Consider the following 72089-nt stretch of genomic DNA (forward strand, 5'->3'; position numbering starts at 1 on the left):
GAGTTCCGGAATGCAGCAAGGTTCCGGAATTTTCAGAATTCCGGAATGTTCAGAGTTCCGGAATGTTCAGAGTTCCGGAATGCACAAAGGTTCCGGAATGTTCGGAATTCCGGAATGTTCAGAGTTCCGGAATGCACCAAGGTTCCGGAATGTTCGGAATTCCGGAATGCACCAAGGTTCCGGAATGTTCGGAATTCCGGAATGTACCAAGGTTCCGGAATGTTCGGAATTCCGGAATGTTCAGAGTTCCGGAATGTTCAGAGTTCCGGAATGCACCAAGGTTCCGGAATGTTCGGAATTCCGGAATGTTCAGAGTTCCGGAATGCACCAAGGTTCCGGAATGCACCAAGGTTCCAGAATGCACCAAGGTTCTGGAATGTTCGGAATTCCGGAATGTTCAGAGTTCCGGAATGTTCAGAGTTCCGGAATGCACCAAGGTTCCGGAATGTTCGGAATTCCGGAATGTTCAGAGTTCCGGAATGTTTGGAGTTCCGGAATGCACCAAGGTTCCGGAATGTTCAGAGTTCCGGAATGCACCAAGGTTCTGGAATGTTCGGAATTCCGGAATGTTCAGAGTTCCGGAATGTTTGGAGTTCCGGAATGTTCAGAGTTCCGGAATGTTCAGAGTTCCGGAATGCACCAAGGTTCCGGAATTCAGAGTTCCGGAATGTACCAAGGTTCCGGAATGTTCAGAGTTCCGGAATGCACAAAGGTTCCGGAATGTTCAGAGTTCCGGAATGTTTAGAGTTCCGGAATGCACAAAGGTTCCGGAATGTTCAGAGTTCCGGAATGCACCAAGGTTCCGGAATGTTCGGAATTCCGGAATGTTCAGAGTTCCGGAATGCACCAAGGTTCCGGAATGTTCGGAATTCCGGAATGTTCAGAGTTCCGGAATGCACCAAGGTTCCAGAATTTTCGGAATTCCGGAATGTTCAGAGTTCCGGAATGTTCAGAGTTCCGGAATGCACCAAGGTTCCGGAATGTTCAGAATTCCGGAATGTACCAAGGTTCCAGAATGCACCAAGGTTCTGGAATGTTCGGAATTCCGGAATGTTCAGAGTTCCGGAATGCACCAAGGTTCCGGAATGTTCGGAATTCCGGAATGTTCAGAGTTCCGGAATGTTTGGAGTTCCGGAATGCACCAAGGTTCCGGAATTCAGAGTTCCGGAATGCACAAAGGTTCCGGAATGTTCGGAATTCCGGAATGTTCAGAGTTCCGGAATGCACCAAGGTTCCGGAATGTTCGGAATTCCGGAATGCACCAAGGTTCCGGAATGTTCAGAGTTCCGGATTGCACCAAGGTTCCGGAATTCAGAGTTCCGGAATGCAGCAAGGTTCCGGAAATTTCAGAATTCCGGAATGTTCAGAGTTCCGGAATGTTCAGAGTTCCGGAATGCACCAAGGTTCCGGAATGTTCGGAATTCCGGAATGTACCAAGGTTCCGGAATGTTCAGAGTTCCGGAATGCACCAAGGTTCCGGAATGTTCGGAATTCCGGAATGTTCAGAGTTCCGGAATGCACCAAGGTTCCGGAATGCACCAAGGTTCCGGAATGTTCAGAGTTCCGGAATGCACCAAGGTTCCGGAATGTTCAGAATTCCGGAATGTTCAGAGTTCCGGAATGCACCAAGGTTCCGGAATGTTCAGAGTTCCGGAATGCACCAAGGTTCTGGAATGTTCGGAATTCCGGAATGTTCAGAGTTCCGGAATGTTCAGAGTTCCGGAATGTTCAGAGTTCCGGAATGCACCAAGGTTCCGGAATTCAGAGTTCCGGAATGCAGCAAGGTTCCGGAATTTTCAGAATTCCGGAATGTTCAGAGTTCCGGAATGTTCAGAGTTCCGGAATGCACCAAGGTTCCGTAATGTTCGGAATTCCGGAATGTACCAAGGTTCCGGAATGTTCAGAGTTCCGGAATGCACAAAGGTTCCGGAATGTTCAGAGTTCCGGAATGCACCAAGGTTCCGGAATGTTCAGAGTTCCGGAATGCACCAAGGTTCCGGAATGTTCGGAATTCCGGAATGTTCAGAGTTCCGGAATGCACCAAGGTTCCGGAATGTTCGGAATTCCGGAATGTTCAGAGTTCCGGAATGCACCAAGGTTCCAGAATTTTCGGAATTCCGGAATGTTCAGAGTTCCGGAATGTTCAGAGTTCCGGAATGCACCAAGGTTCCGGAATGTTCGGAATTCCGGAATGTTCAGAGTTCCGGAATGCACCAAGGTTCCGGAATGTTCGGAATTCCGGAATGTTCAGAATTCCGGAATACACCAAGGTTCTGGAATGTTCAGAGTTCCGGAATGTTCAGAGTTCCGGAATGCACCAAGGTTACGGAATGTTCAGAGTTCCGGAATGCACAAAGGTTCCGGAATGTTCGGAATTCCGGAATGTACCAAGGTTCCGGAATGTTCGGAATTCCGGAATGTTCAGAGTTCCGGAATGCACCAATGTTCCGGAATGTTAAGAGTTCCGGAATGTTCAGAGTTCCGGAATGCACCAAGGTTCCGGAATGTTCGGAATTCCGGAATGTTCAGAGTTCCGGAATGTTCAGAGTTCCGGAATGCACCAAGGTTCCGGAATGTTCGGAATTCTGGAATGTTCAGAGTTCCGGAATGTTTGGAGTTCCGGAATGCACCAAGGTTCCGGAATGTTCAGAGTTCCGGAATGCACCAAGGTTCCGGAATGCACAAAGGTTCCGGAATGTTCAGAGTTCCGGAATGTTCAGAGTTCCGGAATGCACCAAGGTTCCGGAATGTTCAGAGTTCCGGAATGCACCAAGGTTCCGGAATGCACAAAGGTTCCGGAATGTTCAGAGTTCCGGAATGTTCAGAGTTCCGGAATGCACCAAGGTTCCGGAATGCACCAAGGTTCCGGAATGTTCAGAGTTCCGGAATGCACCAAGGTTCCGGAATGTTAAGAGTTCCGGAATGCACCAAGGTTCCGGAATGTTCAGAATTCCGGAATGCACCAAGGTTCCGGAATGCACCAAGGTTCCGGAATGTTCAGAGTTCCGGAATGCACCAAGGTTCCGGAATGTTCAGAGTTCCGGAATGCACCAAGGTTCCGGAATGCACAAAGGTTCCGGAATGTTCAGAGTTCCGGAATGTTCAGAGTTCCGGAATGCACCAAGGTTCCGGAATGCACCAAGGTTCCGGAATGTTCAGAGTTCCGGAATGCACCAAGGTTCCGGAATGTTAAGAGTTCCGGAATGCACCAAGGTTCCGGAATGTTCAGAATTCCGGAATGCACCAAGGTTCCGGAATGCACCAAGGTTCCGGAATGTTCAGAGTTCCGGAATGCACCAAGGTTCTGGAATGTTCGGAATTCCGGAATGTTCAGAGTTCCGGAATGTTCAGAGTTCCGGAATGCACCAAGGTTCCGGAATGTTCGGAATTCCGGAATGTTCAGAGTTCCGGAATGTTTGGAGTTCCGGAATGTACCAAGGTTCCGGAATTCAGAGTTCCGGAATGCAGCAAGGTTCCGGAATTTTCAGAATTCCGGAATGTTCAGAGTTCCGGAATGTTCAGAGTTCCGGAATGCACCAAGGTTCCGGAATGTTCAGAGTTCCGGACTGCACCAAGGTTCCGGAATGCACCAAGGTTCTGGAATGTTCGGAATTCCGGAATGTTCAGAGTTCCGGAATGTTCAGAGTTCCGGAATGCACCAAGGTTCCGGAATGTTCGGAATTCCGGAATATTCAGAGTTCCGGAATGTTCAGAGTTCCGGAATGTTTGGAGTTCCGGAATGTTCAGAGTTCCGGAATGTTCAGAGTTCCGGAATGCACCAAGGTTCCGGAATTCAGAGTTCCGGAATGCAGCAAGGTTCCGGAATTTTCAGAATTCCGGAATGTTCAGAGTTCCGGAATGTTCAGAGTTCCGGAATGCACCAAGGTTCCGTAATGTTCGGAATTCCGGAATGTACCAAGGTTCCGGAATGTTCAGAGTTCCGGAATGCACAAAGGTTCCGGAATGTTCAGAGTTCCGGAATGTTTAGAGTTCCGGAATGCACAAAGGTTCCGGAATGTTCAGAGTTCCGGAATGCACCAAGGTTCCGGAATGTTCGGAATTCCGGAATGTTCAGAGTTCCGGAATGCACCAAGGTTCCGGAATGTTCGGAATTCCGGAATGTTCAGAGTTCCGGAATGCACCAAGGTTCCAGAATTTTCGGAATTCCGGAATGTTCAGAGTTCCGGAATGTTCAGAGTTCCGGAATGCACCAAGGTTCCGGAATGTTCAGAATTCCGGAATGTACCAAGGTTCCAGAATGCACCAAGGTTCTGGAATGTTCGGAATTCCGGAATGTTCAGAGTTCCGGAATGCACCAAGGTTCCGGAATGTTCGGAATTCCGGAATGTTCAGAGTTCCGGAATGTTTGGAGTTCCGGAATGCACCAAGGTTCCGGAATTCAGAGTTCCGGAATGCACAAAGGTTCCGGAATGTTCGGAATTCCGGAATGTTCAGAGTTCCGGAATGCACCAAGGTTCCGGAATGTTCGGAATTCCGGAATGCACCAAGGTTCCGGAATGTTCAGAGTTCCGGATTGCACCAAGGTTCCGGAATTCAGAGTTCCGGAATGCAGCAAGGTTCCGGAAATTTCAGAATTCCGGAATGTTCAGAGTTCCGGAATGTTCAGAGTTCCGGAATGCACCAAGGTTCCGGAATGTTCGGAATTCCGGAATGTACCAAGGTTCCGGAATGTTCAGAGTTCCGGAATGCACCAAGGTTCCGGAATGTTCGGAATTCCGGAATGTTCAGAGTTCCGGAATGCACCAAGGTTCCGGAATGCACCAAGGTTCCGGAATGTTCAGAGTTCCGGAATGCACCAAGGTTCCGGAATGTTCAGAATTCCGGAATGTTCAGAGTTCCGGAATGCACCAAGGTTCCGGAATGTTCAGAGTTCCGGAATGCACCAAGGTTCTGGAATGTTCAGAATTCCGGAATGTTCAGAGTTCCGGAATGCACCAAGGTTCCGGAATGTTCAGAGTTCCAGAATGCACCAAGGTTCTGGAATGTTCGGAATTCCGGAATGTTCAGAGTTCCGGAATGTTCAGAGTTCCGGAATGCACCAAGGTTCCGGAATGTTCGGAATTCCGGAATGTTCAGAGTTCCGGAATGTTTGGAGTTCCGGAATGCACCAAGGTTCCGGAATGTTCAGAGTTCCGGAATGCACCAAGGTTCTGGAATGTTCGGAATTCCGGAATGTTCAGAGTTCCGGAATGTTTGGAGTTCCGGAATGTTCAGAGTTCCGGAATGTTCAGAGTTCCGGAATGCACCAAGGTTCCGGAATTCAGAGTTCCGGAATGCAGCAAGGTTCCGGAATTTTCAGAATTCCGGAATGTTCAGAGTTCCGGAATGTTCAGAGTTCCGGAATGCACCAAGGTTCCGTAATGTTCGGAATTCCGGAATGTACCAAGGTTCCGGAATGTTCAGAGTTCCGGAATGCACAAAGGTTCCGGAATGTTCAGAGTTCCGGAATGTTTAGAGTTCCGGAATGCACAAAGGTTCCGGAATGTTCAGAGTTCCGGAATGCACCAAGGTTCCGGAATGTTCGGAATTCCGGAATGTTCAGAGTTCCGGAATGCACCAAGGTTCCGGAATGTTCGGAATTCCGGAATGTTCAGAGTTCCGGAATGCACCAAGGTTCCAGAATTTTCGGAATTCCGGAATGTTCAGAGTTCCGGAATGTTCAGAGTTCCGGAATGCACCAAGGTTCCGGAATGTTCAGAATTCCGGAATGTACCAAGGTTCCAGAATGCACCAAGGTTCTGGAATGTTCGGAATTCCGGAATGTTCAGAGTTCCGGAATGCACCAAGGTTCCGGAATGTTCGGAATTCCGGAATGTTCAGAGTTCCGGAATGTTTGGAGTTCCGGAATGCACCAAGGTTCCGGAATTCAGAGTTCCGGAATGCACAAAGGTTCCGGAATGTTCGGAATTCCGGAATGTTCAGAGTTCCGGAATGCACCAAGGTTCCGGAATGTTCGGAATTCCGGAATGCACCAAGGTTCCGGAATGTTCAGAGTTCCGGATTGCACCAAGGTTCCGGAATTCAGAGTTCCGGAATGCAGCAAGGTTCCGGAAATTTCAGAATTCCGGAATGTTCAGAGTTCCGGAATGTTCAGAGTTCCGGAATGCACCAAGGTTCCGGAATGTTCGGAATTCCGGAATGTACCAAGGTTCCGGAATGTTCAGAGTTCCGGAATGCACCAAGGTTCCGGAATGTTCGGAATTCCGGAATGTTCAGAGTTCCGGAATGTTTGGAGTTCCGGAATGCACCAAGGTTCCGGAATTCAGAGTTCCGGAATGCACAAAGGTTCCGGAATGTTCGGAATTCCGGAATGTTCAGAGTTCCGGAATGCACCAAGGTTCCGGAATGTTCGGAATTCCGGAATGCACCAAGGTTCCGGAATGTTCAGAGTTCCGGATTGCACCAAGGTTCCGGAATTCAGAGTTCCGGAATGCAGCAAGGTTCCGGAAATTTCAGAATTCCGGAATGTTCAGAGTTCCGGAATGTTCAGAGTTCCGGAATGCACCAAGGTTCCGGAATGTTCGGAATTCCGGAATGTACCAAGGTTCCGGAATGTTCAGAGTTCCGGAATGCACCAAGGTTTCGGAATGTTCGGAATTCCGGAATGTTCAGAGTTCCGGAATGCACCAAGGTTCCGGAATGCACCAAGGTTCCGGAATGTTCAGAGTTCCGGAATGCACCAAGGTTCCGGAATGTTCAGAATTCCGGAATGTTCAGAGTTCCGGAATGCACCAAGGTTCCGGAATGTTCAGAGTTCCGGAATGCACCAAGGTTCTGGAATGTTCGGAATTCCGGAATGTTCAGAGTTCCGGAATGTTCAGAGTTCCGGAATGTTCAGAGTTCCGGAATGCACCAAGGTTCCGGAATTCAGAGTTCCGGAATGCAGCAAGGTTCCGGAATTTTCAGAATTCCGGAATGTTCAGAGTTCCGGAATGTTCAGAGTTCCGGAATGCACCAAGGTTCCGTAATGTTCGGAATTCCGGAATGTACCAAGGTTCCGGAATGTTCAGAGTTCCGGAATGCACAAAGGTTCCGGAATGTTCAGAGTTCCGGAATGCACCAAGGTTCCGGAATGTTCAGAGTTCCGGAATGCACCAAGGTTCCGGAATGTTCGGAATTCCGGAATGTTCAGAGTTCCGGAATGCACCAAGGTTCCGGAATGTTCGGAATTCCGGAATGTTCAGAGTTCCGGAATGCACCAAGGTTCCAGAATTTTCGGAATTCCGGAATGTTCAGAGTTCCGGAATGTTCAGAGTTCCGGAATGCACCAAGGTTCCGGAATGTTCGGAATTCCGGAATGTTCAGAGTTCCGGAATGCACCAAGGTTCCGGAATGTTCGGAATTCCGGAATGTTCAGAATTCCGGAATACACCAAGGTTCTGGAATGTTCAGAGTTCCGGAATGTTCAGAGTTCCGGAATGCACCAAGGTTACGGAATGTTCAGAGTTCCGGAATGCACAAAGGTTCCGGAATGTTCGGAATTCCGGAATGTACCAAGGTTCCGGAATGTTCGGAATTCCGGAATGTTCAGAGTTCCGGAATGTTCAGAGTTCCGGAATGCACCAATGTTCCGGAATGTTAAGAGTTCCGGAATGCACCAAGGTTCCAGAATGTTCAGAATTCCGGACTGCACCAAGGTTCCGGAATGCACCAAGGTTCCGGAATGTTCAGAGTTCCGGAATGTTCAGAGTTCCGGAATGCACCAAGGTTCCGGAATGTTCGGAATTCCGGAATGCACCAAGGTTCCGGAATGTACGGAATTCCGGAATGTACCAAGGTTCCGGAATGTTCAGACTTCCGGAATGTTCAGAGTTCCGGAATGCACCAAGGTTCCGGAATGCACCAAGGTTCCGGAATGCACCAATGTTCCGGAATGTTCGGAATTCCGGAATGTACCAAGGTTCCGGAATGTTCGGAATTCCGGAATGTTCAGAGTTCCGGAATGTTCAGAGTTCCGGAATGCACCAAGGTTCCGGAATGTTCAGAATTCCGGAATGTTCAGAGTTCCGGAATGCACCAAGGTTCCTGAATGTTCAGAGTTCCGGAATGCACCAAGGTTCTGGAATGTTCGGAATTCCGGAATGTTCAGAGTTCCGGAATGTTTGGAGTTCCGGAATGTTCAGAGTTCCGGAATGTTCAGAGTTCCGGAATGCACCAAGGTTCCGGAATTCAGAGTTCCGGAATGCAGCAAGGTTCCGGAATTTTCAGAATTCCGGAATGTTTGGAGTTCCGGAATGTTCAGAGTTCCGGAATGTACCAAGATTCCGGAATGTTCGGAATTCCGGAATGTACCAAGGTTCCGGAATGTTCAGAGTTCCGGAATGCACGAAGGTTCCGGAATGTTCAGAGTTCCGGAATGTTCAGAGTTCCGGAATGCACAAAGGTTCCGGAATGTTCAGAGTTCCGGAATGTTCAGAGTTCCGGAATGCACCAAGGTTCCGGAATGTTCAGAATTCCGGAATGTACCAAGGTTCCAGAATGCACCAAGGTTCTGGAATGTTCGGAATTCCGGAATGTTCAGAGTTCCGGAATGTTCAGAGTTCCGGAATGCACCAAGGTTCCGGAATGTTCGGAATTCCGGAATGCACCAAGGTTCCGGAATTCAGAGTTCCGGAATGCACAAAGGTTCCGGAATGTTCGGAATTCCGGAATGTTCAGAGTTCCGGAATGCACCAAGGTTCCGGAATGTTCGGAATTCCGGAATGCACCAAGGTTCCGGAATGTTCAGAGTTCCGGATTGCACCAAGGTTCCGGAATTCAGAGTTCCGGAATGCAGCAAGGTTCCGGAAATTTCAGAATTCCGGAATGTTCAGAGTTCCGGAATGTTCAGAGTTCCGGAATGCAGCAAGGTTCCGGAATGTTCAGAGTTCCGGAATGCACCAAGGTTCCGGAATGTTCGGAATTCCGGAATGTTCAGAGTTCCGGAATGCACCAAGGTTCCGGAATGCACAAAGGTTCCGGAATGTTCAGAGTTCCGGACTGCATCAAGGTTCCGGAATGCACAAAGGTTCCGGAATGTTCGGAATTCCGGAATGTTCAGAGTTCCGGAATGCACCAAGGTTCCAGAATGTTCAGAATTCCGGACTGCACCAAGGTTCCGGAATGCACCAAGGTTCCGGAATGTTCAGAATTCCGGAATGTTCAGAGTTCCGGAATGCACCAAGGTTCCGGAATGTTCGGAATTCCGGAATGCACCAAGGTTCCGGAATGTTCGGAATTCCGGAATGTACCAAGGTTCCGGAATGTTCAGAGTTCCGGAATGTTCAGAGTTCCGGAATGCACCAAGGTTCCGGAATGCACCAAGGTTCCGGAATGTTCGGAATTCCGGAATGTACCAAGGTTCCGGAATGTTCGGAATTCCGGAATGTTCAGAATTCCGGAATGTTCAGAGTTCCGGAATGCACCAAGGTTCCGGAATGTTCGGAATTCCGGAATGTTCAGAGTTCCGGAATGCACCAAGGTTCCGGAATGTTCAGAGTTCCGGAATGCACCAAGGTTCCGGAATGTTCAGAATTCCGGAATGTTCAGAGTTCCGGAATGCACCAAGGTTCCGGAATGTTCAGAGTTCCGGAATGCACCAAGGTTCTGGAATGTTCGGAATTCCGGAATGTTCAGAGTTCCGGAATGTTTGGAGTTCCGGAATGTTCAGAGTTCCGGAATGCACCAAGGTTCCGTAATGTTCGGAATTCCGGAATGTACCAAGGTTCCGGAATGTTCAGAGTTCCGGAATGCACAAAGGTTCCGGAATGTTCAGAGTTCCGGAATGCACCAAGGTTCCGGAATGTTCAGAGTTCCGGAATGCACCAAGGTTCCGGAATGTTCGGAATTCCGGAATACACCAAGGTTCTGGAATGTTCAGAGTTCCGGAATGTTCAGAGTTCCGGAATGCACCAATGTTCCGGAATGTTAAGAGTTCCGGAATGCACCAAGGTTCCAGAATGTTCAGAATTCCGGACTGCACCAAGGTTCCGGAATGCACCAAGGTTCCGGAATGTTCAGAGTTCCGGAATGTTCAGAGTTCCGGAATGCACCAAGGTTCCGGAATGTTCGGAATTCCGGAATGCACCAAGGTTCCGGAATGTACGGAATTCCGGAATGTACCAAGGTTCCGGAATGTTCAGACTTCCGGAATGTTCAGAGTTCCGGAATGCACCAAGGTTCCGGAATGCACCAAGGTTCCGGAATGCACCAATGTTCCGGAATGTTCGGAATTCCGGAATGTACCAAGGTTCCGGAATGTTCGGAATTCCGGAATGTTCAGAGTTCCGGAATGTTCAGAGTTCCGGAATGCACCAAGGTTCCGGAATGTTCAGAATTCCGGAATGTTCAGAGTTCCGGAATGCACCAAGGTTCCTGAATGTTCAGAGTTCCGGAATGCACCAAGGTTCTGGAATGTTCGGAATTCCGGAATGTTCAGAGTTCCGGAATGTTTGGAGTTCCGGAATGTTCAGAGTTCCGGAATGTTCAGAGTTCCGGAATGCACCAAGGTTCCGGAATTCAGAGTTCCGGAATGCAGCAAGGTTCCGGAATTTTCAGAATTGCGGAATGTTTGGAGTTCCGGAATGTTCAGAGTTCCGGAATGCACCAAGATTCCGGAATGTTCGGAATTCCGGAATGTACCAAGGTTCCGGAATGTTCAGAGTTCCGGAATGCACCAAGGTTCCGGAATGTTCAGAGTTCCGGAATGTTCAGAGTTCCGGAATGCACAAAGGTTCCGGAATGTTCAGAGTTCCGGAATGTTCAGAGTTCCAGAATGCACCAAGGTTCCGGAATGTTCGGAATTCCGGAATGTTCAGAGTTCCGGAATGTTTGGAGTTCCGGAATGTTCAGAGTTCCGGAATGTTCAGAGTTCCGGAATGCACCAAGGTTCCGGAATTCAGAGTTCCGGAATGCAGCAAGGTTCCGGAATTTTCAGAATTCCGGAATGTTCAGAGTTCCGGAATGTTCAGAGTTCCGGAATGCACCAAGATTCCGGAATGTTCGGAATTCCGGAATGTACCAAGGTTCCGGAATGTTCAGGGTTCCGGAATGCACAAAGGTTCCGGAATGTTCAGAGTTCCGGAATGTTCAGAGTTCCGGAATGCACAAAGGTTCCGGAATGTTCAGAGTTCCGGAATGTTCAGAGTTCCGGAATGCACCAAGGTTCCGGAATGTTCGGAATTCCGGAATGTTCAGAGTTCCGGAATGCACCAAGGTTCCGGAATGTTCGGAATTCCGGAATGTTCAGAGTTCCGGAATGCACCAAGGTTCCGGAATGTTAAGAGTTCCGGAATGCACCAAGGTTCCGGAATGTTCGGAATTCCGGAATGTTCAGAGTTCCGGAATGCACCAAGGTTCCGGAATGTTCGGAATTCCGGAATGTTCAGAGTTCCGGAATACACCAAGGTTCCGGAATGTTCAGAGTTCTGGAATGTTCAGAGTTCCGGAATGCACCAAGGTTCCGGAATGTTCAGAGTTCCGGAATGCACCAAGGTTCCGGAATGCACCAAGGTTCCGGAATGCACCAATGTTCCGGAATGTTCGGAATTCCGGAATGTACCAAGGTTCCGGAATGTTCGGAATTCCGGAATGTTCAGAGTTCCGGAATGCACCAAGGTTCCGGAATGTTCAGAATTCCGGAATGTTCAGAGTTCCGGAATGCACCAAGGTTCCTGAATGTTCAGAGTTCCGGAATGTTCAGAGTTCCGGAATGCACCAAGGTTCCGGAATTCAGAGTTCCGGAATGCAGCAAGGTTCCGGAATTTTCAGAATTCCGGAATGTTTGGAGTTCCGGAATGTTCAGAGTTCCGGAATGCACCAAGATTCCGGAATGTTCGGAATTCCGGAATGTACCAAGGTTCCGGAATGTTCAGAGTTCCGGAATGCACGAAGGTTCCGGAATGTTCAGAGTTCCGGAATGCACAAAGGTTCCGGAATGTTCAGAGTTCCGGAATGTTCAGAGTTCCAGAATGCACCAAGGTTCCGGAATGTTCGGAATTCCGGAATGTTCAGAGTTCCGGAATGTTTGGAGTTCCGGAATGTTCAGAGTTCCGGAATGTTCAGAGTTCCGGAATGCACCAAGGTTCCGGAATTCAGAGTTCCGGAATGCAGCAAGGTTCCGGAATTTTCAGAATTCCGGAATGTTCAGAGTTCCGGAATGTTCAGAGTTCCGGAATGCACCAAGATTCCGGAATGTTCGGAATTCCGGAATGTACCAAGGTTCCGGAATGTTCAGGGTTCCGGAATGCACCAAGGTTCCGAAATGTTCGGAATTCCGGAATGTTCAGAGTTCCGGAATGCACCAAGGTTCCGGAATGTTCGGAATTCCGGAATGTTCAGAGTTCCGGAATGCACCAAGGTTCCGGAATGTTCGGAATTCCGGAATGTTCAGAGTTCCGGAATACACCAAGGTTCCGGAATGTTCAGAGTTCCGGAATGTTCAGAGTTCCGGAATGCACCAAGGTTCCGGAATGTTCAGAGTTCCGGAATGCACAAAGGTTCCGGAATGCACCAAGGTTCCGGAATTTTCAGAGTTCCGGAATGCACCAAGGTTCCGGAATGTTCAGAATTCCGGAATGTTCAGAGTTCCGGAATGCACCAAGGTTCCGGAATGTTCAGAGTTCCGGAATGCACCAAGGTTCTGGAATGTTCGGAATTCCGGAATGTTTGGAGTTCCGGAATGTTCAGAGTTCCGGAATGTTCAGAGTTCCGGAATGCACCAAGGTTCCGGAATTCAGAGTTCCGGAATGCAGCAAGGTTCCGGAATTTTCAGAATTCCGGAATGTTCAGAGTTCCGGAATGTTCAGAGTTCCGTAATGCACCAAGATTCCGGAATGTTCGGAATTCCGGAATGTACCAAGGTTCCGGAATGGTCAGAGTTCCGGAATGCACAAAGGTTCCGGAATGTTCAGAGTTCCGGAATGTTTAGAGTTCCGGAATGCACAAAGGTTCCGGAATGTTCAGAGTTCCGGAATGCACCAAGGTTCCGGAATGTTCGGAATTCCGGAATGTTCAGAGTTCCGGAATGCACCAAGGTTCCGGAATGTTCGGAATTCCGGAATGTTCAGAGTTCCGGAATGCACCAAGGTTCCAGAATTTTCGGAATTCCGGAATGTTCAGAGTTCCGGAATGTTCAGAGTTCCGGAATGCACCAAGGTTCCGGAATGTTCGGAATTCCGGAATGTTCAGAGTTCCGGAATGCACCAAGGTTCCGGAATGTTCGGAATTCCGGAATGTTCAGAATTCCGGAATACACCAAGGTTCTGGAATGTTCAGAGTTCCGGAATGTTCAGAGTTCCGGAATGCACCAAGGTTCCGGAATGTTCAGAGTTCCGGAATGCACAAAGGTTCCGGAATGTTCAGAGTTCCGGAATGCACCAAGGTTCCGGAATGTTCGGAATTCCGGAATGTACCAAGGTTCCGGAATGTTCGGAATTCCGGAATGTTCAGAGTTCCGGAATGTTCAGAGTTCCGGAATGCACCAATGTTCCGGAATGTTAAGAGTTCCGGAATGCACCAAGGTTCCAGAATGTTCAGAATTCCGGACTGCACCAAGGTTCCGGAATGCACCAAGGTTCCGGAATGTTCAGAGTTCCGGAATGTTCAGAGTTCCGGAATGCACCAAGGTTCCGGAATGTTCGGAATTCCGGAATGCACCAAGGTTCCGGAATGTACGGAATTCCGGAATGTACCAAGGTTCCGGAATGTTCAGACTTCCGGAATGTTCAGAGTTCCGGAATGCACCAAGGTTCCGGAATGCACCAAGGTTCCGGAATGCACCAATGTTCCGGAATGTTCGGAATTCCGGAATGTACCAAGGTTCCGGAATGTTCGGAATTCCGGAATGTTCAGAGTTCCGGAATGTTCAGAGTTCCGGAATGCACCAAGGTTCCGGAATGTTCAGAGTTCCGGAATGCACCAAGGTTCCTGAATGTTCAGAGTTCCGGAATGCACCAAGGTTCTGGAATGTTCGGAATTCCGGAATGTTCAGAGTTCCGGAATGTTTGGAGTTCCGGAATGTTCAGAGTTCCGGAATGTTCAGAGTTCCGGAATGCACCAAGGTTCCGGAATTCAGAGTTCCGGAATGCAGCAAGGTTCCGGAATTTTCAGAATTCCGGAATGTTTGGAGTTCCGGAATGCACCAAGATTCCGGAATGTTCGGAATTCCGGAATGTACCAAGGTTCCGGAATGTTCAGAGTTCCGGAATGCACGAAGGTTCCGGAATGTTCAGAGTTCCGGAATGTTCAGAGTTCCGGAATGCACAAAGGTTCCGGAATGCACCAAGGTTCCGGAATTTTCAGAGTTCCGGAATGCACCAAGGTTCCGGAATGTTCAGAATTCCGGAATGTTCAGAGTTCCGGAATGCACCAAGGTTCCGGAATGTTCAGAGTTCCGGAATGCACCAAGGTTCTGGAATGTTCGGAATTCCGGAATGTTTGGAGTTCCGGAATGTTCAGAGTTCCGGAATGTTCAGAGTTCCGGAATGCAGCAAGGTTCCGGAATTTTCAGAATTCCGGAATGTTCAGAGTTCCGGAATGTTCAGAGTTCCGGAATGCACCAAGATTCCGGAATGTTCGGAATTCCGGAATGTACCAAGGTTCCGGAATGGTCAGAGTTCCGGAATGCACAAAGGTTCCGGAATGTTCAGAGTTCCGGAATGTTCAGAGTTCCGGAATGCACCAAGGTTCCGGAATGTTCGGAATTCCGGAATGTTCAGAGTTCCGGAATGCACCAAGGTTCCGGAATGTTCGGAATTCCGGAATGTTCAGAGTTCCGGAATGTACCAAGGTTCCGGAATTTAGAGTTCCGGAATGCACCAAGGTTGCGGAATGTTCGGACTTCCGGAATCTTCAGAGTTCCGGAATGCACCAAGGTTCCGGAATGCACCAAGGTTCCGGAATGTTCGGAATTCCGGAATGTTCAGAGTTCCGGAATGCACCAAAGTTCCGGACTGTTCAGAGTTCCGGAATGCACCAAGGTTCCGGAATGTTCGGAATTCCGGAATGTTCAGAATTCCGGAATTCCGAACATTCCAAAATGTTCAGAGTTCCGGAATGTTAACAGGCAGACGCTGTGGGATGACCCAAGGGGAGGAGCCGTATAACGTCACAAAAAGGGAGGTAAGCCTGTGTTCTAGGATAATGGCTGACGGCCCAACCATGACACCTACTGGGCACAGAGGCCATAAGCCTCTGAAGGAGCAGCAGGAACAGTTAAAAAGAGCCATTCGTTTAGCTTCTCCTGGATCTTTAAAATTAGCTGAGAAGGAATGCAAAGCAATGGAAGCTGAGCTAAGCAAGCTTATTGCTTCCCAACAGAGAGGGCTGGATGACAAAATAGCCCTAAGTCTTGTGCTCAAAATAGAAGGAGAGAGATGTGAGCAGCAACTGGAACAACTGCAAACCGAGGCAGAGAAACGTTCAATTAACTGGAGAATTAACCAACAAATCAAGAAAATACAGCAAACTCATGCAAAGTGTTGCAAGTGGATGTTCTTGTGGAACGGAGCATCTTCCTGGATGGAGCAGGATGACACAGCTGAAACAGAAGATATGGAGAGCATAGTGGAGGCTTTGAAACAACGGAAAAAGCAAAATAAGAAGCTGGAAGACCAAATGAAGAACTGGATTCCAAAACCAGGAGATGCTAACAAGTATCACACAGCAGAGATACTTCCTTGGGCCACATTAACATCTAATGCTGTAGGACGACAACATGTCATGCCTGTAATGACCCTTAGGGGAGGACAAGTTCAGGGCCCAAATGGACAGACTGCAGTGGTTGTAGGAGGAGTAGCTGATGTTGAATACACCAGGGTACCACTGGTGTTTCATAATGAAGGGCCTATGACAGTTAAATGTCAGTCCCTGAGTGGGAGTAGGGAAGGTGAGCATCGGGCGTGGTTTCGCTCAGCGGTGCTGGCAGGGCTGCCAAACCAGGTCATAGAAGATCTACAGAAAAATCCAGATTTTGCCGTAGCAGATTCGGTGCAGTGGGAAAGACACGTCTCACATCGTTTACAGCTGGAGCAGGACAGGGCGAACAACCAGAAAAAAGAGTTGGGGGAGGCACAAGCGTCTCTGCTCAAACTACAGTTGGCGGAGGCCAGAAACAAAGCCTGCGAAAAGAAAAAAGAGGAAAAAGAAAAAACAGAAAAAATGATGATAGTTGCGACCCAGCCTGGTCCTGGGCCTGAATGGCCAGATAGTGGCCCGGGTCCCTGCACTAATGACGGATGGCCCGCCAATGCACCAAGGCAGAACCAACCCACAGGGAATTGGGGAACCGGTGGATCGTACAGAGGGCGTGGTGGCTCAGCGGAGGGAGTACTAAGAGCTCGTAACACGGGGAATCTCAGCAGTGTGCCTTGGAATGTCTGTTGGAGGTGTGGAGCAGAGGGTCATTGGAGCAGAAATTGCCCAGAACGTCGTCAGAACAATCAAAGAAGAGGCTACCAATCCCAGGCACGTGGAGCTCCAAGAGCAAGAGATGGCTATAGGGGAGCATATCAGGCCCCAAACCCGAGTGCAGCACCAGCCGCGCAGTATCCAGTGGCTGACTGGAGGGAGGACCAGTACTGAAGGGACCCGGAGGGACCAAACAGCATGGAAATGGCAGATCCCATGCTGTCAATGACTGTAGAAGGGACAGAATTGCCCTTCTTAGTGGACACTGGAGCAACCTATTCAACCTTGAGAGCAGCACCAGATAGTGCAAAGTTGTCCTGCCACACAGTGAACGTGGTGTGTTTTTCCGGGATCCCAATCACTCTGCCAGTGACTGACCCAGCTTTGACAAAGCTGGGCAAGCAGACTTTGAAACACAACTATGTGGTGTCATCGCAAGCGCCAGTAAATCTCATGGGCAGGGACCTGCTCGTGAAGTTGGGCGCTACAATCACATGTTCAGCAGATGGATTATCTGTGACTTTGCCAGGGGGCCAGCATTTCCCGTGCCTGGGAACAAATTCAAAGACTCAATATCTGCTTCAAGACTGTGAGAGAGCAAAAGCCGACAAGTACTGGGGGAGAGTAGTGAAAGAGGATGTTCTGAGGCAATTTCAGCTGTGGAGACCCTGGATAATGAGCTTGGCAGTTTACCTCCCTCCGCGCGAACCCTACCAAGTCAATCTGTTTTATGATAAAGATAGTGACGACACCTATCGTGAATTATTTCAGTCTGATCTTGAGGGTCAGACGTGGAATGTGCAAACACATGACATCTACATCGGACCAGAAGGTGTTGTCAGGGTCCTGGGTCTCCTGACCCAGCGTTTTAGTTCTTTGTGATTTTTGTATTATTGTACTTGGTGTGAGTTTCTAGTTTCGATCCCTTGCCCTTCATGTTTCTCTATGTCCCCTCTGTTCTGTGTAAGTCTGTGTCTGCATGTTTGAGTTCCCCTCTGTGCCTCTCGGTTCTTAGAGTCCTCTGCCTTATGGTTTATGTCTCTGTGTTTCTTAGTTGCTGTCTCCACTGTGTCAAGTTCGCGTCTCTGTGTGATCCTTCCTGTTTTACTTTGAAGGTCCGTGACTTATGTGAATGTGTCCTGCCTTGCTTGTCTCGTCAGTTCTAATTTCCCCCAGCTGTGCTCTCCTTCTGTGTCTCATTCTCCTCATTACTTCCCAGTGTATTTAGACCCTGTGTTTCTCTGTGTCAGTGTGGCGTCGTACCCTCAACAAGCTGTGTGTGGTTTGCCTCCGTGTTACCAGTGTTTTGTTTCCAGTTCCAGTTCAGTGTTTTCTGCTTCAGTGTTTTAGTCCACCAGCGTTTCTGTTTGTCTTTTGATGCCTTTAGTTAGTAAGAGGGTTTCCAGCAATAAAGCTGCGCTTTAAGTTGAACTTCTGTGTCTGAGTCCTGCATTTTGGATCCACCACTCCTGCTTCCACGCCTGCCACACAGCCAACCATGACAGGTGTAGCCGTGGCTGTGAAATTAACTGATGAACAACTGCTTTGGTACAATGTGGAAGAAAATTCAACCCCTCACATTACATTGGCGATCCACCAAGGTCATGGTGCAGGTGATCTAGGTCCGATGGTCAGGCGAGCACTGGACGACACAGGGTGGCAAAGAACCCAAATTCCTAACTTATCTTATGCTCGAAATTGTAAAACCTATCGCATAACTTGTGCCTGTGATGATACAGTGATCTTGGAACATAAAGAAATTTCAAAAACACATGGTGAGGAGAGAGTAGATCATCCTCACGCAGTTGCTGGACTGTCAAATCTGCCCGACAGTCTATGGTCAAAAGGGCCCACGGACGTTGGCCTAGCTAAGTGTCCTCCTGTTTTGTTCCAGCTCAAGTCACACACACCAATCAATAGACCACAGTATAAACACAAACCTGAAGCAGAGGAAGGAATTACAGAAACAATAGAAGGCCTGTTAAGGGCCGGGGTGTTAGAGCCCTCTCCCTCACTGTGGAACACAACAATTCTACCAGTGGAGAAACATGGAACAGGAAGATACCACATGGCACATGACTTGAGAGCCATTAATGAAATATTACCCTCCACCACTGCACCAGTACCAAATCCATACACAGCTTTATCAGCTATCACATGTGGCCAAAAGTGGTTCACGTGCATTGACCTGGCAAATGCATTCTTTTGTCTTCCTCTGCATGAGTCACTCAGAGACATTTTTTCATTCACATACAGAGGCCAACAACTCAGATACACACGGTTGACACAAGGCTTTGCACTTTCTCCAGGCATTTTAATCAGGTGCTCAACGACGCCCTGTCGTCATGTAATTTGCCTGATGATTGTACATTAATACAATATGTTGATGATCTTCTCATTGCAGCCCCGTCAGCAGCGGATTGTACAGCGGCGTCGTTCGTTGTGTTGAATAGGTTGGCGGAGTGCGGCTTTAAAGTAAGTAAAGACAAGCTGCAGTTAGTTTGCCCTGAAGTGACCTTTTTGGGCCGGGTAATCACACACAAATCAGTGGGTTTGATGAACACACACAGAGACCAAATTCTGACACACCCAAAACCGCGAACTGTGAGAGAAATGCTTTCTTTTCTTGGTTTAACAGGTTACAGCAGGCAGTTCATTCCGGATTATGCAGGCAAAACTGCCCCTTTAAGGGGCCTAATGAAGCAAGTTGGCGTTCGAAACCTTAAGGCTGAGCTGCCTTGGACGCCTGAAGCTGAAGCCACATTTATTAGGGTAAAACAGGATTTGTCAAGGGCCTCAGATTTAGCCACACCCAATTATGATGAGCCATTCTAATTGGATGTTTCTGAAACACACTCAATTGTAAATGGAGTGTTGTTTCAGAAAAAAGGGGGGGGGGGGGGTAGAGAGGTGCTCATGTATGTTAGTGTAAAACTACATCCAACAGAAGCAAAGCATCCTACATGCACACAACATGCAGCAGGGGTCGCTAGAATTATCCAAAAAACAGCACATGTAGTGAGAGAACACCCACTAAAAATACTTACTACACATAGCATAGTGGCATACGTGAATTCACAAGCATTTTGTATGTCACCACGGGCACAACAGAGACTGAGCAAAGTCTTAGAGGCCCCAAAATTTGACATTCACACATGAAGGAATTAACATGGCAGATTTAATGGGAGTAGGGGAACCACATGACTGCGCCAAAAGAGCACAGATTGAGGAAAAGATTAGAGAGGACCTGAAGGCCGAACCCATACCGGGAGCTGAGGACTGGTTCACCGATGGATGTTGCCACCGAGACGAAGGAGGACTGAAAGCAGGGTACGCGGTGGTTTGCAGAGTAGAAGGAGATTATCAGGTCAGAGAGTCAGGAAGGATTGAGGGAAAGCAGTCGGCCCAGAGAGCTGAAGTGATAGCCCTTGCTCGAGCTTTGAGATTAGCCAAGAATAGGAGAGTGAACATCTACACCGACTCGGCATATGCATTTGGAGCAGCGCATGTGGAGCTGCCTCAGTGGAAAAGAGCAGGATTCAGAACAGCAACCAATGCACCTATTTCCCACAAACATGAAATGGAGGAACTGGAAAAGGCCTTGGCTGACCCAGAGGAGGTGAGTATTATAAAATGCAAAGCTCACTCCCAAGGAACCAGCATGGTGGAAAAAGGTTCATCAGAAGTATATAACCAGCTTTGCATTAAACATAAATTGATCTTACATTATCCTTTGCATTACAGTGATTGTTATAACTTTAGTTTGATCTTTTCCTTACAGGTACCAGAATAATAACATGATTTTCCATTGCAGATGTAACCATGATCATTCCATACACATTGCAGTTCGTTGCTTATTCTAGAGTTGTGCTCAAGTTAATTAAAGGTTAAAAGCTACAGCCAGCGCGAGTCTGGCTGATCTATGGAGGGCAAAGGCTTTGAGCTTGGAAGGCCGCACGCGCTTACACAGCACTTATAAGATGTTATTCTTGGTGATTTTGTGCTTAGTCATGTTTTAATATGTTTTAAGTAGAAATAGCTGATCCAGCAATATTCAGTTAATATTATATACTTGATTTAGAGCAATACACACTGATGGTCTTAATAAATGAGAGAGTCCTTGTAGCTGCCATGTTGTGTCTTAGCAGGGTACAGACGGTTCCAGGAGACGGGGGCAGTCAGCGTCTGCCCTCGGGAAGGAGACAATGTTATTCTTTGTGTTAAATAAAATTGTCAACATTGATTGTATTACACCTGTCACTACGCATGAAGGGGCGTTCTAATACCCTGATTTCATGAAACTATGGTGATGTGTTTTTTGAGACGAGATCTGAGACTGTCTGCATACAGTGTCCATCTCCCACGTGTGTGATCATTAAATCATCGTTTGACTCAACCCGGCCGGACCAGTATTATTATTGTGGGTTTTTGCTTTGGTGTCCATCCCCAATATTTTGAACCTTAACAAGAGTTTGAATGAAAACAACGGAATTAGAATGTACAGAACAGAATTTTAAAGAAAACAACAGAATTAGGATGTACAGAACAGAGTTTGAAAGAAAACAATGGAATTAGAATGTACAGAACAGAGTTTGAATGATATCAAAGGAATTAGAATGTACAGAACAGAGTTTGAATGAAAACAAGGGAATTAGAATATACAGAACAGAGTTTGAATGAAAACAACGGAATTAGAATGTACAGAACAGAGTTTGAATGAAAACAACGGAATTAGAATGTACAGAACAGAGTTTGAATGAAAACAACGGAATTAGAATGTACAGAACAGAGTTTTTAATGAAAACAATGGAATTAGAATAAAAAAAACTGAATTGAAATGTACAGAACAGAGTTTGAATGAAAACAACGGAATTAGAATGTACAGAACAGAGTTTTTAATGAAAACAATGGAATTAGAATAAAAAAAACTGAATTGAAATGTACAGAACAGAGTTTGAATGAAAACAACGGAATTAGAATGTACAGAACAGAGTTTGAATGAAAACAACGGAATTAGAATGTACAGAACAGACTTTGAATGAAAACAACTGATTAGAATATACAGAAAAGAGTTTGTGTCAGGTTTCAGTTAACAGACTCAGGCGCAGACCGGGACTCCTTACAGGATTTACAGATTTTATTTACACAACGACACCAGGTGATGCTATTTACAAAGTGCTGGAGGGAGGGGAGGGGGGTCCAGGGTTCCGGGGTATGTGAGGGAAAAGACGGGAATCTGACGTCCTCCAAAGGCTCTCTCTCTTCACTCCCCACACTGGGGAAACACCATCCACTCACTCGTCCACGGGATGACAGGCAGGCAGGGAAAGGTCTGGGATAGATCTGTACACAGAGATTATAGTTAGAGGCGAACAGACGGAACGAACTCACAGATCCTTATTTAAAATCTACTGAGCGACTGACGCTGATAACTCAACGATCCAGCGACGAGTGACACAGTGCTGCTGTCTTAAATCGGCCTTGTGATTATCCCGATCGGCAGCAGGTGCGTGGGCCAGGGGCGGGAGCCCATAATGAGCATCGCCCCGGCAGGAGAGAGAGAGAGAGAGAAAACATGTTGCCTAATACAGAATCAGCTGGTGAGGCACAGGGACCATGACAGTTTGAATGAAAACAACGGAATTAGAATGTAGAGAACAGAATTTGAAAGAAAACAATGGAATTTGAATCAAAACCACAGAATAGAAATGTACAGAACAGAGTTTGAATGAAAACAACGGAATTAGAATGTACAGAACAGAGTTTGAATGACAACAACGGAATTAGAATGTGTTAATAGTCCATTGTTTTCATTCTAATTCTGTTGTTTTCATTCAAATACCATTGTTTTGATTCAAATTCAGTTCAATGGAAAAACAATGGAATTTGAATCAAAACAACAGAATTAGAATGAACAGAACTGAATTTGAATCAAAACAATGGAATTTGAATGAAAACAACAGAATTAGAATGTACAGAACAGAGTTTGAATGATATCAAAGGAATTAGAATGTACAGAACAGAGTTTGAATGTAAACAACAGAATTAGAATGTACAGAACAGAGTTTGAATGTAAACAACAGAATTTGAATGTACAGAATAGAGTTTGAATGTAAACAACAGAATTTGAATGTACAGAATAGAGTTTGAATGTAAACAACAGAATTTGAATGTACAGAATAGAGTTTGAATGAAAACAACGGAATTAGAAGGTACAGAACAGAGTTTGAATGAAAACAACGGAATTAGAATGTACAGAACAGAGTTTGAATGAAAACAATGGAATTTGAATCAAAACAACAGAATTGAAATGTACAGAATAGAGTTTGAATGAAAAAAACGGAATTAGAATGTACAGAACAGAGTTTGAATGAAAAAAACAGAATTAGAATGTACAGAACAAAGTTTGAATGAAAACAATGGAATTAGAATAAAAAAAACTGAATTGAAATGTACAGAACAGAGTTTGAATGAAAACAACGGAATTAGAATGTATTAATAGTCCATTGTTTTCATTCTAATTCTGTTGTTTTCATTCAAGTTCCATTGTTTTGATTCAAATTCAGTTCAATGGAAAAACAATGGAATTTGAATCAAAACAACAGAATTAGAATGTACAGAACAGAGTTTGAATGAAAATAACAGAATTAGAATGAACAGAACTGAATTTGAATCAAAACAATGGAATTTGAATGAAAACAACAGAATTTGAATGTACAGAACAGAGTTTGAATGAAAACAACGGAATTAGAATGTACAGAACAGATTTTGAATGAAAAAAACGGAATTAGAATGTACAGAACAGAGTTTGAATGAAAACAACGGAATTAGAATGTACAGAACAGAGTTTGAATGAAAACAACGGAATTAGAATGTACAGAACAGAGTTTGAATGAAAACAATGGAATTTGAATCAAAACAACAGAATTGAAATGTACAGAACAGAGTTTGAATGAAAAAAACGGAATTAGAATGTACAGAACAGAGTTTGAATGAAAAAAACAGAATTAGAATGTAGAGAACAGAGTTTGAATGAAAACAATGGAATTAGAATAAAAAAAACTGAATTGAAATGTACAGAACAGAGTTTGAATGAAAACAATGGAATTAGAATGTATTAATAGTCCATTGTTTTCATTCTAATTCTGTTGTTTTCATTCAAGTTCCATTGTTTTGATTCAAATTCAGTTCAATGGAAAAACAATGGAATTTGAATCAAAACAACAGAATTAGAATGTACAGAACAGAGTTTGAATGAAAACAACAGAATTAGAATGAACAGAACTGAATTTGAATCAAAACAATGGAATTTGAATGAAAACAAGAGAATTAGAATGTACAGAACAGACTTTAAATGAAAACAACGGAATTAAAATGTACAGAACAGAGTTTGAATGATATCAAAGGAATTAGAATGTACAGAACAGAGTTTGAATGAAAACAACGGAAATAGAATGTACAGAACAGAGTTTGAATGAACACAACGGAATTAGAATGTACAGAACAGAGTTTGAATGAAAACAACGGAATTAGAATGTACAGAACAGAGTTTGAATGAAAACAACGGAATTAGAATGTAGAGAACAGAATTTGAAAGAAAACAATGGAATTTGAATCAAAACAAGAGAATTGAAATGTATAGAACAGAGTTTGAATGAAAAAAACGGAATTTGAATGAGAACAAGAGAATTAGAATGTACAGAACTGAATTTGAATCAAAACAATGGAATTTGAATGAAAACAACAGAATTAGAATGAAAACAATGGAATATTAAAACAAACAACAGAATTAGAATGAAAACAACGGAATTAGAATAGAGAACAGAATTTGAAAGAAAACAATGGAATTTGAATCAAAACAACAGAATTGAAATGTACAGAACAGAGTTTGAATGAAAAGAAAAGGAATTAGAATGTACAGAACAGAGTTTGAATGAAAACAACGGAATTAGAATGTACAGAACAGAGTTTGAATGAAAACAACAGAATTTGAATGTACAGAACAGAGTTTGAATGAAAACAACAGAATTAGAATAAAAAAAAACAGAATTGAAATGTACAGAACAGAGTTTGAATGAAAACAACGGAATTAGAATGTACAGAACAGAGTTTGAATGAAAAAAACGGAATTAGAATGTACAGAACAGAGTTTGAATGAAAAAAACAGAATTAGAATGTACAGAACAGAGTTTGAATGAAAACAATGGAATTAGAATAAAAAAAACTGAATTGAAATGTACAGAACAGAGTTTGAATGAAAACAACGGAATTAGAATGTACAGAACAGAGTTTGAATGTAAACAACAGAATTTGAATGTACAGAATAGAGTTTGAAAGAAAACAACGGAATTAGAATGTACAGAACAGAGTTTGAATGAAAAACGGAAGTAGAATGTACAAAACAGAGTTTGAATAAAAACAATGGAATTTGAATCAAAACAACAGAATAGAAATGTACAGAACAGAGTTTGAATGAAAAAAACGGAATTAGAATGTACAGAACAGAGTTTGAATGAAAACAACGGAATTAGAATGTACAGAACAGAGTTTGAATGAAAACAATGGAATTAGAATAAAAAAAACTGAATTGAAATGTACAGAACAGAGTTTGAATGACAACAACGGAATTAGAATGTATTAATAGTCCATTGTTTTCATTCTAATTCTGTTGTTTTCATTCAAATACCATTGTTTTGATTCAAATTCAGTTCAATGGAAAAACAATGGAATTTGAATCAAAACAACAGAATTAGAATGAACAGAACAGAATTTGAATGAAAACAACGGAATTAAAATGTACAGAACAGAGTTTGAATGAAAACAACGGAATTAGAATGTAGAGAACAGAATTTGAAAGAAAACAATGGAATATTAAAACAAACAACAGAATTAGAATGAAAACAACGGAATTAGAATAGAGAACAGAATTTGAAAGAAAACAATGGAATTTGAATCAAAACAACAGAATTGAAATGTACAGAACAGAGTTTGAATGAAAAGAAAAGGAATTAGAATGTACAGAACAGAGTTTGAATGAAAACAACGGAATTAGAATGTACAGAACAGAGTTTGAATGAAAACAACAGAATTTGAATGTACAAAACAGAGTTTGAATGAAAACAACAGAATTAGAATAAAAAAAACAGAATTGAAATGTACAGAACAGAGTTTGAATGAAAACAACGGAATTAGAATGTACAGAACAGAGTTTGAATGAAAAAAACGGAATTAGAATGTACAGAACAGAGTTTGAATGAAAACAATGGAATTAGAATAAAAAAATCTGAATTGAAATGTACAGAACAGAGTTTGAATGAAAACAACGGAATTAGAATGTACAGAACAGAGTTTGAATGTAAACAACAGAATTTGAATGTACAGAATAGAGTTTGAATGAAAACAACGGAATTAGAATGTACAGAACAGAGTTTGAATGAAAAACGGAAGTAGAATGTACAAAACAGAGTTTGAATAAAAACAATGGAATTTGAATCAAAACAACAGAATAGAAATGTACAGAACAGAGTTTGAATGAAAAAAAACGGAATTAGAATGTACAGAACAGAGTTTGAATGAAAACAACGGAATTAGAATGTACAGAACAGAGTTTGAATGAAAACAATGGAATTAGAATAAAAAAAACTGAATTGAAATGTACAGAACAGAGTTTGAATGACAACAACGGAATTAGAATGTATTAATAGTCCATTGTTTTCATTCTAATTCTGTTGTTTTCATTCAAATACCATTGTTTTGATTCAAATTCAGTTCAATGGAAAAACAATGGAATTTGAATCAAAACAACAGAATTAGAATGAACAGAACAGAATTTGAATGAAAACAACGGAATTAAAATGTACAGAACAGAGTTTGAATGAAAACAACGGAATTAGAATGTAGAGAACAGAATTTGAAAGAAAACAATGGAATTTGAATCAAAACAACAGAATTGAAATGTACAGAACAGAGTTTGAATGAAAAAAACGGAATTAGAATGTACAGAACAGAGTTTGAATGAAAACAACGGAATTAGAAGGTACAGAACAGACTTTGAATGAAAACAACGGAAGTAGAATGTGTTAATAGTCCATTGTTTTCATTCTAATTCTGTTGTTTTCATTCAAATACCATTGTTTTGATTCAAATTCAGTTCAATGGAAAAACAATGGAATTTGAATCAAAACAACAGAATTAGAATGAACAGAACTGAATTTGAATCAAAACAATGGAATTTGAATGAAAACAACGGAATTAGAATGTACAGAACAGAATTTGAAAGAAAACAACAGAATTAGAATGTACAGAACAGAGTTTGAATGATATCAAAGGAATTAGAATGTACAGAACAGAGTTTGAATGAAAACAACGGAATTAGAATGTACAGAACAGAGTTTGAATGAAAACAACGGAATTAGAATGTACAGAACAGAGTTTGAATGAAAACAACGGAATTAGAATGTACAGAACAGAGTTTGAATGAAAACAATGGAATTTGAATCAAAACAACAGAATTGAAATGTATAGAACAGAGTTTGAATGAAAAAAACGGAATTTGAATGAAAACAACGAAATTAGAATGAACAGAACTGAATTTGAATCAAAACAATGGAATTTGAATGAAAACAACAGAATTAGAATGAAAACAATGGAATATTAAAACAAACAACAGAATTAGAATGAAAACAACGGAATTAGAATGTACAGAACAGAGTTTGAATGAAAAACACGGAATTAGAATGTACAAAACAGAGTTTGAAAGTAAACAACAGAATTTGAATGTACAGAACAGAGTTTGAATGAAAACAACGGAATTAGAATGTACAGAACAGATTTTGAATGAAAACAACGGAATTAGAATGTACAGAACAGAGTTTGAATGAAAACAACGGAATGAGAATGTACAGAACAGACTTTGAATGAAAACAACAGAATTAGAATGTACAGAACAGAGTTTGAATGAAAACAACGGAATTAGAATGTACAGAATAGAGTTTGAATGAAAAAAAACGGAATTAGAATGTACAGAACAGAGTTTGAATGAAAAAAACAGAATTAGAATGTACAGAACAAAGTTTGAATGAAAACAATGGAATTAGAATAAAAAAAACTGAATTGAAATGTACAGAACAGAGTTTGAATGAAAACAACGGAATTAGAATGTATTAATAGTCCATTGTTTTCATTCTAATTCTGTTGTTTTCATTCAAGTTCCATTGTTTTGATTCAAATTCAGTTCAATGGAAAAACAATGGAATTTGAATCAAAACAACAGAATTAGAATGTACAGAACAGAGTTTGAATGAAAACAACAGAATTAGAATGAACAGAACTGAATTTGAATCAAAACAATGGAATTTGAATGAAAACAACAGAATTTGAATGTACAGAACAGAGTTTGAATGAAAACAACGGAATTAGAATGTACAGAACAGATTTTGAATGAAAACAACGGAATTAGAATGTACAGAACAGAGTTTGAATGAAAACAACGGAATGAGAATGTACAGAACAGACTTTGAATGAAAACAACAGAATTAGAATGTACAGAACAGAGTTTGAATGAAAACAACGGAATTAGAATGTACAGAACAGAGTTTGAATGAAAACAACGGAATTAGAATGTACAGAACAGAGTTTGAATGAAAACAATGGAATTTGAATCAAAACAACAGAATTGAAATGTACAGAACAGAGTTTGAATGAAAACAACGGAATTAGAATGTACAGAACAGAGTTTGAATGAAAAAAACAGAATTAGAATGTACAGAACAGAGTTTGAATGAAAACAATGGAATTAGAATAAAAAAAACTGAATTGAAATGTACAGAACAGAGTTTGAATGAAAACAACGGAATTAGAATGTATTAATAGTCCATTGTTTTCATTCTAATTCTGTTGTTTTCATTCAAGTTCCATTGTTTTGATTCAAATTCAGTTCAATGGAAAAACAATGGAATTTGAATCAAAACAACAGAATTAAAATGTACAGAACAGAGTTTGAATGAAAACAACGGAATTAGAATATAGAGAACAGAATTTGAAAGAAAACAATGGAATATTAAAACAAACAACAGAATTAGAATGAAAACAACGGAATTAGAATAGAGAACAGAATTTGAAAGAAAACAATGGAAGTTGAATCAAAACAACAGAATTGAAATGTACAGAACAGAGTTTGAATGAAAAGAAAAGGAATTAGAATGTACAGAACAGAGTTTGAATGAAAACAACAGAATTAGAATATACAGAACAGACTTTGAATGAAAAACGGAAGTAGAATGTACAAAACAGAGTTTGAATAAAAACAATGGAATTTGAATCAAAACAACAGAATAGAAATGTACAGAACAGAGTTTGAATGAAAAAAACGGAATTAGAATGTACAGAACAAAGTTTGAATGAAAACAACGGAATTAGAATGTACAGAATAGAGTTTGAATGAAAACAACGGAATTAGAATGTATTAATAGTCCATTGTTTTCATTCTAATTCTGTTGTTTTCATTCAAATACCATTGTTTTGATTCAAATTCAGTTCAATGGAAAAACAATGGAATTTGAATCAAAACAACAGAATTAGAATGAACAGAACTGAATTTGAATCAAAACAATGGAATTTGAATGAAAACAACGGAATTAGAATGTACAGAACAGAATTTGAAAGAAAACAACAGAATTAGAATGTACAGAACAGAGTTTGAATGATATCAAAGGAATTAGAATGTACAGAACAGAGTTTGAATGAAAACAACGGAATTAGAATGTACAGAACAGAGTTTGAATGAAAAAAACGGAATTAGAATGTACAGAACAGAGTTTGAATGAAAACAACGGAATTAGAATGTACAGAACAGAGTTTGAATGAAAACAATGGAATTTGAATCAAAACAACAGAATTGAAATGTATAGAACAGAGTTTGAATGAAAAAAACGGAATTTGAATGAAAACAACGAAATTAGAATGAACAGAACTGAATTTGAATCAAAACAATGGAATTTGAATGAAAACAACAGAATTAGAATGAAAACAATGGAATATTAAAACAAACAACAGAGTTTGAATGAAAACAACGGAATGAGAATGTACAGAACAGACTTTGAATGAAAACAACAGAATTAGAATGTACAGAACAGAGTTTGAATGAAAACAACGGAATTAGAATGTACAGAACAGAGTTTGAATGAAAACAATGGAATTTGAATCAAAACAACAGAATTGAAATGTACAGAATAGAGTTTGAATGAAAAAAACGGAATTAGAATGTACAGAACAGAGTTTGAATGAAAAAAACAGAATTAGAATGTACAGAACAAAGTTTGAATGAAAACAATGGAATTAGAATAAAAAAAACTGAATTGAAATGTACAGAACAGAGTTTGAATGAAAACAACGGAATTTGAATGAAAACAACGAAATTAGAATGAACAGAACTGAATTTGAATCAAAACAATGGAATTTGAATGAAAACAACAGAATTAGAATGAAAACAATGGAATATTAAAACAAACAACAGAGTTTGAATGAAAACAACGGAATGAGAATGTACAGAACAGACTTTGAATGAAAACAACAGAATTAGAATGTACAGAACAGAGTTTGAATGAAAACAACGGAATTAGAATGTACAGAACAGAGTTTGAATGAAAACAATGGAATTTGAATCAAAACAACAGAATTGAAATGTACAGAATAGAGTTTGAATGAAAAAAACGGAATTAGAATGTACAGAACAGAGTTTGAATGAAAAAAACAGAATTAGAATGTACAGAACAAAGTTTGAATGAAAACAATGGAATTAGAATAAAAAAAACTGAATTGAAATGTACAGAACAGAGTTTGAATGAAAACAATGGAATTAGAATGTATTAATAGTCCATTGTTTTCATTCTAATTCTGTTGTTTTCATTCAAGTTCCATTGTTTTGATTCAAATTCAGTTCAATGGAAAAACAATGGAATTTGAATCAAAACAACAGAATTAGAATGTACAGAACAGAGTTTGAATGAAAACAACAGAATTAGAATGAACAGAACTGAATTTGAATCAAAACAATGGAATTTGAATGAAAACAAGAGAATTAGAATGTACAGAACAGACTTTAAATGAAAACAACGGAATTAAAATGTACAGAACAGAGTTTGAATGATATCAAAGGAATTAGAATGTACAGAACAGAGTTTGAATGAAAACAACGGAAATAGAATGTACAGAACAGAGTTTGAATGAACACAACGGAATTAGAATGTACAGAACAGAGTTTGAATGAAAACAACGGAATTAGAATGTACAGAACAGAGTTTGAATGAAAACAACGGAATTAGAATGTAGAGAACAGAATTTGAAAGAAAACAATGGAATTTGAATCAAAACAAGAGAATTGAAATGTATAGAACAGAGTTTGAATGAAAAAAACGGAATTTGAATGAGAACAAGAGAATTAGAATGTACAGAACTGAATTTGAATCAAAACAATGGAATTTGAATGAAAACAACAGAATTAGAATGAAAACAATGGAATATTAAAACAAACAACAGAATTAGAATGAAAACAACGGAATTAGAATAGAGAACAGAATTTGAAAGAAAACAATGGAATTTGAATCAAAACAACAGAATTGAAATGTACAGAACAGAGTTTGAATGAAAAGAAAAGGAATTAGAATGTACAGAACAGAGTTTGAATGAAAACAACGGAATTAGAATGTACAGAACAGAGTTTGAATGAAAACAACAGAATTTGAATGTACAGAACAGAGTTTGAATGAAAACAACAGAATTAGAATAAAAAAAAACAGAATTGAAATGTACAGAACAGAGTTTGAATGAAAACAACGGAATTAGAATGTACAGAACAGAGTTTGAATGAAAAAAACGGAATTAGAATGTACAGAACAGAGTTTGAATGAAAAAAACAGAATTAGAATGTACAGAACAGAGTTTGAATGAAAACAATGGAATTAGAATAAAAAAAACTGAATTGAAATGTACAGAACAGAGTTTGAATGAAAACAACGGAATTAGAATGTACAGAACAGAGTTTGAATGTAAACAACAGAATTTGAATGTACAGAATAGAGTTTGAAAGAAAACAACGGAATTAGAATGTACAGAACAGAGTTTGAATGAAAAACGGAAGTAGAATGTACAAAACAGAGTTTGAATAAAAACAATGGAATTTGAATCAAAACAACAGAATAGAAATGTACAGAACAGAGTTTGAATGAAAAAAACGGAATTAGAATGTACAGAACAGAGTTTGAATGAAAACAACGGAATTAGAATGTACAGAACAGAGTTTGAATGAAAACAATGGAATTAGAATAAAAAAAACTGAATTGAAATGTACAGAACAGAGTTTGAATGACAACAACGGAATTAGAATGTATTAATAGTCCATTGTTTTCATTCTAATTCTGTTGTTTTCATTCAAATACCATTGTTTTGATTCAAATTCAGTTCAATGGAAAAACAATGGAATTTGAATCAAAACAACAGAATTAGAATGAACAGAACAGAATTTGAATGAAAACAACGGAATTAAAATGTACAGAACAGAGTTTGAATGAAAACAACGGAATTAGAATGTAGAGAACAGAATTTGAAAGAAAACAATGGAATATTAAAACAAACAACAGAATTAGAATGAAAACAACGGAATTAGAATAGAGAACAGAATTTGAAAGAAAACAATGGAATTTGAATCAAAACAACAGAATTGAAATGTACAGAACAGAGTTTGAATGAAAAGAAAAGGAATTAGAATGTACAGAACAGAGTTTGAATGAAAACAACGGAATTAGAATGTACAGAACAGAGTTTGAATGAAAACAACAGAATTTGAATGTACAAAACAGAGTTTGAATGAAAACAACAGAATTAGAATAAAAAAAACAGAATTGAAATGTACAGAACAGAGTTTGAATGAAAACAACGGAATTAGAATGTACAGAACAGAGTTTGAATGAAAAAAACGGAATTAGAATGTACAGAACAGAGTTTGAATGAAAACAATGGAATTAGAATAAAAAAATCTGAATTGAAATGTACAGAACAGAGTTTGAATGAAAACAACGGAATTAGAATGTACAGAACAGAGTTTGAATGTAAACAACAGAATTTGAATGTACAGAATAGAGTTTGAATGAAAACAACGGAATTAGAATGTACAGAACAGAGTTTGAATGAAAAACGGAAGTAGAATGTACAAAACAGAGTTTGAATAAAAACAATGGAATTTGAATCAAAACAACAGAATAGAAATGTACAGAACAGAGTTTGAATGAAAAAAAACGGAATTAGAATGTACAGAACAGAGTTTGAATGAAAACAACGGAATTAGAATGTACAGAACAGAGTTTGAATGAAAACAATGGAATTAGAATAAAAAAAACTGAATTGAAATGTACAGAACAGAGTTTGAATGACAACAACGGAATTAGAATGTATTAATAGTCCATTGTTTTCATTCTAATTCTGTTGTTTTCATTCAAATACCATTGTTTTGATTCAAATTCAGTTCAATGGAAAAACAATGGAATTTGAATCAAAACAACAGAATTAGAATGAACAGAACAGAATTTGAATGAAAACAACGGAATTAAAATGTACAGAACAGAGTTTGAATGAAAACAACGGAATTAGAATGTAGAGAACAGAATTTGAAAGAAAACAATGGAATTTGAATCAAAACAACAGAATTGAAATGTACAGAACAGAGTTTGAATGAAAAAAACGGAATTAGAATGTACAGAACAGAGTTTGAATGAAAACAACGGAATTAGAAGGTACAGAACAGACTTTGAATGAAAACAACGGAAGTAGAATGTGTTAATAGTCCATTGTTTTCATTCTAATTCTGTTGTTTTCATTCAAATACCATTGTTTTGATTCAAATTCAGTTCAATGGAAAAACAATGGAATTTGAATCAAAACAACAGAATTAGAATGAACAGAACTGAATTTGAATCAAAACAATGGAATTTGAATGAAAACAACGGAATTAGAATGTACAGAACAGAATTTGAAAGAAAACAACAGAATTAGAATGTACAGAACAGAGTTTGAATGATATCAAAGGAATTAGAATGTACAGAACAGAGTTTGAATGAAAACAACGGAATTAGAATGTACAGAACAGAGTTTGAATGAAAACAACGGAATTAGAATGTACAGAACAGAGTTTGAATGAAAACAACGGAATTAGAATGTACAGAACAGAGTTTGAATGAAAACAATGGAATTTGAATCAAAACAACAGAATTGAAATGTATAGAACAGAGTTTGAATGAAAAAAACGGAATTTGAATGAAAACAACGAAATTAGAATGAACAGAACTGAATTTGAATCAAAACAATGGAATTTGAATGAAAACAACAGAATTAGAATGAAAACAATGGAATATTAAAACAAACAACAGAATTAGAATGAAAACAACGGAATTAGAATGTACAGAACAGAGTTTGAATGAAAAACACGGAATTAGAATGTACAAAACAGAGTTTGAAAGTAAACAACAGAATTTGAATGTACAGAACAGAGTTTGAATGAAAACAACGGAATTAGAATGTACAGAACAGATTTTGAATGAAAACAACGGAATTAGAATGTACAGAACAGAGTTTGAATGAAAACAGCGGAATGAGAATGTACAGAACAGACTTTGAATGAAAACAACAGAATTAGAATGTACAGAACAGAGTTTGAATGAAAACAACGGAATTAGAATGTACAGAATAGAGTTTGAATGAAAAAAAACGGAATTAGAATGTACAGAACAGAGTTTGAATGAAAAAAACAGAATTAGAATGTACAGAACAAAGTTTGAATGAAAACAATGGAATTAGAATAAAAAAAACTGAATTGAAATGTACAGAACAGAGTTTGAATGAAAACAACGGAATTAGAATGTATTAATAGTCCATTGTTTTCATTCTAATTCTGTTGTTTTCATTCAAGTTCCATTGTTTTGATTCAAATTCAGTTCAATGGAAAAACAATGGAATTTGAATCAAAACAACAGAATTAGAATGTACAGAACAGAGTTTGAATGAAAACAACAGAATTAGAATGAACAGAACTGAATTTGAATCAAAACAATGGAATTTGAATGAAAACAACAGAATTTGAATGTACAGAACAGAGTTTGAATGAAAACAACGGAATTAGAATGTACAGAACAGATTTTGAATGAAAACAACGGAATTAGAATGTACAGAACAGAGTTTGAATGAAAACAACGGAATGAGAATGTACAGAACAGACTTTGAATGAAAACAACAGAATTAGAATGTACAGAACAGAGTTTGAATGAAAACAACGGAATTAGAATGTACAGAACAGAGTTTGAATGAAAACAACGGAATTAGAATGTACAGAACAGAGTTTGAATGAAAACAATGGAATTTGAATCAAAACAACAGAATTGAAATGTACAGAACAGAGTTTGAATGAAAACAACGGAATTAGAATGTACAGAACAGAGTTTGAATGAAAAAAACAGAATTAGAATGTACAGAACAGAGTTTGAATGAAAACAATGGAATTAGAATAAAAAAAACTGAATTGAAATGTACAGAACAGAGTTTGAATGAAAACAACGGAATTAGAATGTATTAATAGTCCATTGTTTTCATTCTAATTCTGTTGTTTTCATTCAAGTTCCATTGTTTTGATTCAAATTCAGTTCAATGGAAAAACAATGGAATTTGAATCAAAACAACAGAATTAAAATGTACAGAACAGAGTTTGAATGAAAACAACGGAATTAGAATATAGAGAACAGAATTTGAAAGAAAACAATGGAATATTAAAACAAACAACAGAATTAGAATGAAAACAACGGAATTAGAATAGAGAACAGAATTTGAAAGAAAACAATGGAAGTTGAATCAAAACAACAGAATTGAAATGTACAGAACAGAGTTTGAATGAAAAGAAAAGGAATTAGAATGTACAGAACAGAGTTTGAATGAAAACAACAGAATTAGAATATACAGAACAGACTTTGAATGAAAAACGGAAGTAGAATGTACAAAACAGAGTTTGAATAAAAACAATGGAATTTGAATCAAAACAACAGAATAGAAATGTACAGAACAGAGTTTGAATGAAAAAAACGGAATTAGAATGTACAGAACAAAGTTTGAATGAAAACAACGGAATTAGAATGTACAGAATAGAGTTTGAATGAAAACAACGGAATTAGAATGTATTAATAGTCCATTGTTTTCATTCTAATTCTGTTGTTTTCATTCAAATACCATTGTTTTGATTCAAATTCAGTTCAATGGAAAAACAATGGAATTTGAATCAAAACAACAGAATTAGAATGAACAGAACTGAATTTGAATCAAAACAATGGAATTTGAATGAAAACAACGGAATTAGAATGTACAGAACAGAATTTGAAAGAAAACAACAGAATTAGAATGTACAGAACAGAGTTTGAATGATATCAAAGGAATTAGAATGTACAGAACAGAGTTTGAATGAAAACAACGGAATTAGAATGTACAGAACAGAGTTTGAATGAAAAAAACGGAATTAGAATGTACAGAACAGAGTTTGAATGAAAACAACGGAATTAGAATGTACAGAACAGAGTTTGAATGAAAACAATGGAATTTGAATCAAAACAACAGAATTGAAATGTATAGAACAGAGTTTGAATGAAAAAAACGGAATTTGAATGAAAACAACGAAATTAGAATGAACAGAACTGAATTTGAATCAAAACAATGGAATTTGAATGAAAACAACAGAATTAGAATGAAAACAATGGAATATTAAAACAAACAACAGAGTTTGAATGAAAACAACGGAATGAGAATGTACAGAACAGACTTTGAATGAAAACAACAGAATTAGAATGTACAGAACAGAGTTTGAATGAAAACAACGGAATTAGAATGTACAGAACAGAGTTTGAATGAAAACAATGGAATTTGAATCAAAACAACAGAATTGAAATGTACAGAATAGAGTTTGAATGAAAAAAACGGAATTAGAATGTACAGAACAGAGTTTGAATGAAAAAAACAGAATTAGAATGTACAGAACAAAGTTTGAATGAAAACAATGGAATTAGAATAAAAAAAACTGAATTGAAATGTACAGAACAGAGTTTGAATGAAAACAACGGAATTTGAATGAAAACAACGAAATTAGAATGAACAGAACTGAATTTGAATCAAAACAATGGAATTTGAATGAAAACAACAGAATTAGAATGAAAACAATGGAATATTAAAACAAACAACAGAGTTTGAATGAAAACAACGGAATGAGAATGTACAGAACAGACTTTGAATGAAAACAACAGAATTAGAATGTACAGAACAGAGTTTGAATGAAAACAACGGAATTAGAATGTACAGAACAGAGTTTGAATGAAAACAATGGAATTTGAATCAAAACAACAGAATTGAAATGTACAGAATAGAGTTTGAATGAAAAAAACGGAATTAGAATGTACAGAACAGAGTTTGAATGAAAAAAACAGAATTAGAATGTACAGAACAAAGTTTGAATGAAAACAATGGAATTAGAATAAAAAAAACTGAATTGAAATGTACAGAACAGAGTTTGAATGAAAACAACGGAATTAGAATGTATTAATAGTCCATTGTTTTCATTCTAATTCTGTTGTTTTCATTCAAGTTCCATTGTTTTGATTCAAATTCAGTTCAATGGAAAAACAATGGAATTTGAATCAAAACAACAGAATTAGAATGTACAGAACAGAGTTTGAATGAAAATAACAGAATTAGAATGAACAGAACTGAATTTGAATCAAAACAATGGAATTTGAATGAAAACAACAGAATTTGAATGTACAGAACAGAGTTTGAATGAAAACAACGGAATTAGAATGTACAGAACAGATTTTGAATGAAAAAAACGGAATTAGAATGTACAGAACAGAGTTTGAATGAAAACAACGGAATTAGAATGTACAGAACAGAGTTTGAATGAAAACAACGGAATTAGAATGTACAGAACAGAGTTTGAATGAAAACAATGGAATTTGAATCAAAACAACAGAATTGAAATGTACAGAACAGAGTTTGAATGAAAAAAACGGAATTAGAATGTACAGAACAGAGTTTGAATGAAAAAAACAGAATTAGAATGTAGAGAACAGAGTTTGAATGAAAACAATGGAATTAGAATAAAAAAAACTGAATTGAAATGTACAGAACAGAGTTTGAATGAAAACAATGGAATTAGAATGTATTAATAGTCCATTGTTTTCATTCTAATTCTGTTGTTTTCATTCAAGTTCCATTGTTTTGATTCAAATTCAGTTCAATGGAAAAACAATGGAATTTGAATCAAAACAACAGAATTAGAATGTACAGAACAGAGTTTGAATGAAAACAACAGAATTAGAATGAACAGAACTGAATTTGAATCAAAACAATGGAATTTGAATGAAAACAAGAGAATTAGAATGTACAGAACAGACTTTAAATGAAAACAACGGAATTAAAATGTACAGAACAGAGTTTGAATGATATCAAAGGAATTAGAATGTACAGAACAGAGTTTGAATGAAAACAACGGAAATAGAATGTACAGAACAGAGTTTGAATGAACACAACGGAATTAGAATGTACAGAACAGAGTTTGAATGAAAACAACGGAATTAGAATGTACAGAACAGAGTTTGAATGAAAACAACGGAATTAGAATGTAGAGAACAGAATTTGAAAGAAAACAATGGAATTTGAATCAAAACAAGAGAATTGAAATGTATAGAACAGAGTTTGAATGAAAAAAACGGAATTTGAATGAGAACAAGAGAATTAGAATGTACAGAACTGAATTTGAATCAAAACAATGGAATTTGAATGAAAACAACAGAATTAGAATGAAAACAATGGAATATTAAAACAAACAACAGAATTAGAATGAAAACAACGGAATTAGAATAGAGAACAGAATTTGAAAGAAAACAATGGAATTTGAATCAAAACAACAGAATTGAAATGTACAGAACAGAGTTTGAATGAAAAGAAAAGGAATTAGAATGTACAGAACAGAGTTTGAATGAAAACAACGGAATTAGAATGTACAGAACAGAGTTTGAATGAAAACAACAGAATTTGAATGTACAGAACAGAGTTTGAATGAAAACAACAGAATTAGAATAAAAAAAAACAGAATTGAAATGTACAGAACAGAGTTTGAATGAAAACAACGGAATTAGAATGTACAGAACAGAGTTTGAATGAAAAAAACGGAATTAGAATGTACAGAACAGAGTTTGAATGAAAAAAACAGAATTAGAATGTACAGAACAGAGTTTGAATGAAAACAATGGAATTAGAATAAAAAAAACTGAATTGAAATGTACAGAACAGAGTTTGAATGAAAACAACGGAATTAGAATGTACAGAACAGAGTTTGAATGTAAACAACAGAATTTGAATGTACAGAATAGAGTTTGAAAGAAAACAACGGAATTAGAATGTACAGAACAGAGTTTGAATGAAAAACGGAAGTAGAATGTACAAAACAGAGTTTGAATAAAAACAATGGAATTTGAATCAAAACAACAGAATAGAAATGTACAGAACAGAGTTTGAATGAAAAAAACGGAATTAGAATGTACAGAACAGAGTTTGAATGAAAACAACGGAATTAGAATGTACAGAACAGAGTTTGAATGAAAACAATGGAATTAGAATAAAAAAAACTGAATTGAAATGTACAGAACAGAGTTTGAATGACAACAACGGAATTAGAATGTATTAATAGTCCATTGTTTTCATTCTAATTCTGTTGTTTTCATTCAAATACCATTGTTTTGATTCAAATTCAGTTCAATGGAAAAACAATGGAATTTGAATCAAAACAACAGAATTAGAATGAACAGAACAGAATTTGAATGAAAACAACGGAATTAAAATGTACAGAACAGAGTTTGAATGAAAACAACGGAATTAGAATGTAGAGAACAGAATTTGAAAGAAAACAATGGAATATTAAAACAAACAACAGAATTAGAATGAAAACAACGGAATTAGAATAGAGAACAGAATTTGAAAGAAAACAATGGAATTTGAATCAAAACAACAGAATTGAAATGTACAGAACAGAGTTTGAATGAAAAGAAAAGGAATTAGAATGTACAGAACAGAGTTTGAATGAAAACAACGGAATTAGAATGTACAGAACAGAGTTTGAATGAAAACAACAGAATTTGAATGTACAAAACAGAGTTTGAATGAAAACAACAGAATTAGAATAAAAAAAACAGAATTGAAATGTACAGAACAGAGTTTGAATGACAACAACGGAATTAGAATGTATTAATAGTCCATTGTTTTCATTCTAATTCTGTTGTTTTCATTCAAATACCATTGTTTTGATTCAAATTCAGTTCAATGGAAAAACAATGGAATTTGAATCAAAACAACAGAATTAGAATGAACAGAACAGAATTTGAATGAAAACAACGGAATTAAAATGTACAGAACAGAGTTTGAATGAAAACAACGGAATTAGAATGTAGAGAACAGAATTTGAAAGAAAACAATGGAATTTGAATCAAAACAACAGAATTGAAATGTACAGAACAGAGTTTGAATGAAAAAAACGGAATTAGAATGTACAGAACAGAGTTTGAATGAAAACAACGGAATTAGAAGGTACAGAACAGACTTTGAATGAAAACAACGGAATTAGAATGTGTTAATAGTCCATTGTTTTCATTCTAATTCTGTTGTTTTCATTCAAATACCATTGTTTTGATTCAAATTCAGTTCAATGGAAAAACAATGGAATTTGAATCAAAACAACAGAATTAGAATGAACAGAACTGAATTTGAATCAAAACAATGGAATTTGAATGAAAACAACGGAATTAGAATGTACAGAACAGAATTTGAAAGAAAACAACAGAATTAGAATGTACAGAACAGAGTTTGAATGATATCAAAGGAATTAGAATGTACAGAACAGAGTTTGAATGAAAACAACGGAATTAGAATGTACAGAACAGAGTTTGAATGAAAACAACGGAATTAGAATGTACAGAACAGAGTTTGAATGAAAACAATGGAATTTGAATCAAAACAACAGAATTGAAATGTATAGAACAGAGTTTGAATGAAAAAAACGGAATTTGAATGAAAACAACGAAATTAGAATGAACAGAACTGAATTTGAATCAAAACAATGGAATTTGAATGAAAACAACAGAATTAGAATGAAAACAATGGAATATTAAAACAAACAACAGAATTAGAATGAAAACAACGGAATTAGAATGTACAGAACAGAGTTTGAATGAAAAACACGGAATTAGAATGTACAAAACAGAGTTTGAATGAAAACAACGGAATGAGAATGTACAGAACAGACTTTGAATGAAAACAACAGAATTAGAATGTACAGAACAGAGTTTGAATGAAAACAACGGAATTAGAATGTACAGAACAGAGTTTGAATGAAAACAATGGAATTTGAATCAAAACAACAGAATTGAAATGTACAGAATAGAGTTTGAATGAAAAAAAACGGAATTAGAATGTACAGAACAGAGTTTGAATGAAAAAAACAGAATTAGAATGTACAGAACAAAGTTTGAATGAAAACAATGGAATTAGAATAAAAAAAACTGAATTGAAATGTACAGAACAGAGTTTGAATGAAAACAACGGAATTAGAATGTATTAATAGTCCATTGTTTTCATTCTAATTCTGTTGTTTTCATTCAAGTTCCATTGTTTTGATTCAAATTCAGTTCAATGGAAAAACAATGGAATTTGAATCAAAACAACAGAATTAGAATGTACAGAACAGAGTTTGAATGAAAACAACAGAATTAGAATGAACAGAACTGAATTTGAATCAAAACAATGGAATTTGAATGAAAACAACAGAATTTGAATGTACAGAACAGAGTTTGAATGAAAACAACGGAATTAGAATGTACAGAACAGATTTTGAATGAAAACAACGGAATTAGAATGTACAGAACAGAGTTTGAATGAAAACAACGGAATGAGAATGTACAGAACAGACTTTGAATGAAAACAACAGAATTAGAATGTACAGAACAGAGTTTGAATGAAAACAACGGAATTAGAATGTACAGAACAGAGTTTGAATGAAAACAACGGAATTAGAATGTACAGAACAGAGTTTGAATGAAAACAATGGAATTTGAATCAAAACAACAGAATTGAAATGTACAGAACAGAGTTTGAATGAAAACAACGGAATTAGAATGTACAGAACAGAGTTTGAATGAAAAAAACAGAATTAGAATGTACAGAACAGAGTTTGAATGAAAACAATGGAATTAGAATAAAAAAAACTGAATTGAAATGTACAGAACAGAGTTTGAATGAAAACAACGGAATTAGAATGTATTAATAGTCCATTGTTTTCATTCTAATTCTGTTGTTTTCATTCAAGTTCCATTGTTTTGATTCAAATTCAGTTCAATGGAAAAACAATGGAATTTGAATCAAAACAACAGAATTAGAATGTACAGAACAGAGTTTGAATGAAAACAACAGAATTAGAATGAACAGAACTGAATTTGAATCAAAACAATGGAATTTGAATGAAAACAAGAGAATTAGAATGTACAGAACAGACTTTAAATGAAAACAACGGAATTAAAATGTACAGAACAGAGTTTGAATGATATCAAAGGAATTAGAATGTACAGAACAGAGTTTGAATGAAAACAACGGAATTAGAATGTACAGAACAGAGTTTGAATGAAAAAAACAGAATTAGAATGTACAGAACAGAGTTTGAATGAAAACAATGGAATTAGAATAAAAAAAACTGAATTGAAATGTACAGAACAGAGTTTGAATGAAAACAACGGAATTAGAATGTACAGAACAGAGTTTGAATGTAAACAACAGAATTTGAATGTACAGAATAGAGTTTGAATGAAAATAACGGAATTAGAATGTACAGAACAGAGTTTGAATGAAAAACGGAAGTAGAATGTACAAAACAGAGTTTGAATAAAAACAATGGAATTTGAATCAAAACAACAGAATAGAAATGTACAGAACAGAGTTTGAATGAAAACAACGGAATGAGAATGTACAGAACAGAGTTTGAATGAAAACAACGGAATTAGAATGTACAGAACAGAGTTTGAATGAAAACAATGGAATTAGAATAAAAAAAACTGAATTGAAATGTACAGAACAGAGTTTGAATGACAACAACGGAATTAGAATGTATTAATAGTCCATTGTTTTCATTCTAATTCTGTTGTTTTCATTCAAATACCATTGTTTTGATTCAAATTCAGTTCAATGGAAAAACAATGGAATTTGAATCAAAACAACAGAATTAGAATGAACAGAACAGAATTTGAATGAAAACAACGGAATTAAAATGTACAGAACAGAGTTTGAATGAAAACAACGGAATTAGAATGTAGAGAACAGAATTTGAAAGAAAACAATGGAATATTAAAACAAACAACAGAATTAGAATGAAAACAACGGAATTAGAATAGAGAACAGAATTTGAAAGAAAACAATGGAATTTGAATCAAAACAACAGAATTGAAATGTACAGAACAGAGTTTGAATGAAAAGAAAAGGAATTAGAATGTACAGAACAGAGTTTGAATGAAAACAACGGAATTAGAATGTACAGAACAGAGTTTGAATGAAAACAACAGAATTTGAATGTACAAAACAGAGTTTGAATGAAAACAACAGAATTAGAATAAAAAAAACAGAATTGAAATGTACAGAACAGAGTTTGAATGAAAACAACGGAATTAGAATGTACAGAACAGAGTTTGAATGAAAAAAACGGAATTAGAATGTACAGAACAGAGTTTGAATGAAAAAAACAGAATTAGAATGTACAGAACAGAGTTTGAATGAAAACAATGGAATTAGAATAAAAAAAACTGAATTGAAATGTACAGAACAGAGTTTGAATGAAAACAACGGAATTAGAATGTACAGAACAGAGTTTGAATGTAAACAACAGAATTTGAATGTACAGAATAGAGTTTGAATGAAAACAACGGAATTAGAATGTACAGAACAGAGTTTGAATGAAAAACGGAAGTAGAATGTACAAAACAGAGTTTGAATAAAAACAATGGAATTTGAATCAAAACAACAGAATAGAAATGTACAGAACAGAGTTTGAATGAAAAAAAACGGAATTAGAATGTACAGAACAGAGTTTGAATGAAAACAACGGAATTAGAATGTACAGAACAGAGTTTGAATGAAAACAATGGAATTAGAATAAAAAAAACTGAATTGAAATGTACAGAACAGAGTTTGAATGACAACAACGGAATTAGAATGTATTAATAGTCCATTGTTTTCATTCTAATTCTGTTGTTTTCATTCAAATACCATTGTTTTGATTCAAATTCAGTTCAATGGAAAAACAATGGAATTTGAATCAAAACAACAGAATTAGAATGAACAGAACAGAATTTGATTGAAAACAACGGAATTAAAATGTACAGAACAGAGTTTGAATGAAAACAACGGAATTAGAATGTAGAGAACAGAATTTGAAAGAAAACAATGGAATATTAAAACAAACAACAGAATTAGAATGAAAACAACGGAATTAGAATAGAGAACAGAATTTGAAAGAAAACAATGGAATTTGAATCAAAACAACAGAATTGAAATGTACAGAACAGAGTTTGAATGAAAAGAAAAGGAATTAGAATGTACAGAACAGAGTTTGAATGAAAACAACGGAATTAGAATGTACAGAACAGAGTTTGAATGAAAACAACGGAATTAGAATGTACAGAACAGAGTTTGAATGAAAACAATGGAATTTGAATCAAAACAACAGAATTGAAATGTACAGAACAGAGTTTGAATGAAAACAACGGAATTAGAATGTACAGAACAGAGTTTGAATGAAAAAAACAGAATTAGAATGTACAGAACAGAGTTTGAATGAAAACAATGGAATTAGAATAAAAAAAACTGAATTGAAATGTACAGAACAGAGTTTGAATGAAAACAACGGAATTAGAATGTATTAATAGTCCATTGTTTTCATTCTAATTCTGTTGTTTTCATTCAAGTTCCATTGTTTTGATTCAAATTCAGTTCAATGGAAAAACAATGGAATTTGAATCAAAACAACAGAATTAAAATGTACAGAACAGAGTTTGAATGAAAACAACGGAATTAGAATATAGAGAACAGAATTTGAAAGAAAACAATGGAATATTAAAACAAACAACAGAATTAGAATGAAAACAACGGAATTAGAATAGAGAACAGAATTTGAAAGAAAACAATGGAAGTTGAATCAAAACAACAGAATTGAAATGTACAGAACAGAGTTTGAATGAAAAGAAAAGGAATTAGAATGTACAGAACAGAGTTTGAATGAAAACAACAGAATTAGAATATACAGAACAGAGTTTGAATGAAAAACGGAAGTAGAATGTACAAAACAGAGTTTGAATAAAAACAATGGAATTTGAATCAAAACAACAGAATAGAAATGTACAGAACAGAGTTTGAATGAAAAAAACGGAATTAGAATGTACAGAACAAAGTTTGAATGAAAACAACGGAATTAGAATGTACAGAATAGAGTTTGAATGAAAACAACGGAATTAGAATGTATTAATAGTCCATTGTTTTCATTCTAATTCTGTTGTTTTCATTCAAATACCATTGTTTTGATTCAAATTCAGTTCAATGGAAAAACAATGGAATTTGAATCAAAACAACAGAATTAGAATGAACAGAACTGAATTTGAATCAAAACAATGGAATTTGAATGAAAACAACGGAATTAGAATGTACAGAACAGAATTTGAAAGAAAACAACAGAATTAGAATGTACAGAACAGAGTTTGAATGATATCAAAGGAATTAGAATGTACAGAACAGAGTTTGAATGAAAACAACGGAATTAGAATGTACAGAACAGAGTTTGAATGAAAAAAACGGAATTAGAATGTACAGAACAGAGTTTGAATGAAAACAACGGAATTAGAATGTACAGAACAGAGTTTGAATGAAAACAATGGAATTTGAATCAAAACAACAGAATTGAAATGTATAGAACAGAGTTTGAATGAAAAAAACGGAATTTGAATGAAAACAACGAAATTAGAATGAACAGAACTGAATTTGAATCAAAACAATGGAATTTGAATGAAAACAACAGAATTAGAATGAAAACAATGGAATATTAAAACAAACAACAGAGTTTGAATGAAAACAACGGAATGAGAATGTACAGAACAGACTTTGAATGAAAACAACAGAATTAGAATGTACAGAACAGAGTTTGAATGAAAACAACGGAATTAGAATGTACAGAACAGAGTTTGAATGAAAACAATGGAATTTGAATCAAAACAACAGAATTGAAATGTACAGAATAGAGTTTGAATGAAAAAAACGGAATTAGAATGTACAGAACAGAGTTTGAATGAAAAAAACAGAATTAGAATGTACAGAACAAAGTTTGAATGAAAACAATGGAATTAGAATAAAAAAAACTGAATTGAAATGTACAGAACAGAGTTTGAATGAAAACAACGGAATTTGAATGAAAACAACGAAATTAGAATGAACAGAACTGAATTTGAATCAAAACAATGGAATTTGAATGAAAACAACAGAATTAGAATGAAAACAATGGAATATTAAAACAAACAACAGAGTTTGAATGAAAACAACGGAATGAGAATGTACAGAACAGACTTTGAATGAAAACAACAGAATTAGAATGTACAGAACAGAGTTTGAATGAAAACAACGGAATTAGAATGTACAGAACAGAGTTTGAATGAAAACAATGGAATTTGAATCAAAACAACAGAATTGAAATGTACAGAATAGAGTTTGAATGAAAAAAACGGAATTAGAATGTACAGAACAGAGTTTGAATGAAAAAAACAGAATTAGAATGTACAGAACAAAGTTTGAATGAAAACAATGGAATTAGAATAAAAAAAACTGAATTGAAATGTACAGAACAGAGTTTGAATGAAAACAACGGAATTAGAATGTATTAATAGTCCATTGTTTTCATTCTAATTCTGTTGTTTTCATTCAAGTTCCATTGTTTTGATTCAAATTCAGTTCAATGGAAAAACAATGGAATTTGAATCAAAACAACAGAATTAGAATGTACAGAACAGAGTTTGAATGAAAATAACAGAATTAGAATGAACAGAACTGAATTTGAATCAAAACAATGGAATTTGAATGAAAACAACAGAATTTGAATGTACAGAACAGAGTTTGAATGAAAACAACGGAATTAGAATGTACAGAACAGATTTTGAATGAAAAAAACGGAATTAGAATGTACAGAACAGAGTTTGAATGAAAACAACGGAATTAGAATGTACAGAACAGAGTTTGAATGAAAACAACGGAATTAGAATGTACAGAACAGAGTTTGAATGAAAACAATGGTGTTACGGCCGCTGGCCTCAGGTGGCCCCGCCTTCCTCCATGGAAGCTACAGTGCTCCAGGACTCACGGATTGGCTGGCCCGGACATATGCCCGCCCCAACTTCATGCGGATCCGAGCCTGTCTGACTACGCACACCATTGGCTGCCGCAGGAGCCTGGAGTACGACGGACAAGTGACACAGCTGTCTGCAGTTATGACAAGTGACACAGCTGACTGCAGTTAACTGATAGTATAAAAGGCTGAGGAGTCTTCATTCGTCGAGGGACTTGTTGATTTGAACAGACTGTACAGAGAGTCCCTCCCTTTTGCCTTTTGCCTGTGTTTTGTGTTGCCTCCTGCGAGACGTTTAGTAGAGCAGTGCTCTACTGGTGTTATTAATTGTGGTGTTTGCTTAAAGTTTCTCTGCTGCCTAGTGAGTTGTTTCACTAACGGATTTCAGTTGTGTTAATAAACCTTATGTTTGTCTTCCTATCTAACTCCTTGGTCTCTGGGCTCGTTTATGTTACGTCCGCTGCCGCCTAGCAGAGCCGGGCCGTAACATAAGTGGGGGCTCGTCCGTAACAAATGGAATTTGAATCAAAACAACAGAATTGAAATGTACAGAACAGAGTTTGAATGAAAAAAACGGAATTAGAATGTACAGAACAGAGTTTGAATGAAAAAAACAGAATTAGAATGTAGAGAACAGAGTTTGAATGAAAACAATGGAATTAGAATAAAAAAAACTGAATTGAAATGTACAGAACAGAGTTTGAATGAAAACAATGGAATTAGAATGTATTAATAGTCCATTGTTTTCATTCTAATTCTGTTGTTTTCATTCAAGTTCCATTGTTTTGATTCAAATTCAGTTCAATGGAAAAACAATGGAATTTGAATCAAAACAACAGAATTAGAATGTACAGAACAGAGTTTGAATGAAAACAACAGAATTAGAATGAACAGAACTGAATTTGAATCAAAACAATGGAATTTGAATGAAAACAAGAGAATTAGAATGTACAGAACAGACTTTAAATGAAAACAACGGAATTAAAATGTACAGAACAGAGTTTGAATGATATCAAAGGAATTAGAATGTACAGAACAGAGTTTGAATGAAAACAACGGAAATAGAATGTACAGAACAGAGTTTGAATGAACACAACGGAATTAGAATGTACAGAACAGAGTTTGAATGAAAACAACGGAATTAGAATGTACAGAACAGAGTTTGAATGAAAACAACGGAATTAGAATGTAGAGAACAGAATTTGAAAGAAAACAATGGAATTTGAATCAAAACAAGAGAATTGAAATGTATAGAACAGAGTTTGAATGAAAAAAACGGAATTTGAATGAGAACAAGAGAATTAGAATGTACAGAACTGAATTAGAATCAAAACAATGGAATTTGAATGAAAACAACAGAATTAGAATGAAAACAATGGAATATTAAAACAAACAACAGAATTAGAATGAAAACAACGGAATTAGAATAGAGAACAGAATTTGAAAGAAAACAATGGAATTTGAATCAAAACAACAGAATTGAAATGTACAGAACAGAGTTTGAATGAAAAGAAAAGGAATTAGAATGTACAGAACAGAGTTTGAATGAAAACAACGGAATTAGAATGTACAGAACAGAGTTTGAATGAAAACAACAGAATTTGAATGTACAGAACAGAGTTTGAATGAAAACAACAGAATTAGAATAAAAAAAAACAGAATTGAAATGTACAGAACAGAGTTTGAATGAAAACAACGGAATTAGAATGTACAGAACAGAGTTTGAATGAAAAAAACGGAATTAGAATGTACAGAACAGAGTTTGAATGAAAAAAACAGAATTAGAATGTACAGAACAGAGTTTGAATGAAAACAATGGAATTAGAATAAAAAAAACTGAATTGAAATGTACAGAACAGAGTTTGAATGAAAACAACGGAATTAGAATGTACAGAACAGAGTTTGAATGTAAACAACAGAATTTGAATGTACAGAATAGAGTTTGAAAGAAAACAACGGAATTAGAATGTACAGAACAGAGTTTGAATGAAAAACGGAAGTAGAATGTACAAAACAGAGTTTGAATAAAAACAATGGAATTTGAATCAAAACAACAGAATAGAAATGTACAGAACAGAGTTTGAATGAAAAAAACGGAATTAGAATGTACAGAACAGAGTTTGAATGAAAACAACGGAATTAGAATGTACAGAACAGAGTTTGAATGAAAACAATGGAATTAGAATAAAAAAAACTGAATTGAAATGTACAGAACAGAGTTTGAATGACAACAACGGAATTAGAATGTATTAATAGTCCATTGTTTTCATTCTAATTCTGTTGTTTTCATTCAAATACCATTGTTTTGATTCAAATTCAGTTCAATGGAAAAACAATGGAATTTGAATCAAAACAACAGAATTAGAATGAACAGAACAGAATTTGAATGAAAACAACGGAATTAAAATGTACAGAACAGAGTTTGAATGAAAACAACGGAATTAGAATGTAGAGAACAGAATTTGAAAGAAAACAATGGAATATTAAAACAAACAACAGAATTAGAATGAAAACAACGGAATTAGAATAGAGAACAGAATTTGAAAGAAAACAATGGAATTTGAATCAAAACAACAGAATTGAAATGTACAGAACAGAGTTTGAATGAAAAGAAAAGGAATTAGAATGTACAGAACAGAGTTTGAATGAAAACAACGGAATTAGAATGTACAGAACAGAGTTTGAATGAAAACAACAGAATTTGAATGTACAAAACAGAGTTTGAATGAAAACAACAGAATTAGAATAAAAAAAACAGAATTGAAATGTACAGAACAGAGTTTGAATGACAACAACGGAATTAGAATGTATTAATAGTCCATTGTTTTCATTCTAATTCTGTTGTTTTCATTCAAATACCATTGTTTTGATTCAAATTCAGTTCAATGGAAAAACAATGGAATTTGAATCAAAACAACAGAATTAGAATGAACAGAACAGAATTTGAATGAAAACAACGGAATTAAAATGTACAGAACAGAGTTTGAATGAAAACAACGGAATTAGAATGTAGAGAACAGAATTTGAAAGAAAACAATGGAATTTGAATCAAAACAACAGAATTGAAATGTACAGAACAGAGTTTGAATGAAAAAAACGGAATTAGAATGTACAGAACAGAGTTTGAATGAAAACAACGGAATTAGAAGGTACAGAACAGACTTTGAATGAAAACAACGGAATTAGAATGTGTTAATAGTCCATTGTTTTCATTCTAATTCTGTTGTTTTCATTCAAATACCATTGTTTTGATTCAAATTCAGTTCAATGGAAAAACAATGGAATTTGAATCAAAACAACAGAATTAGAATGAACAGAACTGAATTTGAATCAAAACAATGGAATTTGAATGAAAACAACGGAATTAGAATGTACAGAACAGAATTTGAAAGAAAACAACAGAATTAGAATGTACAGAACAGAGTTTGAATGATATCAAAGGAATTAGAATGTACAGAACAGAGTTTGAATGAAAACAACGGAATTAGAATGTACAGAACAGAGTTTGAATGAAAACAACGGAATTAGAATGTACAGAACAGAGTTTGAATGAAAACAACGGAATTAGAATGTACAGAACAGAGTTTGAATGAAAACAATGGAATTTGAATCAAAACAACAGAATTGAAATGTATAGAACAGAGTTTGAATGAAAAAAACGGAATTTGAATGAAAACAACGAAATTAGAATGAACAGAACTGAATTTGAATCAAAACAATGGAATTTGAATGAAAACAACAGAATTAGAATGAAAACAATGGAATATTAAAACAAACAACAGAATTAGAATGAAAACAACGGAATTAGAATGTACAGAACAGAGTTTGAATGAAAAACACGGAATTAGAATGTACAAAACAGAGTTTGAAAGTAAACAACAGAATTTGAATGTACAGAACAGAGTTTGAATGAAAACAACGGAATTAGAATGTACAGAACAGATTTTGAATGAAAACAACGGAATTAGAATGTACAGAACAGAGTTTGAATGAAAACAACGGAATGAGAATGTACAGAACAGACTTTGAATGAAAACAACAGAATTAGAATGTACAGAACAGAGTTTGAATGAAAACAACGGAATTAGAATGTACAGAACAGAGTTTGAATGAAAACAATGGAATTTGAATCAAAACAACAGAATTGAAATGTACAGAATAGAGTTTGAATGAAAAAAAACGGAATTAGAATGTACAGAACAGAGTTTGAATGAAAAAAACAGAATTAGAATGTACAGAACAAAGTTTGAATGAAAACAATGGAATTAGAATAAAAAAAACTGAATTGAAATGTACAGAACAGAGTTTGAATGAAAACAACGGAATTAGAATGTATTAATAGTCCATTGTTTTCATTCTAATTCTGTTGTTTTCATTCAAGTTCCATTGTTTTGATTCAAATTCAGTTCAATGGAAAAACAATGGAATTTGAATCAAAACAACAGAATTAGAATGTACAGAACAGAGTTTGAATGAAAACAACAGAATTAGAATGAACAGAACTGAATTTGAATCAAAACAATGGAATTTGAATGAAAACAACAGAATTTGAATGTACAGAACAGAGTTTGAATGAAAACAACGGAATTAGAATGTACAGAACAGATTTTGAATGAAAACAACGGAATTAGAATGTACAGAACAGAGTTTGAATGAAAACAACGGAATGAGAATGTACAGAACAGACTTTGAATGAAAACAACAGAATTAGAATGTACAGAACAGAGTTTGAATGAAAACAACGGAATTAGAATGTACAGAACAGAGTTTGAATGAAAACAACGGAATTAGAATGTACAGAACAGAGTTTGAATGAAAACAATGGAATTTGAATCAAAACAACAGAATTGAAATGTACAGAACAGAGTTTGAATGAAAACAACGGAATTAGAATGTACAGAACAGAGTTTGAATGAAAAAAACAGAATTAGAATGTACAGAACAGAGTTTGAATGAAAACAATGGAATTAGAATAAAAAAAACTGAATTGAAATGTACAGAACAGAGTTTGAATGAAAACAACGGAATTAGAATGTATTAATAGTCCATTGTTTTCATTCTAATTCTGTTGTTTTCATTCAAGTTCCATTGTTTTGATTCAAATTCAGTTCAATGGAAAAACAATGGAATTTGAATCAAAACAACAGAATTAGAATGTACAGAACAGAGTTTGAATGAAAACAACAGAATTAGAATGAACAGAACTGAATTTGAATCAAAACAATGGAATTTGAATGAAAACAAGAGAATTAGAATGTACAGAACAGACCTTAAATGAAAACAACGGAATTAAAATGTACAGAACAGAGTTTGAATGATATCAAAGGAATTAGAATGTACAGAACAGAGTTTGAATGAAAACAACGGAATTAGAATGTACAGAACAGAGTTTGAATGAAAAAAACAGAATTAGAATGTACAGAACAGAGTTTGAATGAAAACAATGGAATTAGAATAAAAAAAACTGAATTGAAATGTACAGAACAGAGTTTGAATGAAAACAACGGAATTAGAATGTACAGAACAGAGTTTGAATGTAAACAACAGAATTTGAATGTACAGAATAGAGTTTGAATGAAAATAACGGAATTAGAATGTACAGAACAGAGTTTGAATGAAAAACGGAAGTAGAATGTACAAAACAGAGTTTGAATAAAAACAATGGAATTTGAATCAAAACAACAGAATAGAAATGTACAGAACAGAGTTTGAATGAAAAAAACGGAATTAGAATGTACAGAACAGAGTTTGAATGAAAACAACGGAATTAGAATGTACAGAACAGAGTTTGAATGAAAACAATGGAATTAGAATAAAAAAAACTGAATTGAAATGTACAGAACAGAGTTTGAATGACAACAACGGAATTAGAATGTATTAATAGTCCATTGTTTTCATTCTAATTCTGTTGTTTTCATTCAAATACCATTGTTTTGATTCAAATTCAGTTCAATGGAAAAACAATGGAATTTGAATCAAAACAACAGAATTAGAATGAACAGAACAGAATTTGAATGAAAACAACGGAATTAAAATGTACAGAACAGAGTTTGAATGAAAACAACGGAATTAGAATGTAGAGAACAGAATTTGAAAGAAAACAATGGAATATTAAAACAAACAACAGAATTAGAATGAAAACAACGGAATTAGAATAGAGAACAGAATTTGAAAGAAAACAATGGAATTTGAATCAAAACAACAGAATTGAAATGTACAGAACAGAGTTTGAATGAAAAGAAAAGGAATTAGAATGTACAGAACAGAGTTTGAATGAAAACAACGGAATTAGAATGTACAGAACAGAGTTTGAATGAAAACAACAGAATTTGAATGTACAAAACAGAGTTTGAATGAAAACAACAGAATTAGAATAAAAAAAACAGAATTGAAATGTACAGAACAGAGTTTGAATGAAAACAACGGAATTAGAATGTACAGAACAGAGTTTGAATGAAAAAAACGGAATTAGAATGTACAGAACAGAGTTTGAATGAAAAAAACAGAATTAGAATGTACAGAACAGAGTTTGAATGAAAACAATGGAATTAGAATAAAAAAAACTGAATTGAAATGTACAGAACAGAGTTTGAATGAAAACAACGGAATTAGAATGTACAGAACAGAGTTTGAATGTAAACAACAGAATTTGAATGTACAGAATAGAGTTTGAATGAAAACAACGGAATTAGAATGTACAGAACAGAGTTTGAATGAAAAACGGAAGTAGAATGTACAAAACAGAGTTTGAATAAAAACAATGGAATTTGAATCAAAACAACAGAATAGAAATGTACAGAACAGAGTTTGAATGAAAAAAAACGGAATTAGAATGTACAGAACAGAGTTTGAATGAAAACAACGGAATTAGAATGTACAGAACAGAGTTTGAATGAAAACAATGGAATTAGAATAAAAAAAACTGAATTGAAATGTACAGAACAGAGTTTGAATGACAACAACGGAATTAGAATGTATTAATAGTCCATTGTTTTCATTCTAATTCTGTTGTTTTCATTCAAATACCATTGTTTTGATTCAAATTCAGTTCAATGGAAAAACAATGGAATTTGAATCAAAACAACAGAATTAGAATGAACAGAACAGAATTTGAATGAAAACAACGGAATTAAAATGTACAGAACAGAGTTTGAATGAAAACAACGGAATTAGAATGTAGAGAACAGAATTTGAAAGAAAACAATGGAATATTAAAACAAACAACAGAATTAGAATGAAAACAACGGAATTAGAATAGAGAACAGAATTTGAAAGAAAACAATGGAATTTGAATCAAAACAACAGAATTGAAATGTACAGAACAGAGTTTGAATGAAAAGAAAAGGAATTAGAATGTACAGAACAGAGTTTGAATGAAAACAACGGAATTAGAATGTACAGAACAGAGTTTGAATGAAAACAACAGAATTTGAATGTACAAAACAGAGTTTGAATGAAAACAACAGAATTAGAATAAAAAAAACAGAATTGAAATGTACAGAACAGAGTTTGAATGAAAACAACGGAATTAGAATGTACAGAACAGAGTTTGAATGAAAAAAACGGAATTAGAATGTACAGAACAGAGTTTGAATGAAAAAAACAGAATTAGAATGTACAGAACAGAGTTTGAATGAAAACAATGGAATTAGAATAAAAAAAACTGAATTGAAATGTACAGAACAGAGTTTGAATGAAAACAACGGAATTAGAATGTACAGAACAGAGTTTGAATGTAAACAACAGAATTTGAATGTACAGAATAGAGTTTGAATGAAAACAACGGAATTAGAATGTACAGAACAGAGTTTGAATGAAAAACGGAAGTAGAATGTACAAAACAGAGTTTGAATGAAAACAACGGAATTAGAATGTACAGAACAGAGTTTGAATGAAAACAATGGAATTAGAATAAAAAAAACTGAATTGAAATGTACAGAACAGAGTTTGAATGACAACAACGGAATTAGAATGTATTAATAGTCCATTGTTTTCATTCTAATTCTGTTGTTTTCATTCAAATACCATTGTTTTGATTCAAATTCAGTTCAATGGAAAAACAATGGAATTTGAATCAAAACAACAGAATTAGAATGAACAGAACAGAATTTGAATGAAAACAACGGAATTAAAATGTACAGAACAGAGTTTGAATGAAAACAACGGAATTAGAATGTAGAGAACAGAATTTGAAAGAAAACAATGGAATTTGAATCAAAACAACAGAATTGAAATGTACAGAACAGAGTTTGAATGAAAAAAACGGAATTAGAATGTACAGAACAGAGTTTGAATGAAAACAACGGAATTAGAAGGTACAGAACAGACTTTGAATGAAAACAACGGAATTAGAATGTACAGAACAGAGTTTGAATGACAACAACGGAATTAGAATGTGTTAATAGTGCATTGTTTTCATTCTAATTCTGTTGTTTTCATTCAAATACCATTGTTTTGATTCAAATTCAGTTCAATGGAAAAACAATGGAATTTGAATCAAAACAACAGAATTAGAATGAACAGAACTGAATTTGAATCAAAACAATGGAATTTGAATGAAAACAACGGAATTAGAATGTACAGAACAGAATTTGAAAGAAAACAACAGAATTAGAATGTACAGAAAAGAGTTTGAATGATATCAAAGGAATTAGAATGTACAGAACAGAGTTTGAATGAAAACAACGGAATTAGAATGTACAGAACAGAGTTTGAATGAAAACAACGGAATTAGAATGTACAGAACAGAGTTTGAATGAAAACAACGGAATTAGAATGTACAGAACAGAGTTTGAATGAAAACAACGGAATTAGAATGTAGAGAACAGAATTTGAAAGAAAACAATGGAATTTGAATCAAAACAAGAGAATTGAAATGTATAGAACAGAGTTTGAATGAAAAAAACGGAATTTGAATGAGAACAAGAGAATTAGAATGTACAGAACTGAATTTGAATCAAAACAATGGAATTTGAATGAAAACAACAGAATTAGAATGAAAACAATGGAATATTAAAACAAACAACAGAATTAGAATGAAAACAACGGAATTAGAATGTACAGAACAGAGTTTGAATGAAAAAAACGGAATTAGAATGTACAGAACAGAGTTTGAATGAAAAAAACAGAATTAGAATGTACAGAACAGAGTTTGAATGAAAACAATGGAATTAGAATAAAAAAAACTGAATTGAAATGTACAGAACAGAGTTTGAATGAAAACAACAGAATTAGAATGTACAGAACAGAGTTTGAATGTAAACAACAGAATTTGAATGTACAGAATAGAGTTTGAATGAAAACAACGGAATTAGAATGTACAGAACAGAGTTTGAATGAAAAACGGAATTAGAATGTACAAAACAGAGCTTGAATAAAAACAATGGAATTTGAATCAAAACAACAGAATAGAAATGTACAGAACAGAGTTTGAATGAAAAAAACGGAATTAGAATGTACAGAACAGAGTTTGAATGAAAACAACGGAATTAGAATGTACAGAACAGAGTTTGAATGAAAACAATGGAATTAGAATAAAAAAAACTGAATTGAAATGTACAGAACAGAGTTTGAATGACAACAACGGAATTAGAATGTATTAATAGTCCATTGTTTTCATTCTAATTCTGTTGTTTTCATTCAAATACCATTGTTTTGATTCAAATTCAGTTCAATGGAAAAACAATGGAATTTGAATCAAAACAACAGAATTAGAATGAACAGAACAGAATTTGAATGAAAACAACGGAATTAAAATGTACAGAACAGAGTTTGAATGAAAACAACGGAATTAGAATGTAGAGAACAGAATTTGAAAGAAAACAATGGAATATTAAAACAAACAACAGAATTAGAATGAAAACAACGGAATTAGAATAGAGAACAGAATTTGAAAGAAAACAATGGAATTTGAATCAAAACAACAGAATTGAAATGTACAGAACAGAGTTTGAATGAAAAGAAAAGGAATTAGAATGTACAGAACAGAGTTTGAATGAAAACAACGGAATTAGAATGTACAGAACAGAGTTTGAATGAAAACAACAGAATTTGAATGTACAAAACAGAGTTTGAATGAAAACAACAGAATTAGAATAAAAAAAACAGAATTGAAATGTACAGAACAGAGTTTGAATGAAAACAACGGAATTAGAATGTACAGAACAGAGTTTGAATGAAAAAAACGGAATTAGAATGTACAGAACAGAGTTTGAATGAAAAAAACAGAATTAGAATGTACAGAACAGAGTTTGAATGAAAACAATGGAATTAGAATAAAAAAAACTGAATTGAAATGTACAGAACAGAGTTTGAATGAAAACAACGGAATTAGAATGTACAGAACAGAGTTTGAATGTAAACAACAGAATTTGAATGTACAGAATAGAGTTTGAATGAAAACAACGGAATTAGAATGTACAGAACAGAGTTTGAATGAAAAACGGAAGTAGAATGTACAAAACAGAGTTTGAATAAAAACAATGGAATTTGAATCAAAACAACAGAATAGAAATGTACAGAACAGAGTTTGAATGAAAAAAAACGGAATTAGAATGTACAGAACAGAGTTTGAATGAAAACAACGGAATTAGAATGTACAGAACAGAGTTTGAATGAAAACAATGGAATTAGAATAAAAAAAACTGAATTGAAATGTACAGAACAGAGTTTGAATGACAACAACGGAATTAGAATGTATTAATAGTCCATTGTTTTCATTCTAATTCTGTTGTTTTCATTCAAATACCATTGTTTTGATTCAAATTCAGTTCAATGGAAAAACAATGGAATTTGAATCAAAACAACAGAATTAGAATGAACAGAACAGAATTTGAATGAAAACAACGGAATTAAAATGTACAGAACAGAGTTTGAATGAAAACAACGGAATTAGAATGTAGAGAACAGAATTTGAAAGAAAACAATGGAATATTAAAACAAACAACAGAATTAGAATGAAAACAACGGAATTAGAATAGAGAACAGAATTTGAAAGAAAACAATGGAATTTGAATCAAAACAACAGAATTGAAATGTACAGAACAGAGTTTGAATGAAAAGAAAAGGAATTAGAATGTACAGAACAGAGTTTGAATGAAAACAACGGAATTAGAATGTACAGAACAGAGTTTGAATGAAAACAACAGAATTTGAATGTACAAAACAGAGTTTGAATGAAAACAACAGAATTAGAATAAAAAAAACAGAATTGAAATGTACAGAACAGAGTTTGAATGAAAACAACGGAATTAGAATGTACAGAACAGAGTTTGAATGAAAAAAACGGAATTAGAATGTACAGAACAGAGTTTGAATGAAAAAAACAGAATTAGAATGTACAGAACAGAGTTTGAATGAAAACAATGGAATTAGAATAAAAAAAACTGAATTGAAATGTACAGAACAGAGTTTGAATGAAAACAACGGAATTAGAATGTACAGAACAGAGTTTGAATGTAAACAACAGAATTTGAATGTACAGAATAGAGTTTGAATGAAAACAACGGAATTAGAATGTACAGAACAGAGTTTGAATGAAAAACGGAAGTAGAATGTACAAAACAGAGTTTGAATGAAAACAACGGAATTAGAATGTACAGAACAGAGTTTGAATGAAAACAATGGAATTAGAATAAAAAAAACTGAATTGAAATGTACAGAACAGAGTTTGAATGACAACAACGGAATTAGAATGTATTAATAGTCCATTGTTTTCATTCTAATTCTGTTGTTTTCATTCAAATACCATTGTTTTGATTCAAATTCAGTTCAATGGAAAAACAATGGAATTTGAATCAAAACAACAGAATTAGAATGAACAGAACAGAATTTGAATGAAAACAACGGAATTAAAATGTACAGAACAGAGTTTGAATGAAAACAACGGAATTAGAATGTAGAGAACAGAATTTGAAAGAAAACAATGGAATTTGAATCAAAACAACAGAATTGAAATGTACAGAACAGAGTTTGAATGAAAAAAACGGAATTAGAATGTACAGAACAGAGTTTGAATGAAAACAACGGAATTAGAAGGTACAGAACAGACTTTGAATGAAAACAACGGAATTAGAATGTACAGAACAGACTTTGAATGAAAACAACAGAATTAGAATATACAGAACAGAGTTTGAATGAAAACAACGGAATTAGAATGTACAGAACAGAGTTTGAATGACTACAACGGAATTAGAATGTGTTAATAGTCCATTGTTTTCATTCTAATTCTGTTGTTTTCATTCAAATACCATTGTTTTGATTCAAATTCAGTTCAATGGAAAAACAATGGAATTTGAATCAAAACAACAGAATTAGAATGAACAGAACTGAATTTGAATCAAAACAATGGAATTTGAATGAAAACAACGGAATTAGAATGTACAGAACAGAATTTGAAAGAAAACAACAGAATTAGAATGTACAGAACAGAGTTTGAATGATATCAAAGGAATTAGAATGTACAGAACAGAGTTTGAATGAAAACAACGGAATTAGAATGTACAGAACAGAGTTTGAATGAAAACAACGGAATTAGAATGTACAGAACAGAGTTTGAATGAAAACAACGGAATTAGAATGTACAGAACAGAGTTTGAATGAAAACAATGGAATTTGAATCAAAACAACAGAATTGACATGTATAGAACAGAGTTTGAATGAAAAAAACGGAATTTGAATGAAAACAACGAAATTAGAATGAACAGAACTGAATTTGAATCAAAACAATGGAATTTGAATGAAAACAACAGAATTAGAATGAAAACAATGGAATATTAAAACAAACAACAGAATTAGAATGAAAACAACGGAATTAGAATGTACAGAACAGAGTTTGAATGAAAAAAACGGAATTAGAATGTACAAAACAGAGTTTGAAAGTAAACAACAGAATTTGAATGTACAGAACAGAGTTTGAATGAAAACAACGGAATTAGAATGTACAGAACAGATTTTGAATGAAAACAACGGAATTAGAATGTACAGAACAGAGTTTGAATGAAAACAACGGAATGAGAATGTACAGAACAGACTTTGAATGAAAACAACAGAATTAGAATGTACAGAACAGAGTTTGAATGAAAACAACGGAATTAGAATGTACAGAACAGAGTTTGAATGAAAACAATGGAATTTGAATCAAAACAACAGAATTGAAATGTACAGAATAGAGTTTGAATGAAAAAAACGGAATTAGAATGTACAGAACAGAGTTTGAATGAAAAAAACAGAATTAGAATGTACAGAACAAAGTTTGAATGAAAACAATGGAATTAGAATAAAAAAAACTGAATTGAAATGTACAGAACAGAGTTTGAATGAAAACAACGGAATTAGAATGTATTAATAGTCCATTGTTTTCATTCTAATTCTGTTGTTTTGATTCAAATTCCATTGTTTTGATTCAAATTCAGTTCAATGGAAAAACAATGGAATTTGAATCAAAACAACAGAATTAGAATGTACAGAACAGAGTTTGAATGAAAACAACAGAATTAGAATGAACAGAACTGAATTTGAATCAAAACAATGGAATTTGAATGAAAACAACAGAATTAGAATGTACAGAACAGACTTTAAATGAAAACAACGGAATTAAAATGTACAGAACAGAGTTTGAATGATATCAAAGGAATTAGAATGTACAGAACAGAGTTTGAATGAAAACAACGGAATTAGAATGTACAGAACAGAGTTTGAATGAAAAAAACAGAATTAGAATGTACAGAACAGAGTTTGAATGAAAACAATGGAATTAGAATAAAAAAAACTGAATTGAAATGTACAGAACAGAGTTTGAATGAAAACAACGGAATTAGAATGTACAGAACAGAGTTTGAATGTAAACAACAGAATTTGAATGTACAGAATAGAGTTTGAATGAAAATAACGGAATTAGAATGTACAGAACAGAGTTTGAATGAAAAACGGAAGTAGAATGTACAAAACAGAGTTTGAATAAAAACAATGGAATTTGAATCAAAACAACAGAATAGAAATGTACAGAACAGAGTTTGAATGAAAAAAACGGAATTAGAATGTACAGAACAGAGTTTGAATGAAAACAACGGAATTAGAATGTACAGAACAGAGTTTGAATGAAAACAATGGAATTAGAATAAAAAAAACTGAATTGAAATGTACAGAACAGAGTTTGAATGAAAAAAACGGAATTAGAATGTAGAGAACAGAATTTGAAAGAAAACAATGGAATTTGAATCAAAACAACAGAATTGAAATGTACAGAACAGAGTTTGAATGAAAAAAACGGAATTAGAATGTACAGAACAGAGTTTGAATGAAAACAACGGAATTAGAAGGTACAGAACAGACTTTGAATGAAAACAACGGAATTAGAATGTACAGAACAGAGTTTGAATGACAACAACGGAATTAGAATGTGTTAATAGTGCATTGTTTTCATTCTAATTCTGTTGTTTTCATTCAAATACCATTGTTTTGATTCAAATTCAGTTCAATGGAAAAACAATGGAATTTGAATCAAAACAACAGAATTAGAATGAACAGAACTGAATTTGAATCAAAACAATGGAATTTGAATGAAAACAACGGAATTAGAATGTACAGAACAGAATTTGAAAGAAAACAACAGAATTAGAATGTACAGAAAAGAGTTTGAATGATATCAAAGGAATTAGAATGTACAGAACAGAGTTTGAATGAAAACAACGGAATTAGAATGTACAGAACAGAGTTTGAATGAAAACAACGGAATTAGAATGTACAGAACAGAGTTTGAATGAAAACAACGGAATTAGAATGTACAGAACAGAGTTTGAATGAAAACAACGGAATTAGAATGTAGAGAACAGAATTTGAAAGAAAACAATGGAATTTGAATCAAAACAAGAGAATTGAAATGTATAGAACAGAGTTTGAATGAAAAAAACGGAATTTGAATGAGAACAAGAGAATTAGAATGTACAGAACTGAATTTGAATCAAAACAATGGAATTTGAATGAAAACAACAGAATTAGAATGAAAACAATGGAATATTAAAACAAACAACAGAATTAGAATGAAAACAACGGAATTAGAATGTACAGAACAGAGTTTGAATGAAAAAAACGGAATTAGAATGTACAGAACAGAGTTTGAATGAAAAAAACAGAATTAGAATGTACAGAACAGAGTTTGAATGAAAACAATGGAATTAGAATAAAAAAAACTGAATTGAAATGTACAGAACAGAGTTTGAATGAAAACAACAGAATTAGAATGTACAGAACAGAGTTTGAATGTAAACAACAGAATTTGAATGTACAGAATAGAGTTTGAATGAAAACAACGGAATTAGAATGTACAGAACAGAGTTTGAATGAAAAACGGAATTAGAATGTACAAAACAGAGTTTGAATAAAAACAATGGAATTTGAATCAAAACAACAGAATAGAAATGTACAGAACAGAGTTTGAATGAAAAAAACGGAATTAGAATGTACAGAACAGAGTTTGAATGAAAACAACGGAATTAGAATGTACAGAACAGAGTTTGAATGAAAACAATGGAATTAGAATAAAAAAAACTGAATTGAAATGTACAGAACAGAGTTTGAATGACAACAACAGAATTAGAATGTATTAATAGTCCATTGTTTTCATTCTAATTCTGTTGTTTTCATTCAAATACCATTGTTTTGATTCAAATTCAGTTCAATGGAAAAACAATGGAATTTGAATCAAAACAACAGAATTAGAATGAACAGAACAGAATTTGAATGAAAACAACGGAATTAAAATGTACAGAACAGAGTTTGAATGAAAACAACGGAATTAGAATGTAGAGAACAGAATTTGAAAGAAAACAATGGAATTTGAATCAAAACAACAGAATTGAAATGTACAGAACAGAGTTTGAATGAAAAAAACGGAATTAGAATGTACAGAACAGAGTTTGAATGAAAACAACGGAATTAGAAGGTACAGAACAGACTTTGAATGAAAACAACGGAATTAGAATGTACAGAACAGAGTTTGAATGAAAACAACAGAATTAGAATATACAGAACAGAGTTTGAATGAAAACAACGGAATTAGAATGTACAGAACAGAGTTTGAATGACAACAACGGAATTAGAATGTGTTAATAGTCCATTGTTTTCATTCTAATTCTGTTGTTTTCATTCAAATACCATTGTTTTGTTTCAAATTCAGTTCAATGGAAAAACAATGGAATTTGAATCAAAACAACAGAATTAGAATGAACAGAACTGAATTTGAATCAAAACAATGGAATTTGAATGAAAACAACGGAATTAGAATGTACAGAACAGAATTTGAAAGAAAACAACAGAATTAGAATGTACAGAACAGAGTTTGAATTATATCAAAGGAATTAGAATGTACAGAACAGAGTTTGAATGAAAACAACGGAATTAGAATGTACAGAACAGAGTTTGAATGAAAACAACGGAATTAGAATGTACAGAACAGAGTTTGAATGAAAACAACGGAATTAGAATGTACAGAACAGAGTTTGAATGAAAACAATGGAATTTGAATCAAAACAACAGAATTGAAATGTATAGAACAGAGTTTGAATGAAAAAAACGGAATTTGAATGAAAACAACGAAATTAGAATGAACAGAACTCAATTTGAATCAAAACAATGGAATTTGAATGAAAACAACAGAATTAGAATGAAAACAATGGAATATTAAAACAAACAACAGAATTAGAATGAAAACAACGGAATTAGAATGTACAGAACAGAGTTTGAATGAAAAAAACGGAATTAGAATGTACAAAACAGAGTTTGAAAGTAAACAACAGAATTTGAATGTACAGAACAGAGTTTGAATGAAAACAACGGAATTAGAATGTACAGAACAGAGTTTGAATGAAAATAACGGAATTAGAATGTACAAAACAGAGTTTGAATAAAAACAATGGAATTTGAATCAAAACAACAGAATACAAATGTACAGAACAGAGTTTGAATGAAAAAAACGGAATTAGAATGTACAGAACAGAGTTTGAATGAAAAAAACAGAATTAGAATGTACAGAACAGAGTTTGAATGAAAACAATGGAATTAGAATAAAAAAAACTGAATTGAAATGTACAGAACAGAGTTTGAATGAAAACAACGGAATTAGAATGTATTAATAGTCCATTGTTTTCATTCTAATTCTGTTGTTTTCATTCAAGTTCCATTGTTTTGATTCAAATTCAGTTCAATGGAAAAACAATGGAATTTGAATGAAAACAACAGAATTAGAATGTACAGAACAGAGTTTGAATGAAAACAACAGAATTAGAATGAACAGAACTGAATTTGAATCAAAACAATGGAATTTGAATGAAAACAACAGAATTTGAATGTACAGAACAGAGTTTGAATGAAAACAACGGAATTAGAATGTACAGAACAGATTTTGAATGAAAACAACGGAATTAGAATGTACAGAACAGAGTTTGAATGAAAACAACGGAATGAGAATGTACAGAACAGACTTTGAATGAAAACAACAGAATTAGAATGTACAGAACAGAGTTTGAATGAAAACAACGGAATTAGAATGTACAGAACAGAGTTTGAATGAAAACAACGGAATTAGAATGTACAGAACAGAGTTTGAATGAAAACAATGGAATTTGAATCAAAACAACAGAATTGAAATGTACAGAATAGAGTTTGAATGAAAAAAACGGAATTAGAATGTACAGAACAGAGTTTGAATGAAAAAAACAGAATTAGAATTTACAGAACAGAGTTTGAATGAAAACAATGGAATTAGAATAAAAAAAACTGAATTGAAATGTACAGAACAGAGTTTGAATGAAAACAACGGAATTAGAATGTATTAATAGTCCATTGTTTTCATTCTAATTCTGTTGTTTTCATTCAAGTTCCATTGTTTTGATTCAAATTCAGTTCAATGGAAAAACAATGGAATTTGAATCAAAACAACAGAATTAGAATGTACAGAACAGAGTTTGAATGAAAACAACAGAATTAGAATGAACAGAACTGAATTTGAATCAAAACAATGGAATTTGAATGAAAACAACAGAATTAGAATGTACAGAACAGAGTTTGAATGAAAATAACGGAATTAGAATGTACAGAACAGAATTTGAATGAAAAAAACAGAATTAGAATGTACAGAACAGAGTTTGAATGAAAACAATGGAATTAGAATAAAAAAAACTGAATTGAAATGTACAGAACAGAGTTTGAATGAAAACAACAGAATTAGAATGTACAGAACAGAGTTTGAATGTAAACAACAGAATTAGAATGTACAGAACAGAGTTTGAATGAAAACAACAGAATTTGAATGTACAGAACAGAGTTTGAATGAAAACAACAGAATTAGAATAAAAAAAACAGATTTGAAATGTACAGAACAGAGTTTGAATGAAAACAACGGAATTAGAATGTACAGAACAGAGTTTGAATGTAAACAACAGAATTAGAATGTACAGAATAGAGTTTGAATGAAAACAACGGAATTAGAATGTACAGAACAGAGTTTGAATGAAAACAACGGAATTAGAATGTACAGAATAGAGTTTGAATGAAAACAACGGAATTAGAATGTACAGAACAGAGTTTGAATGAAAATAACGGAATTAGAATGTACAGAACAGACTTTGAATGAAAACAACAGAATTAGAATATACAGAACAGAGTTTGAATGAAAAACGGAACTAGAATGTACAAAACAGAGTTTGAATAAAAACAATGGAATTTGAATCAAAACAACAGAATAGAAATGTACAGAACAGAGTTTGAATGAAAAAAACGGAATTAGAATGTACAGAACAGAGTTTGAATGAAAAAAACAGAATTAGAATGTACAGAACAGAGTTTGAATGAAAACAATGGAATTAGAATAAAAAAAACTGAATTGAAATGTACAGAACAGAGTTTGAATGACAACAACAGAATTAGAATGTATTAATAGTCCATTGTTTTCATTCTAATTCTGTTGTTTTCATTCAAATACCATTGTTTTGATTCAAATTCAGTTCAATGGAAAAACAATGGAATTTGAATCAAAACAACAGAATTAGAATGAACAGAACTGAATTTAAATCAAAACAATGGAATTTGAATGAAAACAACGGAATTAGAATGTACAGAACAGAATTTGAATGAAAACAACAGAATTAGAATGTACAGAACAGACTTTGAATGAAAACAACGGAATTAAAATGTACAGAACAGAGTTTGAATGAAAATAACGGAATTAGAATGTACAGAACAGACTTTGAATGAAAACAACAGAATTAGAATATACAGAAAAGAGTTTGAATGAAAAACGGAAGTAGAATGTACAAAACAGAGTTTGAATAAAAACAATGGAATTTGAATCAAAACAACAGAATAGAAATGTACAGAACAGAGTTTGAATGAAAAAAACGGAATTAGAATGTACAAAACAGAGTTTGAATGAAAACAACGGAATTAGAATAAAAAAAAACAGAATTGAAATGTACAGAACAGAGTTTGAATGAAAACAACGGAATTAGAATGTACAGAACAGAATTTGAAAGAAAACAACAGAATTAGAATGTACAGAAAAGAGTTTGAATGATATCAAAGGAATTAGAATGTACAGAACAGAGTTTGAATGAAAACAACGGAATTAGAATGTACAGAACAGACTTTGAATGAAAACAACAGAATTAGAATATACAGAACAGAGATTGAATGAAAAACGGAAGTAGAATGTACAAAACAGAGTTTGAATAAAAACAATGGAATTTGAATCAAAACAACAGAATAGAAATGTACAGAACAGAGTTTGAATGAAAAAAACGGAATTAGAATGTACAGAACAGAGTTTGAATGAAAAAAACAGAATTAGAATGTACAGAACAGAGTTTGAATGAAAACAATGGAATTAGAATAAAAAAAACTGAATTGAAATGTACAGAACAGAGTTTGAATGATATCAAAGGAATTAGAATGTACAGAACAGAGTTTGAATGAAAACAACGGAAATAGAATGTACAGAACAGAGTTTGAATGAACACAACGGAATTAGAATGTACAGAACAGAGTTTGAATGAAAACAACGGAATTAGAGTGTACAGAACAGAGTTTGAATGAAAACAACGGAATTAGAATGTAGAGAACAGAATTTGAAAGAAAACAATGGAATTTGAATCAAAACAAGAGAATTGAAATGTATAGAACAGAGTTTGAATGAAAAAAACGGAATTTGAATGAGAACAAGAGAATTAGAATGTACAGAACAGAGTTTGAATGAAAACAACGAAATTAGAATGAACAGATCTGAATTTGAATCAAAACAATGGAATTTGAATGAAAACAACAGAATTAGAATGAAAACAACGGAATTAGAATAGAGAACAGAATTTGAAAGAAAACAATGGAATTTGAATCAAAACAACAGAATTGAAATGTACAGAACAGAGTTTGAATGAAAAGAAAAGGAATTAGAATGTACAGAACAGAGTTTGAATGAAAACAACGGAATTAGAATGTACAGAACAGAGTTTGAATGAAAACAACAGAATTTGAATGTACAGAACAGAGTTTGAATGAAAACAACAGAATTAGAATAAAAAAAACAGAATTGAAATGTACAGAACAGAGTTTGAATGAAAACAACGGAATTAGAATGTACAGAATAGAGTTTGAATGAAAAAAACGGAATTAGAATGTACAGAACAGAGTTTGAATGAAAAAAACAGAATTAAATGTACAGAACAGAGTTTGAATGAAAACAATGGAATTAGAATAAAAAAAACTGAATTGAAATGTACAGAACAGAGTTTGAATGAAAACAACGGAATTAGAATAGTCCATTGTTTTCATTCTAATTCTGTTGTTTTCATTCAAATTCCATTGTTTTGATTCAATTTCAGTTCAATGGAAAAACAATGGAATTTGAATCAAAACAACAGAATTAGAATGTAGAGAACAGTTTGAATGAAAACAACGGAATTAGAATGTACAGAACAGAGTTTGAATGTAAACAACAGAATTAGAATGTACAGAATAGAGTTTGAATGAAAACAACGGAATTAGAATGTACAGAACAGAGTTTGAATGAAAACAACGGAATTAGAATGTACAGAATAGAGTTTGAATGAAAACAACGGAATTAGAATGTACAGAACAGAGTTTGAATGAAAATAACGGAATTAGAATGTACAGAACAGACTTTGAATGAAAACAACAGAATTAGAATATACAGAACAGAGTTTGAATGAAAAACGGAACTAGAATGTACAAAACAGAGTTTGAATAAAAACAATGGAATTTGAATCAAAACAACAGAATAGAAATGTACAGAACAGAGTTTGAATGAAAAAAACGGAATTAGAATGTACAGAACAGAGTTTGAATGAAAAAAAACAGAATTAGAATGTACAGAACAGAGTTTGAATGAAAACAATGGAATTAGAATTAAAAAAACTGAATTGAAATGTACAGAACAGAGTTTGAATGACAACAACAGAATTAGAATGTATTAATAGTCCATTGTTTTCATTCTAATTCTGTTGTTTTCATTCAAATACCATTGTTTTGATTCAAATTCAGTTCAATGGAAAAACAATGGAATTTGAATCAAAACAACAGAATTAGAATGAACAGAACTGAATTTAAATCAAAACAATGGAATTTGAATGAAAACAACGGAATTAGAATGTACAGAACAGAATTTGAATGAAAACAACAGAATTAGAATGTACAGAACAGACTTTGAATGAAAACAACGGAATTAAAATGTACAGAACAGAGTTTGAATGAAAATAACGGAATTAGAATGTACAGAACAGACTTTGAATGAAAACAACAGAATTAGAATATACAGAAAAGAGTTTGAATGAAAAACGGAAGTAGAATGTACAAAACAGAGTTTGAATAAAAACAATGGAATTTGAATCAAAACAACAGAATAGAAATGTACAGAACAGAGTTTGAATGAAAAAAACGGAATTAGAATGTACAAAACAGAGTTTGAATGAAAACAACGGAATTAGAATAAAAAAAAACAGAATTGAAATGTACAGAACAGAGTTTGAATGAAAACAACGGAATTAGAATGTACAGAATAGAGTTTGAATGAAAAAAACGGAATTAGAATGTACAGAACAGAGTTTGAATGAAAAAAACAGAATTAAATGTACAGAACAGAGTTTGAATGAAAACAATGGAATTAGAATAAAAAAAACTGAATTGAAATGTACAGAACAGAGTTTGAATGAAAACAACGGAATTAGAATAGTCCATTGTTTTCATTCTAATTCTGTTGTTTTCATTCAAATTCCATTGTTTTGATTCAATTTCAGTTCAATGGAAAAACAATGGAATTTGAATCAAAACAACAGAATTAGAATGTAGAGAACAGTTTGAATGAAAACAACGGAATTAGAATGTACAGAACAGAGTTTGAATGTAAACAACAGAATTAGAATGTACAGAATAGAGTTTGAATGAAAACAACGGAATTAGAATGTACAGAACAGAGTTTGAATGAAAACAACGGAATTAGAATGTACAGAATAGAGTTTGAATGAAAACAACGGAATTAGAATGTACAGAACAGAGTTTGAATGAAAATAACGGAATTAGAATGTACAGAACAGACTTTGAATGAAAACAACAGAATTAGAATATACAGAACAGAGTTTGAATGAAAAACGGAACTAGAATGTACAAAACAGAGTTTGAATAAAAACAATGGAATTTGAATCAAAACAACAGAATAGAAATGTACAGAACAGAGTTTGAATGAAAAAAACGGAATTAGAATGTACAGAACAGAGTTTGAATGAAAAAAAACAGAATTAGAATGTACAGAACAGAGTTTGAATGAAAACAATGGAATTAGAATTAAAAAAACTGAATTGAAATGTACAGAACAGAGTTTGAATGACAACAACAGAATTAGAATGTATTAATAGTCCATTGTTTTCATTCTAATTCTGTTGTTTTCATTCAAATACCATTGTTTTGATTCAAATTCAGTTCAATGGAAAAACAATGGAATTTGAATCAAAACAACAGAATTAGAATGAACAGAACTGAATTTAAATCAAAACAATGGAATTTGAATGAAAACAACGGAATTAGAATGTACAGAACAGAATTTGAATGAAAACAACAGAATTAGAATGTACAGAACAGACTTTGAATGAAAACAACGGAATTAAAATGTACAGAACAGAGTTTGAATGAAAATAACGGAATTAGAATGTACAGAACAGACTTTGAATGAAAACAACAGAATTAGAATATACAGAAAAGAGTTTGAATGAAAAACGGAAGTAGAATGTACAAAACAGAGTTTGAATAAAAACAATGGAATTTGAATCAAAACAACAGAATAGAAATGTACAGAACAGAGTTTGAATGAAAAAAACGGAATTAGAATGTACAAAACAGAGTTTGAATGAAAACAACGGAATTAGAATAAAAAAAAACAGAATTGAAATGTACAGAACAGAGTTTGAATGAAAACAACGGAATTAGAATGTACAGAATAGAGTTTGAATGAAAACAACAGAATTAGAATGTACAGAACAGAGTTTGAATGAAAACAACGGAATTAGAATGTACAGAACAGACTTTGAATGAAAACAACAGAATTAGAATATACAGAACAGAGTTTGAATGAAAAACGGAAGTAGAATGTACAAAACAGAGTTTGAATAAAAACAATGGAATTTGAATCAAAACAACAGAATAGAAATGTACAGAACAGAGTTTGAATGAAAAAAACGGAATTAGAATGTACAGAACAGAGTTTGAATGAAAAAAACAGAATTAGAATGTACAGAACAGAGTTTGAATGAAAACAATGGAATTAGAATAAAAAAAACTGAATTGAAATGTACAGAACAGAGTTTGAATGACAACAACGGAATTATAATAGTCCATTGTTTTCATTCTAATTCTGTTGTTTTCATTCAAATACCATTGTTTTGATTCAAATTCAGTTCAATGGAAAAACAATGGAATTTGAATCAAAACAACAGAATTAGAATGAACAGAACTGAATTTAAATCAAAACAATGGAATTTGAATGAAAACAACGGAATTAGAATGTACAGAACAGAATTTGAATGAAAACAACAGAATTAGAATGTACAGAACAGACTTTGAATGAAAACAACGGAATTAAAATGTACAGAACAGAGTTTGAATGAAAATAACGGAATTAGAATGTACAGAACAGACTTTGAATGAAAACAACAGAATTAGAATATACAGAAAAGAGTTTGAATGAAAAACGGAAGTAGAATGTACAAAACAGAGTTTGAATAAAAACAATGGAATTTGAATCAAAACAACAGAATAGAAATGTACAGAACAGAGTTTGAATGAAAAAAACGGAATTAGAATGTACAAAACAGAGTTTGAATGAAAACAACGGAATTAGAATAAAAAAAAACAGAATTGAAATGTACAGAACAGAGTTTGAATGAAAACAACGGAATTAGAATGTACAGAATAGAGTTTGAATGAAAACAACAGAATTAGAATGTACAGAACAGAGTTTGAATGAAAACAACGGAATTAGAATGTACAGAACAGACTTTGAATGAAAACAACAGAATTAGAATATACAGAACAGAGTTTGAATGAAAAACGGAAGTAGAATGTACAAAACAGAGTTTGAATAAAAACAATGGAATTTGAATCAAAACAACAGAATACAAATGTACAGAACAGAGTTTGAATGAAAAAAACGGAATTAGAATGTACAGAACAGAGTTTGAATGAAAAAAACAGAATTAGAATGTACAGAACAGAGTTTGAATGAAAACAATGGAATTAGAATAAAAAAAACTGAATTGAAATGTACAGAACAGAGTTTGAATGACAACAACGGAATTATAATAGTCCATTGTTTTCATTCTAATTCTGTTGTTTTCATTCAAATTCCATTGTTTTGATTCAAATTCAGTTCAATGGAAAAACAATGGAATTTGAATCAAAACAACAGAATTAGAATGAACAGAACTGAATTTGAATCAAAACAATGGAATTTGAATGAAAACAACGGAATTTGAATGTACAGAACAGAATTTGAATGAAAACAACAGAATTAGAATGTACAGAACAGACTTTGAATGAAAACAACGGAATTAAAATGTACAGAACAGAGTTTGAATGAAAACAACGGAATTAGAATGTACAGAACAGAGTTTGAATGAAAACAATGGAATTTGAATCTAAACAA

The 72089-nt window shown here is 34.6% G+C and overlaps 1 protein-coding gene across 1 annotated transcript; it reads left to right on the plus strand.

Annotated features, from left to right (window-relative positions):
- The first annotated feature begins 19576 nt into the window (after positions 1-19576).
- On the plus strand, positions 19577-20200 carry LOC147316600 (ribonuclease H1-like). The gene is made up of 2 exons (XM_086313037.1): positions 19577-20026; positions 20189-20200. The coding sequence occupies exons 1-2, from the start codon at positions 19577-19579 to the stop codon at positions 20198-20200; spliced, it is 462 nt and encodes a 153-aa protein (XP_086169163.1).
- Positions 20201-72089: the final 51889 nt, after the last annotated feature.

This window comes from Aulonocara sp. 'chitande type north' Nkhata Bay, linkage group LG12, assembly GCF_057382095.1.
Source record: "Aulonocara sp. 'chitande type north' Nkhata Bay isolate Kocher_YH1m ecotype deep benthic linkage group LG12, A_spYH_male_GT1.1, whole genome shotgun sequence".
Lineage (NCBI taxonomy): Eukaryota > Metazoa > Chordata > Actinopteri > Cichliformes > Cichlidae > Aulonocara > Aulonocara sp. 'chitande type north' Nkhata Bay.

What these genes read in the sequence shown, in the direction of transcription:
- LOC147316600 (XM_086313037.1), top strand. Translation starts at nt 19,577, where the DNA reads ATGGCAGATTTAATGGGAGTAGGGGAACCACATGACTGCGCCAAAAGA.